Source organism: Sturnira hondurensis, unplaced genomic scaffold (assembly GCF_014824575.4).
Source record: "Sturnira hondurensis isolate 20B ecotype Veracruz unplaced genomic scaffold, ASM1482457v3 Scaffold0006667, whole genome shotgun sequence".
In the NCBI taxonomy this organism is placed as follows: Eukaryota; Metazoa; Chordata; class Mammalia; order Chiroptera; family Phyllostomidae; genus Sturnira; species Sturnira hondurensis.
In genome coordinates, this window is record NW_028079298.1 from 197361 (window position 1) to 269449 (window position 72089).

Genomic DNA, 72089 nt, shown 5'->3' on the forward strand with positions numbered 1-72089 from the left:
TAGCCATAATCTGGCTTATTTCACTTCAGGTCTCCTATTAAGTCAGATAGAGAGATCATGCATGTCTCAACAGAACTTGGAAGTTTCACCAGGCAGAATTCAGATCATGAATTTCCATGTGAGAAGGCTCTGTGGCAATTCAACTGGCAGACAGAAGTCACCACATCAATGATGAATGCTCTAACTCATCTTGTAGCTGAGAGCCATTGGCACTAAAGAAGCCTGGGTGTGCAGGCCAGGGGTCTCTCAGAGAGCTCAGTGGAAGGCCTTTTCAAGCTCTGGGCACCAATCACTGTGGATATGTTGACAGAAGCTGTGTGTTTACATGAGGGGAGAAAAAGCCGAAGTCTTGGGCACTGTCAGGAGTACAGATTATTTCCATCAAACCTTTGCAAATACCACAACATAGCTCTCTGGAACTCCCCTGTGAAGGTGCAGTTCTCAGGCTGAGGAGCTGCTCCTATAGGAATTTAAATTGGGGACTTCAGCTATTTCTAGTTTTTGTTTGTTTCTGGAAAGGAAGGAAGAAAAATGGGAACCAGTTGAAAGAAGGGCATTGAACGGCCTCTTTTCTTTTGTTCTTCACCATGTGAAACTCATTATTTCACTACTAAACTAATAATGATCCAGCCAGGAAACCCCTGGGATCTGAGAAAGAACCCGCAGTCCTGTACTGCTCCAGGCACACATATCCACTTGTTCCCAAGGCATATGCAGACTGTTGAGCTGCTAACATTTATGAGACTAACCTCGACTGAGAGTATAGGCAACTCTGCTGGAGTCAAATGGAGATAAAGGCATGCATGAATCATAACTGGGTACAAAGCAGAAGCCAAGGATGGCATAGCAATACCTGGGAGACAAAGGCCTGGGATGGCTTTTCATCAACAACTGGCTTCAAGTAGATAAGGTATAAGTAGAGACAAGAATGTCAGCCTCCAAGATTTTTGGTGCAATGCCATTTCTACTACCCCATATTGTTGTTGGAAGGGAGGGTTTCCTTCTTCAGTGTATCAGTAGTACTTCCATGTCTGGGGTTGTAATAGTGCTTAGACAATATTCAGTTATTTTCCCCAGACTGATAACTTTCTAATGTTGGGCAAACAATGTTGGGCAAACCATGTTGGGCAAACTCAGAGCTTTCTCCAGTTGAGTGGAGCCAACTTTAGAAGGGACCAATACTGAAGTGGTTAAGTGTCATGCTACTACACAGGATGCCATACCTTCTCAACATAGATTTACTAAGATTTATTCTTATAATAAAATAGTAATCTGCCCTACTGACAAAAGAATTCTGAGCTGGCCCAACAAATTGTCAACAAAATATTAGTAAAAGAGAGAAAAACCTTGTTATTCACTAACCAAGAAAGAAAAACAGAAATAGTGAGTAGAGGTATTAAGATTTCGATTCAGTGTTTTTCAAGTTCTAATGTTGATAAATTTTTAGCTGCTTGAATGGAGAAACTGCTGTGTTGGTAGAAAAAACAGTTCTCTTCTACAGAAGTATTCAACAAGAAGTTGACTGACTTTGTTATACAGAGGGTTAATTTACTAATGCCACTAGTCTTTCTCACCTTCCATCCCGAGAAGAGTATGGAGGTTCTATCACCCTACATAAGAACCAGATGGACACAGACAGGTGGCCATGGCGCCATCTTAGCAGAACTCAAAATAGGGGAGGAGCTAGCAAAAACATTTTTAGCTTTCCTTCTATTTTAAATTCTATGGTTTGGCAGTTAATGATGCTGATAAGGAGTATGATTGCCTTACTCTCTCACATTCCTCCAACGGTAACATCAAGTTATTGTCTCCACACTTCCTTCAGTCCTTCTGCCAGCCTGAGAGACAGCTGTGGCTTTTCTAACAAAGGCAACCCAGGCACCGGAGAAAATATTTAGATGTAAACCAGAGAAAATATTTAAATCTAATATCTACATAAGATTGATTTAGATCTAACTCTATATTTTGTGAATGAATGATGCCTTCAGTAAGAAGATTTCAGAGAATCCTCAGAAGTTGGTTGTTTTATTCTCCTGCCTTCTGGCTTCAAACTGTGTGAATTATTTAGTAATTAACTTACCATGCAACTCAGTTCTTTAATTAGTGCCCATCAAGACAAAAGCCAAAGGCATATCCATGACGTGGGAGTCAACACCAGAAAGCCCTGCCTTGGAGAGTCCTGTTTTGAAGGCCCACGGCGTGTCTGCACCTTTGTCATGACCCCTCCACAGGAATCAGCCTCCCTCACTAGCAGATTCCTGAACATGCCCAGTACTGCAAAGCAGTTTGGCTCTGTCGTGTCACCTTTGCTCACCACAACTATTCCTTCATCAAATATTAAGGGAACATTTATTCTGGGAGGGCACTGCTCTGTGTTCTGGGGATACAGCTGGAACCCCATCTTTGCCCTTATGGGACTTATCTTCCCATGGTGGGAGGCCAGCAGCAAGCAACAGATGGCATGTCAGACAGTCATAATGGCAAAGCAGGGAGTCAAACAAAGGAGGTGTACGAGGGTTAGCAGAGCTGAAGGTTGTTATTTTGTTTAAGGTGTCCTGAAATACTGCTCTAATAAGGGGACATTTTCCTAGAGACCAGGAAGAATATGATTATCTGGAGGAAGAACATTCTACCTGGAGAAAATGCATGTGCAACACACTGAGGCCAGAACAGTGGAAACAGCAAGAGATAGTGTGGTTGAGTACAGATGGAAAGAAGAATGGGCTAGATGAGGGCAGAGGGTCTGGGTCACGCAAGCCTTACAGGCCACCAGAAGACTCCAATGTTTGCTCTGTGTGAGATAGCAAGCCACTAGATGCTGTTGAGCTAAATGACTTATTCAGTCTGATTTACTCTTTAAGAATCTACTTTAAATACATGTGGAGAATAAACTGTGGTAGCTGTGAAAGAGGCGGAGACCAAGCAGGTGGCCTTGCAGGGAGCCTGGTGAGAAATGAGGGCAGTTTGGGTAACCAAGCAGGGTGAGAAACAATGAGAAGAGGCTGGTTTCTTGATGGATCTTGAAGGTGAAGCCAACAGAATGTGTGATGAACTGGATGTGTGACATTAGAGGAAGAGATGAGTCAAGCATGACTTCAGCTTTGGGCAGCCACTGCCTCACCATTTCAGCATCTCACCATCCTCCCCCAGGGGGTTTATCAAGGTGACTCTCTAAACAAAGATAGTCCTGTCTGTAGGAGGGGTTTGGGTAAGTGCAGTTCATGTAAGGAATGTACCACCCACTGTATGTCTCCAGGCTCCTTTTCCCCTCTCCCTGATTAGGCAAAGGGGGTTAAACAGTCCTTTGGCAGGAAGACATTCAAAGGGAACTTTTCCTAGAATTGTGAGTAACAGAGAGCTACTAAAAATGAGGCTTGACTTTACAGGGCACATACTGGAAATGAAGGCTATTAATAGATTCCCGCAGGAATGCTACCAGGCTGAAATAGGCTATGAGGCAGGGAGCCTCGCCCAGCAGCATTCAGAGGAGGTGAGAAACAGAACTCCAGGGCTTCTGAGCAAGGCATGGAAAGAAAATCATTTCATACACTTGCCCTAGGAATGCAAAAAAAAAAAGTCAGCAATCATGTTTCAACCCCCGCAGTCTATGGCTGAACATAGCTGTGAGTTAGTATGTGGCTATTTAAACTAAACAGAAAACTGAAAGCTTATGGAAGTAGCCAAAATAAAAGAATCCACTACAGTTTACCAGAGATGGTGAAAAGTAATTTTTAAAGGATCAGCAAGATATACACACCCTGGAATCTTAAGCTAGAAAACTCATTCACTTAAATTAGTAACTAGTAGCCAATCAACAACCCCCCTCCCATCTCCCATCCCTTAATAAGAAGAGATTCTGGACCAAGCTCTCCAGGCTCAAATCCTGGACAAGGAGCAAAGAAGCTGAGTTAGAAGCTTTTTCATCCAGTTCTGCCTTTGCACTAATAGAGTGAATGAATGCTTCAGTTCCCATCAACACTTCTTGAAATCTAGTATGTCAGGGCAGCGGATGAGCTGTGCTCATGCAGGATCTGTGAAACCCAATGTGCTGGTAGAACAAAGAGAAAAACAGGCAGCAAAAATGAGAATGCTTGAAAAACAGCCCACTTCTCACAAGTGGCAAAATTTAAAACAACAAAACACAAAAAAAACCTTAATTCCTACTGTGTGCCTTTTTTCCTAGCCAGTGCTTTGGAATGCTTACAGATACACGATCAAACCAATGCAGTAGAGTAAAAAGCACAGCTTTGGAATCTCAGAGATCTTCTTTTGCGTTCCAACTAATCCTGCTACCAGTTGAACTTTGAGAAGATGACCTAAACTTTTTGAGCCTCAAGTTACTCATCAGTAAAATAGGCACAACACCCCTTATTCCACAGTTTTGTGAGAATCAAGTAGAATAACATCCAAAGTGACTGGTCCCTAGTGAGTTACTGCAAACAGTAGTGTGTCTTCCCAGTTGCTAATGTAAGAGGAAAACAGAGTCTAAGCCAAGGGAATTTATAGCTTGGGAATCCAGAAAGAAATCATTGCAGTAGGCATATTTTCCAAATAGTGTCACTACGCACTGGTCACATATTGAGTATAGTTGTGAGAAGCAGTGCCTTGGTTCTCTGTCTTCCACCAGAATGTTCTCTGTGGCAATGTAATATTGCAGTAGTTCTGCTTAGAATTTGTCCACTTTGCAAATGAACATAAATACCTTTGATCTTATAGCTGTGTCATGTTTTCTCCAAGGTAGTCAAAGGACATTTCTTCGGATGCCAAGACTCAGAAAACCTATGAGGCAGTTGTTCTCCTTCATGTACTTCTAGATTTCACTTGCATATCACACAAAACCAGTTCCTCCTCAACAAGAAACAGAGTCTGTGACTGAACGAACACTTCCTTTCTTAACTTCTTGGAAGAGATTTAGGAGGAATCTAAGTATCATTGTAAAATCCACAAAATCCCAAACCCACTGAGCAGGCAACAGATGAGGGAAATTGTTCCATATCCTGTCCAGAGGAAACGAACAGGACTGGGAGGAAGAATGCGTTGCATGGTGTGAAAGCTTGGTTTTGATTCCTGATGCTGAACATCTGTCACACTTATTTGCAGAGCCACCAGCTCAAGCTGACAGCAAGGACCCTAAACTCACAAGCTTCCAAGTGCAAACTAAAGCCGTCACCCTCAGCAGCTGTGGGAATGCAGACAGGAAACAAGGGACCCTGGAAGAGAGAGTGTAGGAGTACATCCTGTGGGGATAGATAAAAAATAATGGCTAGGCTGTGGGAACCTTTTCTTAGTAAACACGTGAGCTGGAGACCATCCTGAGCCAAAGATCTGACTCCAGTTATTTGCTGTATTGGTTTTTTTTCCCCCAGTGATTTGCCTGAATTTGACAAAGGGGAAAAAAGACATAAGCCCAAAATGTATATGATTATGTTGTTTAAGCTTTTGCTCAACAGAGCACTCATATGATACTGGGTGAAGAAGTATCAGTCTGAAACTCAGGATTTGCCACCTGAGCCAGCAGAGCCCAAGCAGGGACAGGGGTGTCTGACAGGCCCTTCCTGATGGCAGAAAAAAAGCTGCTCGGCAGGCACATTAGTGAGCTGGCCCGCGGTTGATTCTCTCCAGTCCTGGGTGGGTTTTCCTACTGCATCATCCTTCTCTGGGCCAGGGAAGAGAAGTTCTCTTGGAGTTGCATAACCAGGAAGCAATTTATCATTATCAGAGGCATTATTACAGTATGGCATTTCTCTGAATTTACAAGAAAACTCCTTAATTTTTACCAACACTTAGAATTCATCCATCTAATTATAGTATACACATATTATAATTTTAAGCAGTGAAGTACCTGTTTGGTAACAGGTACTTCAGTATTTTCTCAATATTTTTATGTTTTTAGCATTTTTAGAAGCAGACACTTCCTTTTCAATCTTTTTAAAATAGTTATCAAATGGATTTTTTGGGGGGACCATTTTATCAGCTTCCATGACACAGATTTAGGTAATGAACTTCTGTAGCCAGACATGTATGTATTTTCCCTCAACAGGTGCATGGTTGAACTCTCCCAGACAGGCTAGACCAGTCTGCAGTGCACTTTCTGTGCACGTCCTCTGAGTGAAGAGCAGAGCTCAGCAAACTGTGTCTCTGTGGTACCTCCTTGGAACCCGTCTCCAGTGTTTCAAGTCTCCTTCTGATCATGGTGCCTCTCACCTCAAAGCCTGCTTTACAAAGTAGACACTCTGTATTTGCACCAATTGAATATTCATGAAACATTCTGTTGAATGACTTGAACTCACTTTCATAGGATTCACAAGTTTGTTCTTTTTCTCTCTCATCTTTCCAACTTAAGAAACTTCAACCTCAGAATTTTCCACAGGGCCCCCTCTATATCCAGTTCCTTAGGAGACCAGATTTTGGGGAACCTCCTTTTTCTTAGGCAGCAGCTGTATCTCTAACTCAAGCCTCACCTTGAAGACACCACACTCGTTGAGTGTGCTTCTTACTAATGTAAGTTCCATTCCCATTTGTTCTAGGTGTTATAAATAGTTTTCCTTTAAAGAAATACTCTTGCCCTGACTGGATGGCTCAGTTGATTGGAGCACTGTCCCATACACCAGAAGGTTATGGGTTGGATTCCCAGTCAGGGCACATACCTAGGTTTCAGGTTCAATTCCCAGTTGGAGTGTATATAGGAGGCAACCAATCAATGTTTCTCTCTCACAAAAATGTTCCTCTCCCTCTCTTTCTCACTCAAATCAATAAGCATATCCTCAAATGAGGATTAAAAAAAGAAGTCTTCTCTTACTTCCATTACTTCACAGTACCCCTCTCTTTAAACCTTTCCTTCCTTCCTTCCTTCCTTCCTTCCTTCCTTCCTTCCTTCCTTCCTTCCTTCCTTCTTTCTTTTCTTCCTACCTTCCTTCCACACCTCAGTGCCCACATATGATAGGACACGGCCTGCCATCCAAGGTGAGGCCCCACATGAACCTGGAAGTCATTTCTGTACCATTGCACCAGAGCCTCTTACAATGCGGCCTTTCTTTTCACTTGCTTCCAGCAGATGCGGCCAGCATGTCTGTTCTTGCTCTGCCTGAATCTGTCTCTTCCTGTCTGTATAAGTTTACCTTCTCATGTGGGCCATTGTAGACCAAAGACATCCACCCAACAAACTTTGCCTCACCCTGGGGGGTTTACTGAGTGAATGTGAATATCCACCTGCATTATGGTAAATGAAATGGGGCAGGCAAGAGGATGTTCCCACAAAACAAAAGAATCATAAAGAAAAAGAATTAAAAGTGCCCTAGAATTTGGTGCTGAACATCCTTCAAAGCATCTTCTAATTTCACAAATCTGATAGAAATATTATGAAGGTATTAATAAAATGCAGATGTTAGAGAATTTGACTTAGAATTCTGCTGAACAAATGACCCTATTGGGAAGTCGTTTCCAGTCTCCAGGGACATTCCACAGAGGGCCCAGCTGACTGCCTCATATTGAAACAACATGTCCAAGACACATTCCAGCGAGGAGAAAACGGAACAGGGCTACTCTCACCAAATATAAATCATGAGGCAAAAGGGCAACTTAACTCCCTAAGCTCTCCCCTCCCTCCTTCCCTGATCCACCCTCTACCCTCCTCCCACCCCCTCCCACCCCCAAGGAAAACAGAGCATTAAGGAAAAGACTGCCAAAGCAATCTGACTCAGGCGCCAACCAGAGGCCCAGCACGGCACAGATGGCAGCCGTTTGGGAAGTTCACAGCTTTTGGCGCTGTGGCCCTGATGTTTTTACTTCACTGCAATTTGTTTCTGATCTTCAGTCAAATCCTTACAACGCTAGGATCCCCTGGAGAGTTTATACTTTAACCTTATGACAATTAACACCAGAGGCCAAGGAAAAAATAGATAAGAGAAAAAGTCTATTAAGAGGTAGATGGTAGGAAAGCGAGGTCGGATCTCATTACTAAAGTAAGTGTGTTATTTGTGAAATTGTTTCCTATCCAATAAAAAGAATGCAGTGTCTTTAAAAAGAAAAGTTGCCAAGATGGAAAGAAAGTCTTCTTTCAAAAACTGCCAGACCTGCTGATCTTCAGTTACTGTGTGTTCAGAAAATGACACAAATTAGCTGAAGTTGAGGCCGAAGACCTTCCCTGGGGTGAACAGGGCTTTGTGCAGCCGAGTTTGACTATAGAAATGTAGGAGAGCAGAGGAGGGTACTTGTCTAGACCCTGCCTGCCCTCATCCCTGAACGACAGGCCCAATCCCGGTCCAGAAGCTTCAGCCTGGATTCTGCATACCCAGAGCCACCAGGTGTCCTCCCATGGGTGACGGGAAGACACCAGGCAGAGCAGGCAACAGCATCTGTTCTCACCTCTGAGATATGGCACAAGGTTGCAAGGAAGGAAAGCACAGGAAATGGCTGGAGGCAGCCTGACACGTCACAGGAAAGCAAGGGACAGTAACATCAAAGCTTTCCCAGCATTCCACCCCGCCCCAGCCCCACTGAACAAAAGCATGTGTGTCCCTGAGGATTCACCCAGAGAGATGGACTTGGGAATAAATGCACCCAGAGAACCTTTGTTAATGGCCAGTCTGGAAACAGGAACATCAGAGCAGAGTCACTAAAACCAGGAGTCCTTCAGAGCATCGGCTGAGGCACAGGGCCTCTGATCCTCAGTTTTCATCTCCACCCCTTCACATGCAGAGCCAAGCATGGACCCCCACAGCAGAGCCAAAAGCAGTGACCAGAGAGAAGGGATGCCAGATGAGGCATTTGCGTAATTCAAATCTTGGCTTTCTTTTAACTCTTTTTTTTTTTTTTTTTTTACTTTCAGAGACAGTCTTTATTTAGGGCTTGGTGCAGATCTGAAGTAAGGGGTTGAGGTGATGGAGAACAGCTGATGTTTGGTGTGCATGTGGTTTGCTGGGAGAACAGGTCTTTCCCCCGTGGAGACTTCTGCAGAGGAGAGCCCCAGAGGGCTGTGGGCTATTCGTTATAAATTGCCCCATCACAGTAGAAAACAGCACAGAGGGTAATAGATATAAAATAGTTCTCACCCACAGAGAGTCTTATGAGCAAACAGAGCAGCAAGGCCAGCTAAAAAGGCTAGTCTTTACAAATATTCCAAGTTAAAAAGAAATGGCCCAAATTATTTTTCCCCCTGAGAATTTATCAGAAAACATTGTTATTATCCTAAGCAACTGGATGTTTTGGCTTACTCAGAAAACAAAATGTTCTTTTGATTGAAAACACCTACTGGCTTCCACCAGGAGTCCTGCTTTGGGGTTTTAGGGACTGGGGTCTGTCCATAGTCGACAGGGTGGAGAGCTCTCTGTAGACTCCACAGGGAGCATGGAGATTCAAAGAGCTGAGGAGAGAAATCTACTCAGGTTTGGGGAATGAGGAGGACCAGCAGTGGAAGCACAGTCTAGACTGAAATCTGAATGAATTACCCAGGTAATAAGAGCAGAAACAGTATTTTAAGCAAAGGAACCTGCCATTCATTTTCTAGGGCCTGGTATAGAGAGGGAGTGGGAGGTGGAGAGAGGAGGATGCTGTGGAAAGAATTTAATCTGCAGAACCCAGCAGTGACAAACTGCTAATCAAACTATTAAACCATGTTGAAAAGACTTTTTTTTATTGTGGCACAGTGCACATAACATAAAATTTACTATTTTAAACATTTTGAGTGAATAGTTGAGAGGTGTTAAGTACATTCACATTGTTGTGCAACTGTCACCAACATTTATTTCTAGAACTCTTTTCATCTTGCAAGACTGTACCTCTACATCCATTCAAAAAGAACTTCCCACACTCTGTCCCCCCAACTATGGCCAACCACTAGTCCACTTTCCATCTGTGTCATTTTGACCACATTATTGGGTTGGCCAAAAAATCCATTTAGGTTTCTTTCCATAAAATAAAAGGCACATTTTTATTTTCATCAATAAATTTACTGATTTGGTTATTTTTGAGTGTGTGGTTATCCCTGCATGGTATAACATTGCTTATTCTCAATTAATGTCTTGTTTGATTGCTATCAACTTCTACTGGTCTACTCAACTGTTGAACACCATCCTGCAAGAAATCTCCAACATGAAATATCTTCAATATTAAAGTGGCTACACCAAACTTCACTAATTTTGCTGGGTTTTTTTATGTGCACTGATATGACAGCTGCCACAACACAATGTAATAAAACGATTTCAAATGAAGTTAAAAACAACTTAGTGCTACTAGAGCCATCTTATGGAAAAAAACAAGTGAACTTTTTGGACAACCCAATACTTCATGTAAGTGGAGTCATACCTACAGCATTTGTTTCTCTTAACATTATGTCTCCAAGGTTCATTCATGTCATTACATACGTCAGAATGTCCTTTGTTTTTAAGTTTGAATAATATATATTTTTTAAATATTTTATTTATTTATTTTTAGAGAGGGGACAGGAAGGAGGAAGAGAGGGAGAGAAACATCCATGTGTGGTTGCCTCTCATATGTCCCCCCACTGGGGACCTGGCCTGCAACCCAGGCATGTGCCCTGAATGGGGATTGAACCAGCGACCCTTTGCTTCACAGGCCCATGCTCAATCCACTGAGCTACACCAGCCAGGGCAAGTTTGAATAATATTTCATTGTAGGTATACATTACATTTTGCTTATTCATTTGTCTGTTGATGACACTTGAATTGCTCCGATGTTTCATTGAGAAACTGCTTCCATAAATGTGGCTGTACACCTGTCTCCTCTAGACTGTGTTTTCAATTCTCTCAGATATATATCCAGAAGAGGGATAGCTGGATTATATGGTGATTTGTTGGGAGCCACCCTGCCTGGTTTCAAAAGCTGTAAACCCCTATGGCTAAGGCTGAATGAGCGACCTTTGGACCATAAGCCACTAAAGAGAGAAAGCTTATTTGGCAGGCAGGAACGCCACTTCTGCTCCTTTTTTTATAACTGGCTTCCAATGCTTGATCAGTTAGCCAGTGATGGATAAGATTCCCCAAGGGGGGAATGACCTAAGACAGGCATGATCGCATGGAGGCCCCAGGGAAGGACTTGGGGAGCTATGGAGAAAGGGGGTGATGGACCCTCAGCCCTAGGCTCTGATGAAGCCTGGTCCTCATTTCTCCTAATTCCTTGGCTATCTTGCCTTCTTTGCTTGACTTAAGCCTGAAACAATGACAGAGGGTGGTGCAGCTGTGTGCTGGAAAGGGAGGGCTTCCTGGGTGATCAGACCTGAGAAAGGATATGTAAAACCCTGTGAGGCTTGCTTTGCTAAGAATGCTCTTAGTTAAATAATAAAGGTCCGAGCAGGAAGTGAGTTTGTTTCCCAAAGTTTTGTAGCCTCTTAGCTGATAGACCCTGACTCAGAAGAAGCCCTAATAGTTCTTTGTATGCTATCTACTGTTTAATCCTTACTGCCTGACAATAATTAATGAGCTGCACCTGAATTCCTGCACAAATTAAACCCAACAAAAGCCTGTCTAGGCAAGGGTCAGTGCACTCTCCCCTGGAGAGAGTGGCCAGGCTGCTCCAAGGCGCTTCCCGTTTGAAGGAGTAGCCATGCCGTCCCTTTTCCTCCACAGGACTCAGTAGTCCCTGTGAATTTTTCTCATATCTCATCCATGATGCCACAGACACTGTGAGCCAGTGCACACATCAGTAATTCATTTTTAACTTTTTGAGGAACTGCTATAATGTTTTCTATTGCAGCTACATCATTTAACATTCTTACCAACAGTGCACAAGTATTCCAAGTTCTTCATATATTTGCCAACACCTATTATGAGAATTAAACTTCTCAAGAAAAAAGCTTTGAAAGATGTTTTAAATGTTCAATACAGAGAGTTGAGTTAATAATATTCCCCAAACCTTAGCACATTATCATCATTAGCTCCTAAAATTATTTAATATTATCGAATCCCACACCCCACTGCATACCTTTCCTCTTCAAAAGCAAAGTCTTTAAAATGTATCTCTTCTTATTCAAGGTATTCTTATGAAGTATATTTAGTGGTTTTATGCACATGTATTCTAGTTTTATGTAAATGGATGATGTATTTAACTTATTACACTTCCTGTTTTTTAGCCAACTACTGTTTTTCAAACAGTCCATGTCATCACACACACACACACACACATACACACACACACAGCGTCCATCACTTCTGACCTGCATTATTTTCCATCTACCCCAGGTTGCTCCAGCTTCCTACCCCCAGATGCCGAGCTGCAACAAATATCTCCAGACCTGTCACTTCAAGGACCCACCTGGGAATTTCCAAGTTGTTCATTGCTGGTAACAGGGCCTCCCATACTCGGCTTGGCTCAAGGAGCTCAGGTTCTGTCCAGAATGACTGTCTAGCTTGCAAACCCACCAGCAGTGAATGAGGATTTCCACAGGAGGGAGCTTCAGTGAGAAATCATGCTGGAAAAAAAGCTGAGCTTGCAGTCCAGATTCAAATTTAGACTTCAGTTAACTCAATAACTCGATAACTCGATAACTCAATAACAAGAGCCATTGAAAGATTTTAGCAACCTTTGTGAAGAAGGGAAATGATCTTGTCTTTCATATTCTAAATAATACATAGGCCATGTTTTTCTTGTTATGATCCTCTTATTCAATAATATGCTAATAACTGAAATTGACCAAAAAGAAACATCAGAGATGAAGTTCTCTGTCCCATGTTCCCCATACCCTCCATTCACACTTGGAAGCTTATGAAGCTTTAAAAAATATATGTCAAATGCAATTTTCTAATAAGAAACTATAGTAGAGGCAATAAACTGAAGTGTATAGGTGGGGATTTCACCACACTGGTGTGACATTTCAGCCTCTGTCATTGTAACCTCTATTCAGATCATTGAGTATACACCCTAAACTGTAGGCTGAGTGGGGAACTTAACAAGGAGAAAGGGTGGAGTCAGTGACAAGAGGGAAAGAGAAAGTTCTAGATGGAGGTAAAGTCTCCTATGTAGATGCTGTAATAGAAGCCACTATGAAATGGGAGGTCCAAGGGCATCCCTCCTGGGACTCTGTCTTAACCTATTGTCAACATCATAAGAGGGAATTTTACAGTGTGGGGTAGTATAGAAGTACAAGGGGACACCCAAAACAGCAGCATCCTCCTGAGTCATACAGCATAAGGATTAAGAATAAATGAATCATATGTAAACTACAAATAAAACTCTAGATCCCTCACTTGGACACTTGGCTCTCTAACCCAGGTTTAATCATCTATAAAATGATGACAGTGATAATCTCTCTCTCTCTCTTCTTGTTCAGAGGATTCACTCATTCTTTGCGCCAGATACTACTTTGGGTATAAACATTTTGGGCAATGAGCAAGTCCAACATGATTTTTATTGTCAAGAATCTTACACCTTAGTGGGAAGAGATGGTGACAATAACAACTTTATGAAGATATTACTACCCCCACAAAACCACAGCTATGGTAATCCAGGTGTTAGCTGAGGACTCCCAGCTCCTTAAGATCTAGATATTATTTTCTACCCCTTTCCTGAACCCTGTGGAGAGAAAAATTTAGTTATCTCTCAAAAATTTTTGCAAACCAATTTCCAGGAACTTACTTCTCAAGTTCTTCTCTACCTCCTATTTCCTACTTGCTCAGAATTCTTATTCTATATATATTGCATCAGGTGTCTTTCCTTTTTAAAAAGATTTTATTTATTTATTTATCTTTAGAGAGGAAGGGAAGGAGAGAAGGACAGAAATATCAATGTATGGTTGCCTCTTGTGAGTCCCCTGCTGGGAACTGGCCTGCAACCCAGGCATGTGCCCTGACTGGGAATCGAACTGCGATCGTGTGGTTCACAGGCCCACGCTCAATCCACTGAGCTACACCAGCCAGGGCAGGCTGTCTTTCCTTGATTTATACATGTGCACCCACACAGAATTGACAGGAGGTTTTACTGAGGAGTTTGGAGTTATGGATGCAGGTTCACAGAGGATCAATGCAAAACTTTAAAATTTACTTTTGTTGTTCAGGTTTGTTATGTTCCTTCTGTCAGTGGGCCATAGGGTTTAGTCTCTTCTTCTGTGTACTCTAGTTCTCTCCTCTTTGTTCTCCTTCAATCCCCAACACCAAGTACCTTCTCCCATCTTCTTGATGAAACAGGTCCTGTCAGGCTCTCCAGAGACTCCCAGTTCTGAGCTCACTGGATGGTGGTTCTGCCCTAATCTTCCTTTGACCGTTCTTCTCCAAATGCTCTTTTCTCTTGGCTGTGTCCTTCCCCCCTCTCTGACAACTCCACACAGTACTCTTTGGAGCTCATGCTCTTCCACTGGCACCTTAAATGTGGGATTTCTTCAAGGATTGCCCTAGACCCACCTTTTTCCTCACTTTATATATCAGGGGTTGACAAACTTTTCCTATTAAAGGTCAGATAGTTAATATTGTAGGCTTTGCAAACCATAGGGTTTATGTTGCAACTACTTAGTTCTACCAATGTAGCACAAAAAGCAGCCCCAGATGGTATGTAAACTCACCAACATGATAGCGTTTTAACAAAACTTTACTTGAAGAAGCAGTTTGCTGGCTAGATTTGGCCTGTGGGATGGTGTTGGCCAACCCCCACGTACACTCTGCTCTATCCTGAATGAATAGATCCATCCTCAAGGTTTTAACTACTATGTAAATCTCTGGTTTCTACTAGGTTTCTCTTTTGAATTACAAATTAATTTTTACCTCCTCAGATAAATAAAGTGCCACCCCCTCCAACTTAACATCCTCACATGGACCTCATGGCCTTTTATTTTCTTTCTCAGAAATGACACACCCATCAGGTCAGGCAATCCAGATGTCTGTGAGTGATTCTGGACACCCCTTCATCCTCACCTCTATATTTTAATCCAAGATAAAGTATTCTGATTTTACCTACTAAGAATTGCTTGAGTTTTACACTTTTCTCCAACTTCATAGTCACTTCCCTTGCCTGTACCTCAGACATTTTTGACAAGAGAGCTGCATGAGCCTCCAACCTGCATTGCACAATCCACCCCTCTGCTCTCCAATTTATTCTCTACAGCATAGCCAACAGGATGGTCCCCAAATATAACTGTGTACACACAATGTTACATAAGACACTCCATTTTTCTTAGAATAAAAGCCCTATCCAAATGGTCTGGCAGAATGGCCACCTCCCTCCACTTTCAGCTTCACTCTATATCTCTAATTCCGTTCATCTGCCTAAAATGTTTTCCCCTCTTTTTACCTAATTGTTTTCATCATCCAAATCTCAATTGAAGTATATCAAATTCCCCTTTGCACACATCTTCCCTATATAGCACTTAATGCATTTCAGTTGTATATTTATTGTTTCAATTGGGGTTGGCAAACTATGACCCACAGTCTAAATCCATCCTGCCTTTGTCTTTGTAAATAAAGTTGCATTGGACACAGCCAGACCTATGTGATTGTGCAGTGTGGCTACTTGTACAGCAGACCTGGGTAGTCATGACAGACCATGAGGTCCCGAAACCCTCAAGTGTTTACTCTCTGATCCTTTATGGAAAAAAATATGTTGACCTTGATTTTACTGATTTGATAATTCTGTCTTCTACACTGGATAGCAACCCCACAAAAATAAATATTATGCCTTCATACTCCATGCTCAGCCTCTGAAACTCAGCAGAATCATAATCAGTACTGATGGAATGAATGCATGATGGGATATGCCACATCAGGACATACTTTCCATCCTAAGACATTCTCCTAAATCATGATGCTGGTAGTTAAGATGGTCATTTTTCTTTTTTTTTTTCTCTTGCCTCTGGTAATTCTCACTCACTCCACCAGCTGTGATAGTTGAGACTCACTGAAGACTCTGTTCTTCTATAGAAGGCATAGGAATACTCTGAACAGATGAGCTTGTTACTTTAAGTGTGTGTAAAATGGCCACATACCAATGAAGAATTACCTTTGCAAACAGTCCTCTATTGCACATTCCCCACAAATCATCACACAGCCCATGAGAAGTCCTGGGATATGCCCTCACTTTACAGGAGAGAGAACCTGGCTTGAGGATAGAGGCATTTGAAGATATTCATTCACATCTTATGGCCACAAAGTCTCTTTCAACACATCAACATCTCCAAAAAATGTGTTTTGTGAAGATGTTTATGAGGGAAAATGAGTTCCATGCTTAAATGTGATTGGAAAACAGGGTATATACTATAGCCCTGGTAAAGGTTTTGTAAGAAAGAAAACTGTTTAACATTTTCTAAATGTATTTGATCTTGGTACACCTTTTTCCCATAAAATACCTAGAAACCCTTTACATGAACTTGGGGGGATACATATTTTTAATTATTTATATGTCACTTGTTACAACATTAAATTCATTACAAGCATCTGTTTGATTCTCTGCATGACACGCATGCCTGTCAGTGCTATCCTGAAGATGAGAGGAGCTGGGGTGAGAGAGGAAGGACATTCCAGACCTTCCTTCTCATAAAACACCTTCAGCTCCTAAATAACCCCCATTGCTTCATTCTCTCACAGCAAATGATTGAAACTGTCTTAAGAGAAAAGCAATTTCATAATCTTAACAAAGGAATTCATTCAAAATAAAAATGGAGATAATTCTCTTAACTGAGTTCTGAGTTTAAAGAGGAGCTTTCCTACCTACAATTAAATTAAACATCAAGATACTGTAGATTATGTCTCTATAAACACCCTGTCTATACTCCATGTTCATAAATGGGGATCAGTTAAGCAGCATCCTTCTGAGGCGCTACCAGTTGCCTCATTTGTTCTCTGTTGCTTCAGGTGTGTAACTGCAGCCACTATTTATAAATGGTATACTTTGTTCCTCACTCAGAGACAGGCTTCTCGTTTGTCTTTATAGCATCCTTACTGCATGTCTTGATATTCAAAGAATGTTCACTGAATGAAATTGAAAGCCTTTTGATTTTCTCTTTATAGACCTCTAAACAATAAGTATTTCTTGGACAACTACTATATGCCAAACACAATTCTAGGCCTAAATTCAGGAACTATCTACATGGGGATATAAACGGAGACATAATGATTCATAGTGCACAGTAATACATGTTATATCATCATCATTTAACAATAGCAATGATCTTCCAGAAAATTGGGAGAAAGCTCACAGAATAGACCTGGTCATCACAGAAGTCATCATTGGGGCACACACCTCAGAGCCAGACTAGGAAGCAGGATTTGGACAGTGTACCAAGGGGCTGGGCATTTGGGGAGGGAACAGGACAGCAGGTAGGAGGGGTCATCCAGTGTGTGTAGGGTTTGGTGGGCCAGACTGAGATGTCCTGGCTTGGTTCTATGAGTAATGATAGCTATGAATAATTTTTAAGATTTTTGTTTCCAAATTGGTGAAATCTACATTTAGGAAGCAAATGTAGTGTACAGCACAGGTGGCAAACACAAGGCTTGTGGGCTGAATCTGGCCCTCCACCGTGTCTTATCTGGCCTGACACCTTGTTTGTAACTGGTGGCAGCACCAAGCTCTCGCTTAACTTAAGGAGTAGTTACATTTATATAGTCCTAAAATTACATTTGGCCCTTTGAAGGCAACCATGAGGCTGATGTGGACCCCAGTCAAAATGAGTTTGACACCCCTGGTCTACAGGAAAGATTGGAAGGAAGAAAGCCTTCTCTGTATTTGAAAAAGGCACTAGAACAAAGCTACAGTGTTCTTAAGCTAATTTGGGGGGTATATTACTGGGCATCCTCTTAAAATACAGGTAAATTTTGCCATCAGGCAGGTGACGCGTGCAGCTTAGGCAACATTACAGCACTCTGGAGTTGACTGTGTTTGAGGGAGGTGCCTCCTCTGAGGCTCTCCAACCTGTTCTTGCTGAGCAAGACAGAAAGCCAAGGATCCAAAGGAGCCCACTTTTTCAAAGCCTTCTTGTTTCCTCCTCAGTAGAGGGTTGGAAAACATGCAACCATGGGGAGGCGTGATGAGGACTCTGCTGTGCCTAGAGACTGTAGGAGGACGCCTACTCCAGGCCTGTACTGTCTCACCAGTGTGGCCAGGGGGAAGCCAGACAATACTGGGAAGGAAAAGGAGGGAATCCTCGACCTTGGGCCAGAGCAGGCCAGCAGACCACTGAACCCTGAGTATCTCAACAAGCCTCAAAAAGAAAAAAAATTCTTGGAAGCTGACAAGGCAGCAAGTGAAAACAAAAGATTCTCAATGGTAGGAAACAGGACAAAATTTAGAGAAATTTGTTTTGTTTGGGAAGATAAAATAAGCAATAGACCATTGAACCTAGGTCAGGAGAGCATGGCAGCCTTCCCCCAGAACTGAGAGCAGACAGAGAAGGAAGTGTGGTGGAGACATGCATAGAAAAGAAGCTATTTTGAGGAACATTGTCTTAAACTCAATATGGCTTTTTTCTTCATAAAAGGTAACATCTTTGTTAACAGACTAACCAAATCCATTCTGATGAAAAATGCCCAAGGAAATACCAGGTCTTATGACTCTGAAGCCAAGCCTGTAGTAGGGAGTTCTCTGGTTTCTTCATGCAGATCCCTGACAGAAGGTTGGGGACTTTTAAGCGATGCACACTGGCTGTCTTCTCTAAATGGATGCCCTCACTGAGTGAGTCACTCACCAAGTTTACATTCGCCTTTGTGATCTGCGGGCCAAAACCTCCAGTCACAGCAAACTCCGATATAACAGCTTGATGGAGAAGACCTGAGTCATTTCCCACTCAACTTTGGGTCAGCTCAATGGTTGCAGGGTTACTGTGCTTAAAAAAAAAAAAAAACAAACTTTAGGCCAGAAAGATTTTCTATATGCTTTGGATTCAATATTTATGCAAAAGCATTTTCACTGGCACTAATTCTTTGAATGTTTCTTGAGTGCATTTACCAACTTCTAAGAGGGTTTAGAAATGTAACTGCCTGAAGGGCTTTGTGCCACCTCCATGTGGTGTGAGATTATCCAGAAATTTTCAGAATTGGAGTATCCTTCTCATTGGGTGAGTCCTCTGCTATTTCATTCCACATGACCCTCTTTTACAGGATGCTCAAAGGGATTTCCCAACAGGGGCCACTGCATCAGGAGATCCTTAGAAACTGAATATATTCATTATTTGTTTCTTTAGAAGATTTTGTTCCCTCAGTACACAGCTAAATTTATTCCAACAGAGTGGTCTAGCCATAATATTGACCACTGTGAATATGAAGCCCAATAGAGCATGCACCATCTGACCTGTCTTGTAGAGGTAGACAAATAAAGCCGTCACACCAACAACTGATTTATGCAGTTATTTAGAGCAATCCTGGCTAAAGACACAGGTATTGGGACCAAGTGTCATTTGATATTTGTAGTGACAACTCATTATCACAGTAAAAGAGATGGAGGGTTTATCTGACATTACGTAGCCATGCATGAGCCCAAGCAAAATAAATAAATATGTATCTATATATGTCTATATATACATATAGGTATATAGACATAGATGTATAGATATGTATATATCTATGTATATGCATATATATTAGTTCTATTGAGATATAATTCACATACCATATAATTCATGTATTTAAAGTATATAATTTAAATTTTTTATTATATTCATAGAGTCCTATGACGAGAACCACAATCTTTTTGGAATATTTTTAATACCCCAGAAGAAAACTACCGCCCATTAGCAGCCATTCCCTATTTACAGCCAACCACTCCCGCCCTAGGCAACTGTTAATCTACTTTCTGTCTCTATAGACTCCAGGAAAACTTTTAATATTCCCGGGCCTCAGTTTCTCCATCTGCAAAAGGAGAGAAACTTGGACATATGCATGCCAGAGAAGCCCTCAAAAGTCTCTCTCTCTTTAAGACATCTAAGATTTATAATCATATAATAAACAGTGTTTCATGGGATCTTGCAAAAACAAGTCACAGAATCAGTTCTGGTTTGGGTTGTCTTTCCTTTAGGTAAAAGTATAAATTCAGTTGAGAGGTCAAGAGTACATTGTATCCCATTTCCTCAGTGCTCATAGGCTCCACTCTGCTGCACACTCCCTTTAGAGAAAGGAATCTTGCCCATGCATATAGCCTCAACAGATCACAGGGACAGTAACAGTATATCTCACTGAGGTCCCAAGGTTGAATGCACTAGTTAGTGATTGCTGGGAAAAAGAGAGATGAGTGGAGGTGGAAGAGGGTATAGGGAAGGTAAATGGTAATGGAAAAAAATACAATAAAAGTAATATGAAAATAATTGAAAATAAAATGAAGAAAAATGATAGACTTTCCAAGAGATAGTTTAACACCTCTTCTGGACAATAAGCCACCACCACTTCTAGACCTAAGAGAGGCTCCAGGTGGATGAAGCAGATTGAAAGGGAATTTCATTAAATTATTAAATTAACCATTTTAAATAAAAAGTTCAGTGGCATTAAGTGTCACCGTATTGTACAACTACCACCTCCATGTAATTCCAAAGCATTTCCATTATGTCAAAGTAAAATCTTTAACTCATTAAGTAATTTCTTTCCATTTCCCCCACCCCAAGCCCCTGAAACATCACTAATTTGAGTTCTTTCCCTATGGGTTTATGTATTCCATATATTTCATACAAATGAAATCATGTGATATATAACCTTTGTGTCTGATTTATTTCACTTAGGATAATGCTTTCAAAGTTAATCTACATTATAACATGTATCAGTACTTTTTTTGTAACTGAGTAACAATCCATCGATGGACACTTGAGCCATGCACATTTTTGGCGATTGTGCATAACATTACTGTGAACACGCATGCATGAGTACTTGTCTGAGTACTTATTTTCAGTTCTTTGGGATATATACCCAGGAGTGGAATTGTAGGGGTCATATGATAATTCTATGTTTAACTTTTTAAAAATTTTTGTTCAGTTGCAGTTGTCCCTGTTTTTCCCCCATTACTCTCCCTTGCCCCATCCAACTACTGCTCATTGACAAGCACAACAGGGAGGGGGGGCGGTTGTCCATGTTTAACTTTTTAAAGAAATGCCACACTGTTTTCCACAAAGTTTGTACTATTTTACATTTCTAGCTACATATACAAAAAGTTCAATTTATATAAAATAGTTCCATTTTCTTTGCATTTTTGCCAACACTTGTTATATTCCATTTTTTATTTTTTAAATACTTTTTTCCTCATCTGAGGTTTTGCTCACCGATTTTAGAGAAAGGAGAAGAGAAAGAAGAGAGTAGGGGGAAGAGAATCATTGATGCAACTAAGAAAGGTTGCCTCTCAAAAACACTTTAATAGGGAACAGAACCCACAACCCAGGCATGTACTCTAATGGTGTTCAAATCAAACCTGTAATCTTTTTGGTGTACAGGATAGCACTCCAGCTAACAGAGCCAAAACAGACAGGACCCATTTAAAAAATTATTGCCATTCTAATGGGTGTGAAATAGTTCTTCATTGTGGTTTTGATTTGCATTTCCCTAATGACTAATAATGTTGAGTATATTTTAATATGTTATTGACTGTATATCTCCTTTGAAGAAAGTTTTTTTGTCCATTTTTGTAAAATTGGATTGTTTGTCTTTGTTGTTGAAAAGTCTTTATATATTATGGATACTAAGCCCTTATCAGATATATGATTTTCAAATATTTTCCTATTCTTTAGGTGGTTTTTGCTTTCTCAATACTGCATTTTTGAGGTATAGAAATTTGTTATTTGTATAAAGTCCAATTTAATAACTTTTCATATGTTGTTCATGCTTTAGTGTCATGTCTAAGAATCCATTTACAAATCCAAGGGCCCAAAGATTTGCCCCTATGTATTCTTCTAACTCATGGGTTTGTTATATATTTAGATAATTAATCTATTTTGAGTTTTCTTTATTTTCCCATGTATGATGTGCAATTTTTTGCCCAAATTTTTCAAGGAAAGATAAAGATGCATATTATACATGGGTACTACTAATTCTGTATCTATATAAATGTTTTTAATTATTTTATTTAGGTTTATGCATAAAAATATAACTCTAGGAAGCAATAATGATATCTGTATGCAAAATAATACCCTAGCATACAATAATCCGTTTTGTTTCTAAATATAAAATAAAAATTGAACTAACAATTAAAATGGAAGGTTTTTTCCTGAAAGTTGGAGCCAAAAATATGGGTGTGCATAGTACACAGCAAAATATGGTAATTTTTGTATGTGGTGTCAGATAGGGGTCTGACCTCTTTCCTTTGTATATGAATAACCAGTAGCCCTGACACACTTTGTTGAACAGATTATTTTTTCCCCTGTTGAGTGGTATTGGCACTCTTGTCAAAAATTACTTGACTGCAAATATATAAGCTTATTTCTGGACTTTTAATTCTAATCTACTGGTCTATATATCTATCCCTATGCCAGATTATGCTGTTTTGCAGTTTATAGTAATTTATGAAATGAGGAAGTATAAATTATTCAACTTTGTTTTTCTTTTCCAAGACTAGTTTGACTATTCAGGTCCCCTTTCAATTTTATATGAATTTGAGGATTGACTTTTACATTCCTGCAAAAGAATCATTGAAATTTTAAGGAAGAAATTATTGAATCTGAAGATTGATTTAGGTAGAATCAACATCTTAGCAATATTAAATGTTCTAATCCATAAACACAGGATGCCTTTATATTTATTTGTCTTTTTAAATTTCTTTGGGCAATGTCTTATAGATTTCAGAGAATTAATCTTCCACCTACTCAGTTAAGTTTATTCCAAGGTATTTTATTATTTCAAATGCTATTATAATAAAGTTATTTTCTTAATTTCACTATTAATTATTCATCTTAAGTTTATAAAAACACAAGTGGATTTTATTGTGTTTATATTATACCCTGCAACTTTATTGAACTTTTTTATTAGTTATTGTATCTTTTCTGTGGATTCTTTGACATATCTACGTGTGTGTGTGTGTGTGTGTGTGTGTGTGTGTATATATATATATATATATAACCTACAAAAATAGTTTTACTTCTTTTTAATGTGGACATTTTTCTGCCAAATTGCCCTGGCTAGAATTTCCAATGCTATGTTAAATAGCAGTGACAAAACTGGACATCATTGATATGTTCTTAATCTTAATGGAAAAGCTTTCAGTTTTTCACCATTGAGTGTGGTGTTAGCTGTGGGGTTTTACAAACGTCCTTTACATTGTTGAAGAAGTTTCCATCTATTTCTATTTTGGTGAAGATTTTTATGAGAGAATGTTGAATTGTGTGCTTTATTTATATTCATTTGCTTTTAATATTGTTAAATTTAGGGATGGAAAAACTAATTGATAAAGAACAACTTCTTGATGGCATTTTCCTATTTGTTTTTCTTTACATTTTATCCTTCTTTTCCTCCACTACTGTGTTCTTTTGTATTTAGTTTCTTTTCTTCTAGTGAACCATTTTGGTTCCCTTCTCATCTTCAACAAGTCTGCTCCTATATACCATTCATTTGTGTTGTTGTCACAAATTACATTTGTATAGATTGCAATACGATATATACATGTTTGTAATTATTTTTGTGCATTTGTCTTTTAAATCATGAAGAAAATAAAAAGTGGAGTTAAAAACAAAATAATGCAATTCTATCGACTTTCATATTTGCACACATAATTACCTTTCCTGGCAATTTTAATTTATTTATATGGTTTCAAGTTATTGTCTACTGTCCTTTTATTTCACTCTTTTATTATTTTTGGTAGGGCATATCTTCTGGCAACAAATTTCCTCAGCTTTTTTTATCTGGGAATCACTTAGTTTTTTTCTTCAGCTTTGAAGGATAGTCTTCCCAGATATAGAACTCTTGGTTGAGATTTTTTTCTTTCATATTTTAAATGTCATCCCACTGTCTCTGCCCTTCATGGCTTCTGATGATAAATAGCCTGTTAATATAATTGAAGATTCCTTGTATGTGATGAGTCATCTCTCTGCCACTTTCAAGATTCTTTCATTGCTCTTGGCGTTTAACAATCACATAATGTGTCTCAGAGTAGATCATTTTGAATTTTTCTTACTTGAAGTTCATAGAGATCATTGAATGTGGAAATCCATCTCTTTCCTCCTATCTTGAGAAGTATTCAGCCATTATTTTTTCAAATATTCTTTTGGTGTACTGCTCTAGCTAACTTCTCTTTCTGGGAGTCCCATAATGCATATATTGATTTCTTCAATAATATTTCACAAGCCCCTTAGGTCCTATTTACTTTTCATTTTTTTATGGATTATATAATTTAATTTTCCTTTCTTAATTTTTTTTATTCTTTTTTCTATTTGGTCAAATTTCATGTTGAAACCCTCCAGTGAATTTTTATTTAAGCAATTTTAGCTTAAGCATTACTGTTTTCGCTCCAGAATTTGTATTACTTCTACTTAGTTCATTTTTAATAATTTTTATCTGGCTTCCTTACATTCTTTGTCATGATCTCTATTAGTTATTTAAACTTTTTTAAAACAGATGACTTTAATTTCTGTCTAGTAACATAAATGTCTGGACTTCCTCATGGATGATTGATGTCAATTAATTTTATTCCTTTCAATGAGTCATATTTTCCATATCTTTGCATGTTTGTGATTTCTTGTTTAAAATTGGATGTTCAATATTATAATGTGGCTACTCTGAAAATTATATTCTTTTCCTCAGAGTTTGCTGTTTTTGATTTAAATACTACAGTCATTTATTTGTGTAATGACTTTACCACATTAATTTTTCAAAGACTATATTCTTTGTCATGTGTGGTCACTGAAAACTTTGTTTATTTAGCTTGCTTTCATATTTATTTGAATGCCAGGAGCTGAAAACAAAGCAACATAAAACAAAAGTATATTAATATTTTAAGTTTGACACTTTGCTGGGCATTCTTTCAACACTCAGCAGATATGTTTACAGTTCTGTTTCAGTCTAGGCTTTTCTAATATATTTTCTGTCCAAGTGTCTTGCCCTGTGCTTTCATGTTGCTTTCTAGATTTCTTAATACATACAGGTGCTTTTAAACACCCTAATCTCATTAAGAGTCTCTCCAGCTTTTCCTCCAAGGTCTTAGGTGTTCTATTTTGTCTCAACCATGATCTTTTGTTCAGGAGGCTGTAGATTATTGTATTTTTAGGAATACAGTAATATAAAACACACTGCACCATAAGATGCACCTAGGTTTTAGAGGAGAAAACTAGAAAAAATTGAAGCAAAAAACGTGGTAAAATATTTAATAACCTGTGACCTCACTCCACCATCGCCACCCCCACAGTGAGCCAGGTAAGCTGCATTAAGACTACAAGATGCACCCCTGTTTCCTCCCAAATTTGGGGGGTGAGTTTTATAGTCTAAAGAATATGGTGCTTGTTTGCTTTACTGTGTTTGTAAGAAATGCCCACCACTTTTCGCCATGAGTGAATTCTGAGTTAGGCAAATCAGAGACAAGTGCCTTGTGTCAGATCTTCAGGTAGCTCCCTCCCAGGGAGATGAGAAGAGAAAAACACTGTAATTTACAAATAAGGTCCTATAGTCGGGGATTAGAGTTTCATTCTGGAAATTATAGGCTGCCTTCTTCAAAACCGCCATCAACTATAAAGGGGTGGGGTAATGCTACAGAATAACGCCAAAATAATTAAATACCATTTTAAAGTAACTTTTTTCTTAATTCAGCATTCGTTTGGTTGCTATAAACTTTTGACAATTTTTTAGCAAAAAGTTGGTTCGGACAGTTTCTTCTCATTTTCTCATAGTTCTATAGGATGGCAGCTGCCTACTCTGATGTTTTGCTGACCTGTCCTGACAAAAGGGAAGTTTTTTTATAAGAGAGGTCTTTTATAAGACCTAGTAGGAGAGGAGGTGCTATAGTACTCCACCCACTTCCCAAAACACATGTACCTCAAGCCCAGTGAAGTTTCTTTACATGCCCAGTAGGGTCTATAGGACCTGTTGGGGAGGTGAGAAATTTAAATGGGTGTGCTTGATTCTTGTTGGAAAAGTCTAACCATGAGCAACTGAATAAGCTTCCTTGAAGCTTATGGCAGAGCAAGGAGAGCAAGTTGCATCAGGACTTGCATTTTTACCTGTGAAACATAATAGCCCATATCACCATGAACCATATTTTATAGTGCAGAGATAGCTAAGCTTAAGCCCTCTTGAAAAGATCCTGACCTAAGAGGGCTAAAGAGTGAGTAACTCAGCAAAAAAGAGTCTAGGTGGAGTACACTGTTGCAGCAGAAGTTGAGAAGAGGTCAAAGTGATCAGCTGGAGCATATAAGTGTATCAGGAAACATCTCAAGTCTTAAGGCCCCCTTTTAAAATGAATGTTTTCCGAAGAATCCACTGGAGCATTGATTTAAAGGAAAAGCCAAAATCTGGGCAACAGGAGAAGGTACCAATGTCAACTAAAAGCTACACTAGGCAAATGGGATCTTTCTAACACAAATTCTCTCCCTTTCCCAGCCAGGTCTCAAGCCTGGATCAGAACTGAGATGGGATTAGGGTAGGGAATGGAACACACTTTCCATTTAATGAGAGAATGATGTTTTCACTTAACTTAAGTTGAAATTTTAATACCTGAAGATGAACAAGAAAGATATAGGCTCTGCTCCAGGTCTCATCCAAAGACAATGAAGGAAACTTCAACTAGATTAACTAAGAATAGTGCGTTTTGCTTTGTATGTTCCTTAGCCAAGTTAATTCAATGTGTGGATAACACACGTAACTAGAAGATGAGTGGCAGAAAAAGAGCAGCAAGTGAAAGCAGGAAGTCAGATTCAAACAGACTTAATATGTTACTATATTTTATAAATAAAAAATAGAGACAAGAATTAAATTAAAATTTTAGGATCACATGCAAATTCATTAAAAAAACTTAGAGTTGAAACATGTTCTCATAGGTGTGAGGTAAAAGCATAGACATTAGTTCATAGAATCCGAGGCCCCTCTCCAGAAGGAGGCCCTGCTCACTCTCAGGCCTATGAAATGGTCAACTCAGAGAGGGTTCCTGGAAGACCGCTGCAGGGAACCTGGGGAGGGTGTGCCCTCTCCAAGGTACTAGGTAAGAAATCACGTGCTCCTCTTTAGTTTCTTTCCACTCGGTGTGAAGGAAGCTTCAGCAAGTTGAACATCAGATGTGCCATGAGTATATGAGGCATTTCAACTCAAGTACGCAACACAAAATTTAAAAAGTTGAGGTGAAGAAAGGAGGCTTGAAGTTCATTGAAGTGAAAAGAGGCTTGAGTCAACTGTGTATTCATAACTATTAATACCATTTGGGAATGTGTGAAGTAAGGTAGCCACCCTTGTCCTCCTGTCTCAGAGCTCTAGCTTACAGAGGAACTAGGGACACCCAGCTGAGTTTGCTTATCTTCTTCCCAAGGAGATTTCATTTAACCTGGTTAGTACTTGCTGTACACGAGGTTCATGACTTTTTGGTAATAAAATTGAAATAATTCATTTTTTGGCTGCTCTGTAAAATGTCCTATGAATTTATTTTAAAGGAGAAAAGGGAAAAGGAGGAATAAATGTGGTGTTGGTTTTTCAGTTGTGGCTTTTATTTCCATAAACCTTAGATCACAAGAATGCATGAGATATTTAGACAAATCTTTCCACAATTCCTGTGGCCTTTGGAAGCATAGCATTTGCATGACTTCACCGTGTGGCTTGCATGTGCTTTCTCAGCAGCTTTGCTTGAATCAGGGAGGAGCCCCAACAGTGCTTGTAGTTCTTTGCGTGTGTGTGGAATTTGTATATATGTGGTGGGGGTGGGGAGTGGGGAAGAGAGAGAGGGAGAGAGGAGGAAGGGAGAAATTGTTATTTCTCTTTCTTCCCTTGCTATTTCTGTAGCAAATTAAATTTTGAAAAGGTATTCTATTTTCTACATCACGATGCACTGAGTTTCCTCATTATACATGTTTTCTTCCTGGATTTCTTTGGGAGTGACAAAGTGAGAGAACCCTAACTGAGAAGAACAAGGTCTCATTTTTTAATTTTTATTTAATTCTTGTTAAAATACAGTTTTCTGTCTTATATTCCCAGCCCTTCCGCCCCAGTGCTCCCCACCTCCCTCCCATTTCCGCTCCCCACCTTAGTTATTGTCCATGTGTCCTTTATACTTGTTCATGTGAGTCCATCCCCTTTTCCCCTATGATTCTCTCCCCTTTCCCCTCTGGTCCCTGACAGCCTGTTCCATATCTCAGTGTCTTTGGTCATATTTTGCTTACTTATTTGTTTTGTTGTTTAAATTCCTGTTAACGGTGATATCATGTGGTATTTTTCTTTCACCGCCTGGCTTGTTTCGCTCAGCATAATGCTTTCCAGTTCCGTCCATGATGTTGCAAAGAGTAGTAGTTCCTTCTTTCTTTCTGCAGCAGAGAATTCCATTGTGTAAATGTACCATAGTTTTTTGATCCAGTAATTGACCAATGGACATCTAGGTTGCTTCCAACTCTTGGCTATCGTGAATTGTGCTGCTATGAACATTGGGGTGCATAGGTTCTTTGGGATTGGTGTTTTAGGGTTCTTAGGATATACTCCTAACAGCGGAATTGCTGGGTCAAAAGGCATGTTCATTTTTAGTTTTCTTAGAAAATTCCATACTATTTTCCATAGTGGTTGCACCAGTCTGCAATCCTGCCAACAGTGAACTAGGTTCCCCTTTTCCCCACAACCTCTCCAGCACTTGTTGTTTGTTTCTTTGTTTATGATAGCCATTCTGACTGGTGTTAAGTGGTATCTCATTGTGATTTTAATTTGCATCTCTCTGATAGCTAGCGATATCGAGCATCTTTTCATGTGTCTCTGGATCCTCTGTATGTCCTTGGAGTAGAGCAAGGTCTCATTTTTGCAACCAGGAGACATAAGAGCTGATCTGGCCTGGATGAGAAGAACACAAAAATATTTAGCTATAAGGAAAATGCAACCCAGGTTCCAGCTTCTCAAATGAGTTAGGTTTCTGTGTCTGCAACAGTTTCTCCAGAATGGGGAGAGTGACTATACAGAGGTGTGCTCTGGCCAAGCAAGACCTTGGAACTAAGTTGGGGAGCAGGAGTCACCCACACACAAGTACACAGTACACAATAGGTCCTGAGCCACACAATTCCTACGTTTGTTACAACTTATTTCCACTTGATACCTACTAATCCAGAAGCACCTGCATGGAAGACTTCAAGGGCTAGCTATATGCATTGATTTAGAAAATGAGTAATATGCGCTAGTTACTGAACCAAGCCACCTGGTGTCCTTGTGGAATACAAATGAATCATGCAGACATCACACTGACTTTTCTCACATTAGTCATTTACTATTTCTCTGATTTTTCACTATTGCACAGTAAGAATGCTGGCATTCTGATCATCACTGTAAACAGCAGCAGATCCAAAGGAAAGATATAGAAGTTGAGAAAACGCATCCCTTACATAGCAGACATTGTCATTTTAGCCCAAATGTACATCCTTATCTTTCCATCTGTGGCAGATAGTGCACTTTGGGAGAAAGAGCACAAGGTTAAGCCAAGTTTAAACCTGCGTTTAAATCCTATTCTCACTGCTTCCGAGCTCTAATTTTTGCTTAGATTCCCTAGCCTTTTGGGTTCAGTTGCCTTATCAATAAGGTAGAGAAAATAATCTATGCCTTGTAAGAGTGTTATGAGGATGAAATGTGGAGATTCATGGCAAAGCATTAGTGAAACATATGAGGCACAGGAGGTGGCTCAGTAAATGGAAACTAAAAAGGCTCTAGTTGAATCTGAAGAAACTGTGTTCTCTAATGCGGGTCTGTAATTCTCCCAATTCCCTAACATCTGTAGTGGGGAGCAGCCACAGAGAATAAGAGATGGTGCCTCTACCCAAGTGAAACAGAAGACCTTCATGAACAGCAAGGACACACAAAGAACCCAGATAGACTGATCAATGCTTCCCACTCAGAATGTGCGGGCTTTATTGGCTGCAGAATTGAGCCCTGGGTACACTGAAGCAGAGCCCAGTGCCCCTGAGAGAGTGCCATACCTGCAAGAGAAGATGCGCACTCTGACTCCCAGCAGGAGTACTTGTGCATAGCCAGTTTCATGGATGTACATCCATGCACATATTTCCAGTTGATCACAGGCTCTTCGCAATCCATCTGCCCCTTGTGAGGGCTCCTGGAAACCCTCATTTAGTTTCTTTTCATACAGATTTAACAAGATGTAATATGACTTTCACTATATGTAAATTATATAGCTTAATGGAAAAGCTTCAATACGTTTTGATATTTTAATGTGACACTAAGATTCTGTTCCATCCTGGAGAGCTTGACCTCAAGTCAAAGGCCCTGTGCTCTGAGCTCAGGGACCACTAGCTCACAGCACCCTCCCAGGATTGGTTTCATCTTCTTTCACTGACCATAGGAAGCACATTTGTCCCTTCAAATGAACAATAAAATGGTTGGCTGTGATACACAGCATTGTCAGCATTTTCATTCCATCTATTTAGCACTTTTAAAATCAAAGCTAGAAGATTTAAGTGTCAAAACCTTACAAACTTTAGAATTCTGCAGTGTGGTTCTAAACTTAAGCAGGGGGCAAGGGCAATAAGTTCCCCTAGAGAAGAAAAAATCAAGCCAATTTTTATTTTAAAAGGCATAGCATCTTGAAATCCCCAGTAAAAACATGCCCTGGGCAGATCTTTGTGAGGAAGACTTTTTCTGTGGTACTCAACATATTATTTAGGAATGGATTTCTTTTCTTTGTCCAAAAGTACTGATTCTTTTTGTATTACAACTATGACAACTCCCTATGGTGGTGATTCTAACAGTGTTTGTAGTTAGCCTAGGAAGTGATTTAAACAACTTCACAAACTAAGTAAAAACACAAATAGAAGCATGCAAAAAACTCTGAGAGTTCCCTTTCAATAGCAATTCACTAGGAAATAAGACGTGCAATAATGTGCGGTGCATGAGGAAGTTGTCAGAGGCATAAAATGAAGCTACAGAACACTCATTTGCCTCATCCTCGGGAGCAAGGTCAGGAGTGGTAAGTTGAGGGAACTCTAGGGAAAACAAGACATACCTCCACTGAGCATATTTCAGTTTAGGAATATTTTGTGACTATTTCCAGATGAGTGGCTGACTGGTTTTCTTCTTTTCATGAATAGTTTTGCAATACTGTCCATACACGCTGAGGGCGGTCTGTCTTGCATGGGTCTGGATTTGGTTTTCCTTTCTGACAACAGCTTAATTAATGACAATAGAACTTGTCTTTAGTTTCTTCACCAGAAACTTGACTCTAGCATTAAAATTTAGATAAAATTGGAAGAAAGTTTTGTGTAAACCAAGAAAGTACAAGATAATACCCAGCAATGCAAAGCCTATAACTACAGGGAGGAAAAATCAATGTTATTTTTCTGATAACTACAGGAAAAATCAATTCATTGAAAGATTCTATTAACTGTAACCCCCAAACTTTTTACTTTTTTATTGTGTACCACATACTTGTAAATTATGTAGCTCAATACATAATCAAGTTACATTTCCTCATCCTTAACCTCCTTCCATTTGCTTGTGTTCAGATAAGTGCAGTGATGTACTCTCAAAGCCTTGGACCAAAGCCTTGGACAATTGTTTATTCCCAGGCAACTTGATGATGGCATAGCCTCTGGGAACAGTGTGTGAAAGGGTCCAGCTCAATGTTCAGAAAAGTGGGGGACACAGCATTGGTATGTGCATCTTACTTTTTGACCAACATGTCTTTCCTCAACTACGTTTACTTTAAGGTGTCCTATAACTACCTGTCTCAGTGAATCCTGTACCAAGGTCACACCTCTTGGCTGTGACCAGTATGGAGGCCATCTACTAAGTGAAGACTCAGGGTTGCATGATCTCTGAGGTCCTGCGAATGCCAATGTCTGGAAAATGCCATTCTGCTTGACAAACGGAGCTGCCATGCCTGCATAGACTTCATGGCCAGCTTCTGGATTATGACATGGTTGTACTAATATACAGAAATCCTTTAGATAAAGATATGAGAAGGTTTAAAATAGCCAGCTACAGATATTCTTTGGAGACACAAATGTATTTTTGTTTTAAATTCTACCCCTGCCCTTATTCAAAAACCATGAACCTCTATTTTTGTTTTTCCCTTTGTCTTTATAACTATAGCTTCACCCAGATACTTAGGCTTAGGGTTAGTTTACAATAGGCAATCAGGTGTATTTCATAGATCCAGGTGGAAACCGAGACACAGTTCCTGTTAAAGAAAGACAAAGGGCCCAATAGATCATTCCAGATATATTATTGCAAGCTGTTTCCACTAGGCCTTCCTTTCACGGTGATTGATTTAAACAATGTATTCCTGAAATGGCTTGTTAGATTAGACCGGATCCTCCATATGGCTTCTTCACAGACACAGGCTGGGATGCCAGGTTGTAATGACTTCTTTGTGGCAACCGAGTGGTGAGTCATACTTCTGTGCTTTCTGAACCATCATCTACCTGTCATTTCAGTGTGATTTCAGTTAGTTCTCTTTGACCACGAGCAATAGAAACCTACCTGGCTAACTTAAAGTATATGTAACTATAGACCCAACTCAGACTGGTTCTATTCTGCTTCTAATAAGACCAAGAGCCAAAGTTTACAAGTAACACTTGTGAACAACAATCATGAGAAACACTTGTGAACCCCCATGGACTTAAAGGACCAGGACATAACCAGAACCTGAATGCCAGAACCCTTTCAGAAACAGGGATTTTGTTGTCCAAAAAGATCTGGTACTGAAACCCCTTAATTCTTGCCCCAAACCCTGGACTGGGGAGACAGATTTGAACCTTGCCTCCTGTCTCTTTGCAGTTAAGTTTGCAATAAAAGCTTTATTTTATTTTTTTCTCAAAATCTGGTGCCATAGTATTGGCTTCTATCTACAACAGGCAGCAAGCCCTTGCTAGTAGCATAAATAGCAATTTATTTATTTATTTATCTATTTATTATTTAAAATGTATTTATTTATCTTTGGAGGGGAAGGGAAGAAGAGAGGGAGAGAAATATCAATGTGTGGTTGCCTCTCATGTGTCCCCTGCTGGCAACTGGCCTGCAACCCAGGCATGTGCCCTGACTGGGAATTGAACTGTAGTTGTTTGGTTCACAGGCCAATGCTCAATCCACTGACCTACACCAGCCAGGGCAGTAATTTACTTTTTAAAAATATGCTGTAGCTCATAAAACCAGGAAAAATAGGAAGAGCAAGGCTCAACATGTCTTCTTAATTAAACTACAATTAGCAAATTGTAACCTAAGCCAGGAATCAAATAAAACATCCCCATGGACCTTTGTCACACTGAGGGTCCAGTCAGCAGACTGTTCTTTGCATTGTGTATACACGGCATGTACAAGAGACTGGATTATAAATGATGAAACCCAAAAAGGTAAAGCGACTGCCTGAGACCATCCTCTTCTGTCTCTTTGCTGCTTTGCTCATTGGCCACAAAAGCCTAGGCACTATGAGACCACTCTGTGATGGCAGCCTACAGGCACAGAATACCCAATCTGGAAGAAGCTAGCCTCCATACAACCAAGTTATAGTACTCCTAACAACATGGAGAAATGCGTTAGAGGTACAGTTAGCCCCTGATCTATTTGAATCTGTTCTAATGAGGAATGAAGTCAAATTGCTCCACTATATAGAGTGCATTGTTTCAGGACAAGCTACACTAAATCTGTAATAGGGGAATAGTTAGAAAACATGTACACCTCTTTTGTGGGTCACAGGTGCTGACTTTCTTTATTTAGCCACCTATGATGGTGACAAAAAAACATTTAATATTAAATTTCCCAGTGAAAGAAGCTTTGGCTGAATATTGTAAAACATAAAATCATTGGGCTTGGCCCTGGCCAGTGTGTCTCAGTTGGTTGGATCATCCCCCTATATACCAGAATATTGTGGGTTTGAATCCTATTCAGTGCACATGACTAGGTTGCAGGTTTGAGCCCTGTCCAGGGTGTGTTCAACAGACAGATTGATGTTTCTCTTTCATATTCATGTTTCTCTTTCTTTCTCTCTCCCTTAATTCCCCTCTCTCTAAAATCAATAAGCATGTTCTTGAGTGAGCATTAAAAAGCAACAATAACAACAAAAACATTGGCTCTGAAGCTGGAACCCTAACAAACTATATGATTTTAGGCAAATCACTCCATAGTCTCTTCATAGAGCTGTTGCTGGACTTTGATAAGATAGTATTATGTTCAATTTCCAGAATAAATGTTCACCCAGTAGAGTAACTATTACTAAAAAAGCAGAGAAAAAGGTTTACTCTACCTCCCCAACTTTTCTAACAACTACTTCAGTTACAATGTCACAATGAAGCCATGTGGGTTGCCCCACCCTGATGAACACGTAAGGCTCCACCCCTTACTACATAACAGGCATGCCCAGACCAAAAATAAAAAATGGCCCAAATAAAAGAACAGATCAAAGCTCCAGAAAAAAGAAAACTAAGCAAAAAAGAGATAGCCAACCTATCAGATGCATAGTTCAAAACACTGGTAATCAGGATGCTCATAGAATTGCTTGAATATGGTTGCAAATTAGATGAAAAAATGAAAGCTATGCTAAATGAAATAACAGAAAATGTATGGGGAACCATCAATGACAGGAAGGAAACTGGGACTCAAATTAATGGTGTGGACCAGAAGGAAGAAATAAACATTCAACCACAAAAGAATGAAGAAACAAGAATTCAAAAAAAAAATGAAGAGAGGCTTAAGAACCTCCAGGACATCTTTAAATGTTCCAACATCTGAATTATAGGGGTACCAGAAGGAAAAGAGGAAGAGCAACAAATTGAAAATTTATTTGAACAAATAATGAAGAGGGGCTTCCCTGGTCTGGCAAAGGGAATAGACTTCCAGGAAGTTCAGGAAGCTCAGGGAGTCCTAAAGAAGTTGGACCTGAGGGGGAACACACCAAGGCACATCATAATTACATTATCCAAGATTGAAATTAAGGAGAGAATCTTCAAAGGAGCAAGAGAAAAGAAGACAGTTACCTACAAAGGAATTCCCATAAGACTGTCAACTGATTTCTCAAAAGAAACCTTGCAGGCAAGAAGGGGCTAGAAAGAAGTATTCTAAGTCATGAAAGGGAAAGACCTATATCCAAGATTATTCTATCCAGAAAAGCTTTTGTTTAGAATGGAAGGGCAGATAAAGTTCTTCCCAGATAAGGTCAAGTTAGAGGAGTTCATCATCACTAAGCCCTTATTATATGAAGTGTTAAAGGGACTTATCTAAGAAAAAGAAGATTAAAAATACGAACAGTAAAATGACAGCAAACTCATAGTTATTAAAAACCACACCTAAAACAAAGACAAACTAAGCAAACAATTGGAACAGGAACAGAATCACAGAAATGGAGATTATATGGAGGGTTATCAGCAAGGGAGTGGGAGGGGAAAAGAAGGGGAAGAGTTACAGAGAATAAGTAGCATAAATGGTAGGTAGAAAATAGACAGGGAGAGGTTAAGGATAGTATAGGAAATGTAGAAGCCAAAGAACTTATATGTATGACCCACGGACATGAAGTAAAGGGGAAGAATGTGGGTGGGAGGGGGTGTGCAGGGTGGAGAGGAATAAATGGGGGGAATGGGACAACTGTAATAGCATAATCAATAAAATGTATATTATATATATATATATATATATATATATATANTATATATATATATATATATATATATATATATATAGCCAGTCTTATACAGATAAGTAATAGGACAAGAGAAGATTACTTTTAAAAAGACTTTTCATAAAATTAAAGAAAGAAAGAAAAAATAATTAAAGTACTATTTTAACAGTATATTAGGCATATGTGTCTGTGGAAGGAAAAAAGGGGCTGGTGAAAAAACAAGTAGAAAGGCTGACACAACACTCAGAAAGCAAGCAAGCTGGTAAACGAGGCAGGGGGGGACTTGGCAAACATGAGACAAAGGCATGTGTGTGCGGAAGGGTGTGTGATAAGAACAGATCAGCAACTTGCACATATTCGGCAATCAGTGTGGTCTGAAATACCATGTATGGTTTGTAAAAGGTAAAATATCTTTCCTTAAAGTATTTAAAACCTGACCAGCATTTTTTGGAAGTTGCTAAATATTGCATAGTTCCCAAGCCTGATGTGTGTGAGACACTGTGATGAGCTACCCCCCATTTTTCTTGCCATTCTTGGTACGTCCCCAGCATTTCCTAATCTTTTTCAGGAAGCCATCCAGGCAGCCCATGGACCTTGGGGGAATCTGATATCATGTCCAGCTCTATCTCATCTCTGTTGCCAGTAATGGTTCTGGAGCTCTCGCTGCAGCTGTCAGCCTCAGCATCTAGGTGGAAGGCTCCACCGACAAAGCCACTACCTCCTGTGTTGATGCCATTTGGGGTCAACTATAAAAAAAGAGCCATCATTCTGGAGCTTGCCTTCACTTTGGCCTTTCAGAGATCGGACAAATGCCTTTCTTTACTGTTTAAGCCACTTTGTGGTGGGCTCTCAATTACTTGCAACTAAATGCATCCTAAAACTTCACAATGGTGAATGTTTCATAAAGGACTACAGTTCTGGCTCTGCCACTAATGAGCTACTGAGGACCTTGTTTCCCCATCTGCAATATGAGGAGATCATCTTTGTGTTTCTGTGATTCCTTTGATCCTTCATCCTTTCAAATGTCAGTCTCTATGATTCTTCCATAGAAAATGGGACCCTGGAATCCAGTCTTATACAACATCTCTTTTTCTCAAAAATCAGGAAAAAAATTGGTACAAATTATGTACTATAGAAATTGCAAAAGAAGAAATTATGTAAACCAGTTAACTGGTAAAAAGAATTCAACCAACTTTTGAAAGTTTCTAGTCATTATTTCCCTTTAGTCTTTGTTCCTCTGATCTAGTTTATTCTAGTTTCACCCAGAGACCAGAGTTAAGTCATTCCCTTATCTCACTTCAAACAAGGTCTTTTTAATCAGGGAGCCCCAGACATAATCATACTTGAATTCTTGCTGAACATTCATTTGAAGATACATCTTCTCCAACTCAGATGTCCTTGTCCTGACCATACTGTCGCTGCTTTCTCTCTGTCTGTGGGTTTTGTCCAATACCCTATACCTTTATAACTTCCTCTCTTCTAAGAAAGGACCCTTCATTCTTCACATCAGTAACCCTGGATATGATCACACTTCTTAAGCCCCAAGCAAGTTTACTTCCTCTGAGAGTCATACATTCCCTGTTTACATCTGCAGATTGATATGCTATGTCATCACTGTAGAGTATAACAAGATAAAGTGTAGAGGTCTTTGCACTCGGAGAACTTACAGTATACCAAGGGGCCCAGGGGTAAAAATAACTTCAGTATTAGACAGTATCTGATGATGTCATGGAAGAAATCCAAATAAAATGCTAAAAAAATTTTGGGAAAGTGAGATAAGATTTTCACTTGGGGGAATTCTGAATAAGAGCTGCTTTTAAAACATGGAATTTAAGCTAGGTTTTAGAAGATAGAGAGGATTTCAATTGATAGTGATCATAAGGGTATGGTGTTATGGACAAACAAAAAAGATGAAAATCAGGATGGCAGAAAAAGTGGGGCACAATCTGGAAGAGGCATTTAGTGGGGTGTGGACCCAAGAAAAGGAAGTACATTACAAAATCTAGGAAGCCATGTTGGGCTCAACTGGTGGGGAGCTTTGAGTCCAAAGAAAAAATAATAATAATAATAACTTTAGTCTAAAGTGATGGGGAATCTTATTTTTATTGTAGCAGTATCACACTATATACTAATTTGGCTTTTAATCCAGTTCCCTATGAAGTAAACTGTGAGATGTGTAAGGATTGTAAGACTGTTTTTGTTTTCCTCTCTAATTTCAACATTTATCCCTGTGTGTTGCATATAGTAGATTCTCAATACATGTTTGTTGAATGAATACTTAAATTGATCAGATTTCTACCTATTGAAAAAAAATCTAGCAGCATGGAGCTGAGGGATCACAGTTACAGTGAGTGGCAGATCTGAAGAATTTTGAAATAGTCAGGAATTCAGAACTATGAAGAATAGTGAAGGAAAGCAAAAAGAGAAAAATGAATTAGAAAGAAATCATGAAAGAAGCAATGAGCCTCAATGAAATGTAAAAAATAAACATGAAGGAGATTATTCATTTAGGACTTCCATTCAAGATGGAGGCATAGGTACACATGCTTTGCCTCCTTGCACAACCGTAAGAAGGATTACAACTAACCTCAAAACTAAAAACAGCCAGAACTGCCAGACCATTGAACTGTATGGAAGTCAAACAGCCAAGGATTTAAAGGAGCCATATTCATCCAGCCTGGTAGGAGGGGTGGAGATGGGGACCAGGGCAGAGAGGATGTGGTATGGTGGTGGCAAGGTGGCAGTGGTAGCGATGGCAAGTGGAATGGGCAGTCCCACATTCATGTGTGGTAGATAAAAATTAGGAGGGATACCTGGGGCACAAGCAATCCCAGCCCCAGGCCAGATTGAGCAGCCCAGGGTTCCAGCACTGAGAAGAGAAAGCCTCATAACTTCTGGCTTTTTTATAAAACAAGTGAGTGTTGAGGTGGTGGAAGAAACTCTGGTCTCTCAGAAGAGTCCATGTAAAGGGCCTACATAGTCCTATAATATGCACAAACTCACCCACTTTAGGAACAGTATACCACCAGGGCAACAGGTAGAAGGGTGCCAGTCACATATGGGAAGTGGGTGAAGTGACTGGAAACAGGGTGAGTGCCAAGCAAGCTTCTGGAAGCTAGGCAGCTGCATTATCTCCTCTCTGATCTCTCCCCCACATAAAGAGCCACAAAGCAGTGAAGCAGGTTTCCCTGCCCTGATGAATACCTAAGGCTCTGCCCCATACAACTTAACAGGTGTGCCAAGACAGGGCATCCAAACGGCTCTACCTAATACATAGAAACAAACACAAGGAGGCTGCCAAACTGAAGAGACAAAGAAATGCAGCTCAAACAGAACAAAAACACCAGAAAAGAACTAAATGAAACAGAGAGAGCCAACCTATCAGATGCAGAGTTCAAAACACTGGTAATAACATGCTCAGAGAACTCACTGAGTATGGCAAAAGCATATGGGAAGAAATGAAGGATGCACTAAGCAAAATAAAGAAAAATCCACAGAGAACCAACAGTGAAGGTAAGGAAGCAAGGGTTCAAATCAACAATTTGAAACGTAAGGAAGAAATAAATAGTCAAGCAGTGCAGAATGAAGAAACAAGAATTGTAAAACATGAGCAGAGAATATGAAGACTCTGGGACATCTCCAAAAGTGCCAACATCCAAATCATAGGGATGCCAGAAGGAGAAAAGGAAGAGTAAGAAATTGAAAACTTATTTATTTGAACATAAAATAAAAGGAAACTTCCCTAATTTGGTGAGGGAAATAGACATAAAAGTCCAGGAAGCACCAAGAGTCCCAAACAAGTTGGACCCAAAGAGGACCACACCAAGACATATCATAATTAAAATGCCAAAGGTTAAAATGAAGAGAGAATCTTAAAAAACAGCAAGAGGAAAGCAGAGAGTTACCTACAAAGGAGTTCCCATATGACTATCACCCGATTTCTTAAAAGAAACTTTGCAGGCAAGAAGGGACTGTGAAGAAGTGTCCAAAATGATGAAAAGCAAGGACCTACATCCAAGATTATTCTCTGCAGGAAAGGTACCATTTAGAATGGAAGGGCAGATAAAGTGCTTCCCAGACAATGTAAAGCTAAAGTTCATAATTACCAAGCCCTTATTATATGAAATGCTAACAGAAGTTACTTAAAAAAAAGAAGATCAAACCTATGAACATTAAAATGACAACAAACTCAAAACTATCAACAACTGAATCTGAAAACCAAAAACAAAATAAGCAAACAACTAACTAGAGCAGGAATAGAATCATAGATATGGAGATCATTTGGAGGGTTATCAGCAGGAAAGTAAGGAGAGTGGGGGAAACAATACAGAGAATAAGTATAATTGGTAGGCACAATATAGACAGGAGGGTGCTAAAAGTAGTGTAAGAAATGGAGAAGCCAAAGAACTTATATGCACAATCCATGGACATGAACTACGGAAGGGGTTGCTGTAGGGAAGAGGGGCACTGGCCAGAGGAGGGAAAAAGCTGGGACAACTGTAATAGAATAATTAATAAAATTCACTTTAAAAAATAAAAGTAATATGAAGGGAAACTTAAACTGACTCCGAGCATTTGAAGCCAGGAGATGAGGAAGCTCCTGCCATTTAAAGCATGGCAGTCCTGGGTGCTTGCAACTTTGCTCCTGGGTAGTTCTCACTCCTGCCAGGGCACAGACTTGACTGACTGTTTTCTTTCCCCTACTGTATCCTCAAAACCAAAACAGACCACTAGGATCTCAACATTATTTGAACAAACAAATAAATGAATATCCTTTTTGTAGTACTTTGGGAAAGCCATATCCCTCTCCTGGTTGCCAAATATTACACTCTGGATAGGAAAATAATTTAGGGGCTTGAGAGGCAAGACAGGTTTCATGACATCCAAGGCAGTGTTAGCACAAAGAACCATCTCAGAGAGGAGGTTGAGGGAAATCTGATGTGAGGGATGAATGGGCTGTTAGATGAGTTGAAAAGGATCAGAAATATTCTCTGTGTGTTTCAACATTTTATTGAAATTATCGTGCAAAAAAAAGTCTGCCAAGTACTTCCCGATAGCTGCCAGAGTCTGCTATGACACCACAAAGTTTCTAATTCCCAGGCGCTCAGGGCGGACAGGAAAGCGCCAAGGCGTGAACTATAGCCGGCTCCATAAATTTCCATTAAGTCTGACAGAGTGCGGTGGGGAGTGACAGAATGGCCAGAAACAGCTCTTTTCCTGCAAACGTGTTAAGATTGCAGCTGTGATATAGCCTGTGAGAGTGGATGCCCTGGGTAGGGAGGATAAAGGGCAACAGAAATGAGTCTGCGCACAGAGAGGCGGAGACCATGGAGGCAGGAGAGGGCCTGGAAGCCACTTTGAAAGGATCTCATAGAAGTACCATGTTGGGGGAGGCAGGAGGAAGTATGTAGGCAACTTCAGCACACGTGGCAATGGTGCTAAATTAACTGTTCACACAGATAATGAAAGTCCAAGACCCATCCAGCACTGGTGCCAGCGAAGCGGGGGTGGGGGACAGGGGGTTCATCAGCGGGAGTGCTGGGCGGCAGTTGGAGACCTGGCTGGGAAGGAGGGCGGGAGTGGGGAGGTGGGAGGTCTAGGGCTGGGAGGGTGGAGACTGGGGTAATTTGTGGGGGATGAAATAGGGGAGCTGGAGTGGAGGGAAGTCAGGGCAAGTAGTAGCCAGACTCTACCCTACGAAGGGCAGTGCTGTGCCCTGGCTCAACGTGGTGCGCAGGTGCACTGTGGTGCACCGGCGAGCGTAGCAACAGCCGCCCTCTGGAGGCCCGAGCTTCTTCCAGGGCCTTAGAGGTGGTGGGGCCTTACTGGCGGTGAGTCCTGCAGCATAACTGAGCAAACAAAAAGAGGTCAAGTCCGAGGGGTGGGGGGTGCGGTGTTATGGGTAAAGAAAGCCTGGTGACTGGCCTGCCCTTTACATGTCTGCTCAGGCTGTGAAAGCATCGAAAATCCACTTTGTGGGTACGTACTCCTTGTTTCCACCAGTAGAAAGGTCAGAACATTCTTTTTACGTGCCATCTCTGCTGCTTTGATCCGTTAGCTGAGTGAGGGGGATTATCTTCACTTTGTAGATAGAGGGATTGAGTGGATGTAAGACTGGCCCCCTCAGAGCTGGGCCTACTCATCCTTGTGCTGCACAAGAGCCGTGGGTGCCCAGTGCCCTGGGTTCCAGTGTCAGGTGACATTTACATTGCCAAGAAGTAGGGTGGAATAAAACCCTGTTTTTAACAAGGTAGGAGTGGAGACCCAAGTAATGGCAAGTGTTTCCGGTGGCCTTCTTGAGATCTTGGGATTAGAAAAGGGTACTTCCTGGAAGGAACTGACTTTTCAGAAGATTTTTAAATTGATACCTGTTCTTGGGTAAAGTGTTCTCATCCAGGTATGTCTCTAAAAATCAAGGCAAGGTACATTAAGATTTAGTCTGACAAATAAATTGCAAAGAAAGAATAAAAGTGAGGCAGACAAGCTGGCCAGCAGCATAGCTGCTCTGTGAGATAGCCATCCTAGGTGCCTCAGTGAGAACACAGTCCTGTCTTTGCTAAGCCAAAGCAGCCATCTTCTAAAGGCTGAAATACAAGGGCACATTGGTAAGCTGGCATGCTTTAGTTTTTATAAGTTTTTAAACACTAGATTTAACTTTAGTGTATTTATGTCCAATATATATGTTTATACAGACATAGCCAATAAAAAACAGAATTTCTCTTCTTAAAAAAGTATTAAAATCATGATTGAGTGATTAAGAAAACTATAACACAATAGTTAAATTCCCATAAAATGTCTTAATACGAAAGGAAGATTGTAAAATGTGTCCTCTACTACTTCCCTGGATGTTCAGAACTGCACTGTGAGACAGGTGTGGTCCTGAGTCCCATGCCTCAGGCCTGAAGCCTCCAGGCATGAAGGTCAGCAGTGTAGCCAAGGCTAGTCAGCCAGTGCGTGTGATTTGAACCCAAGTATAGGCTACATTTGGAGCCTATACTCTTTCAACCATCCCAAAAGGCGATGATCCAGAAAAGCAGTATGAATATGTGATCTCACCTGGCAAATGTGGCTCAGTTGGTTGGAGTGTCGTCCCGTGCACCGAAGGGTCATGGTATGATTGTAGGTCAGGGTACGTGCCTAGGTTATGGGTTCAGTCCCCAGATGGAATGTGTGTGGGAAGCAACCAATTGATGTTTCTCTCATATCAGTGTTTCTCTATCTCTCTCTCCCCCGCTTCCTCTCTCTCTCTCTCTGGAATAAATATATACATATATATTCATGTATATATATGTGTGTGTGTGTATATATATATATATTCACATTTTAAAAGACTATGCTATCCCTCTGTATTTGTTCATTCAGCAACTAGCAAGTACCCGAGTCAAGAGCTAGAATCCAAGAAGGAAAAGCAAGCTGATGGGATTCCTGCTTGGCAGAGCAGCCAGGCCCCCTTGTGGAGTAGGAGGAGGGCGTGAAGTGAAGAACTCACAAATGACCACCTGATTACAGATTGTAACTTTGTGGAGGTCCTGGAAACAGAGTGACAGTACACTCCCAGGAGCCAGGTTCTCTCTCAGATCAAATGGAAGAGGACAGTGACTTCAATTTCCTCACAGCACTCATCTGAATGATGAGGCTACTGCCAGAAAAAGCAATAATTCTATGGAGGGAGTGCTGGCTGTGTGCCCACCACTGTGTGAAGCACCTCTGTTGATTTTTTACTTTTACCAATCATCCCATGCCTGAGTCTGTATTGTTATACCCATTCTACTGAAGAAACTAAGATATAGAGAGATTAAAATCTCACAGGGATAGGGTAAAGCCTTACTTTAAAATCATGTCAGATCTTGTGTTTGTTTTTTTCAGCTCTTCTTTCTCCCTGTGTGCCCCAGTATATAAAATAGGAAAGAATACAGCTTGCATTCTTGAACTGCTTCCAGCACGATATAAAGACCGTGACTATAGGTGGTACAGCGTATAAATACAGGACATATTCCAGGGCACACAGCAGAGTGAGCAGTGTTGAGGCTGGGGGCACAGGCCCCTTGCTCTGCATTGGATCTGAACCTGTTTTTCAAAACACATACAGGGTCATTAACTTATGTAGGTTAATGATAACCCACACAGATGGTAACAGCACCTGGCCCTCCACATGGCCACTTCATGTAATCCTTGGAGCAATCTCGGAGTAAGTGGCATTATTTTCTTGCTATAAAGGGGGGAAAGTAAGATGTTAAAAGCTTGTGTACCTCACACAGTTAAAACCTGACAATCAGAACTCAGGTCTGTAGGCCTCCAAAGCCTGTACTTTGACCCCGTGATACCTGGCTCCTCAACAAGATGAAGTAACTGTACTAGAACTCCTCATTCCAGTTCTCATGTGCAATAATTACAGAGCGAAAAAAGCTATGAATTCAGGTTCTTGTTTAAAAAAGTTGCTGTGTAATTAGGTCAGGTAAACAGAATGATATTTGGACTAGCTTGGTCTAACTCTGAAGATTTATAATAGAACATCTGAACTCAGCTAGAAGAGGGCCAAGTCATCTGTACTTGTATCCCAGTTCACAGTGCAATGAACTCTGGACATAGAAGCAGCCTACAAGGCCTGTCTTAGACTGCCCAGCGATAGCCTGGTGACACCTATCCTAACAGCCCTCCAGTGACAGACAGCTCTGACAAGTGCCTCTGATATTTTCTCTAAATACAGCTAATAAGACTTGCTCCAGTGTTATTTACATGTTCAGAACTATTCATAGGAGAAAGAAACCTTTAGTGATGAAATTTCAAATGCCAAGGGAGAAAGAAGTCCTATGTATTGCATATAAAGTTTAATATTCTTCATAATCATAAGAATGTCCCTATCTAAAAAGCAAATTTACAATAAATCAGACTGCTGTAGTACAGTGTATTCCTGCTAGTTGTGTCCTTGGGCAGGCCCTCAGTAACACTGAGACAACCCCTGCATCCCTCAGGCCATATCCGCACACCTGACAAGATTTTAAATGGGCCTTTCTTAGTCTCTAGCAGGCATGATGAAGTGTGTTAAAGTAAGCAGGGAGATTGTCTTTAAAAGCCAAAACAAAAATTATTCCCCTCCTCTGAGCATTCTGTTAGACCCTCCCATATTCCAAGGACAGTTCTCTGAAAATCTCAGAGTGTCTCCAAGTGAATGGTTCTTAACACCACTGGGTTCATTTAGATGGATTTACACAGGCACATGTGTTAGAGAGCCATAGTCATTGCTTGAGACTGGATTTGATACTGAGTCTCCTACAGCAGCAGCTCTGGTCAGAGAAATAGGCCCAGGCTCCACCTGCTCTCCCACAAAACCACTTGGTGGATTGCTGCATCCCTCCCTGCACTCTGTCATTCATTTCCATTTCAGCATCCTGATGTCTTCTCTTTCATTGAACTTGCCCAGACTACCCACAGCATGGATTGCACTCATCCTGTTCCTCAAAACCCTACCAGTTATGCTCCCATAGCACTTGGTATGAGCCTTGATAGGAGAACTTGGCACATTTCAAGTGTTTACCTCCATGTTTCTATATACAATGCCATATGAGTTCCTGTAACATGGATGGCAGTTCTCCATCTCCATGTCCAGTCTCAGGCTACTGCACAGACTCTGAGGAAAAATAAGCATATCTTTTATACTTCTGGTATCACCAAGAAGTGCCAGGCTCAGTACTAGAAATAGAGAAGAATCTTTTTGAGCGAACTCTTAAGATCAATAAGGGTACTATGACCAAAATAATAAATAGCAAAAGGCCCTCCTACAAAGAGAAGCTAATATTTGCCATTAAATACCAATCTACATTTGTAGAATACAGAAAGGTATACCATATAAATAACATATGATCATTTCATATGTTAAAAGATTAAAAGATCAAAGACATAATGTTTGTATTTTAAAGTGATGAAATTAATATATTCCTTGAAGACAGGATTTGTGTCTTTTTACATTCTTATTCCCCCATAGAAATCTGCTAAGCACTCATTAAGAATTGAATGAATTAATGAATAACAACTGATAATAGAGGAGATGAAGAGAAGCATTTAATTGATCCAAGCATTAAATTAATAAATAAAAACTCTTTTCAGGCTTTAATTTTTTTTAATTAAATAAGTCAGCCACAACAAATTTAAGCAAAGTAAAAGAACTCTGAGGAGCCATATTGCTTTTAACTAGATCATTTAAAATATTCTCTTGTAGTCCTCTTCATGGGTTGTATATTCTTAGCATGCAGCATGGCTTTTCCTCTCTAGGTTTCTATTTCTGTTCAAGTGAAAAGTTTTGGGGTCAGCTAAATATGACATGTCTTGTGAAATTTCAGAGGTTCAAAACCTAATGGAATTTATGGCAAAAGGAACTGGGGTTTTTTGTTTGTTTAGAAGCATACTCAGAAGGTCATCATGGGTATTCTTTTAATAAGACAAAGAGGGAAATGGAAGAAAGTGGAAGAAAAAAATACAAGCAGCCAGAATTTTTAAAGTTCTTAAAACAAATATGCTTCTGTTGATGTTAACATTTTTAACACATAAGCGACTAGTTTGCAGTGTTGGAGAAAATATATAACTTTTTTTATTAAAGAAAGTTTTTGTTAATATAAAAATGTTTTAAAATATAAGACAGAAAACTGTACTTAAACAAGAATTAAATAAAAAATGTTTTATACAAGAAACAGCATAGCAAGATTAACCGTTTTAAAGAAGATGTTTTGCTCATTCTAAGTCTTCAACAACATTAGCAAAACATCTCAGCTCCTTCAATAGAACTGTTTCTATGCTGCTGGGTTTTGCTGCCTGTGCTATTCTGAGTATGTCCAAAGTCTTCCTCAGAACACCCAAGCTTTATCCCCATGCCCCATGTTGATCTTTCAAGATTTGGTCACTCAGCTACTAAGGATTCCATGGAAGCTGGAATGGTTTGGACAAAGTAGGGGGAAGGTATAGATAGGGGTACGGTGTAGAGACAGAAACAGGCCCTCCTTCTGGGAGCCTGGGCACTATGTCAATATGCTAGAGTCAAGGTGAGGATTAAATGGCATTTCAGCCTTATGTTGGCAGTCTGTTTTTTCCTGTCTAGAAACTAAGGGTTTTCCATGTTATTCTCCAAGGAAGCCAAAATCATTGCACATTTACCATAACTAGCCCAAGGCAAATAATATTACAAACCACATAAAATTGGAAATTAAAAAACAAAAATTTTTAAAGTAAAATACGGCAGTTTCTCACCAAAATTTTGCACCTGAAGAGGAAAATGAGATGCCTATTTTTTAAAGACATTTATTTATTTATTTATTTATTTATTTATTTATTTATTTATTTTTAGAGAGGGGAAGGGAGGGAGAAAGAGAGAGAGAGAAACATCAATGTGTGGTAGCCTCTCATGTGGCCTCCACTGGGGACCTGGCTGGCAACCCAGGCATGTACCCTGACTGGGAATCGAACCTGCAATCTTTTGGTTTACAGCCCGTACTCAATCCACTGAGCTATGCCAGCCAGGGCAGGAAGATGCCTTTTATCTTACCTATTCTATACATATTTTTCATTCTGACTTTATTGTTATCAAGGCAGTTGCCTTTACCAAGGAAATGTTCTGAATATTATAATAAAATCTCCCAGATATTTCAGGACAGTGTTGTTTAAAAAGAGATGTCTAGAAATATCATTGTACTTGAGGTTTCTCCAATCTTAGCCTTGTTTGGGGGGGAGGAGAGAGCTGTCTTCACCTTTGTTGGAGAGCATCAGAATTTCACTAATAAAATCACTCAAGATTCCAAAGAGCTTAGAAAAGTAATTTGCTTGAAATCAATGTAATTTATTTCCATTTTGCTCTACACAATTGACAAGAATCAATGCTTCCAGTCTGAGGCTTACAGTCTAATTCTGGCATCACAGGTCCCAGGACAACAAACCCACTTCTCTCCATGCACTGTCTAACTTAAAGAACTTAAACAGAGGGGAAAACACGAAGGGAACTCTCAGTTTCCATGAGATTTCAACAAGGGTTTTTAAATGTGTTGTACCTTTAGAGATTTGGCAACCACAAATAACCAAACAGGGACAAAATACAATGTTCAAAATGACTTTTTCTCTTACAAATTATTTCTCTCACTTAAAAAAATCATTATGCACACCTAGACGTATTGTATGCTCAAATAAAATTGAGCATACATTTTACTTTGGTAATGATCTTCTCAACGCATCATGCACGTCCCTCCTGGCCCCACTGTTAAAGATTTCATTAGGGATATCCTGTGTGCTCTCATAGGCAAACAGGAATGAGTAGTGTGGATTTTAGTCCTAAATGCTTTTATAACAGCAGATGAACATTCCCAGGGTTTTGCCGCACATCACACCCTGTGTGGAGGCTTTTTGTTATTGTCACTCTTCCTTTGTGTGTGCCCGTATTTGGTGGTAGGAAGTAGGTGTTGAGTTTTGGATAATGAATAAATTTAAAGCTTAGCAATTACAACTTGACCTTTGCACTGAACAGCCTCCTGACCCTTCCAAGTTTATGTCTTCCCATACCACATATGGAAATCGAGTTAATGAGAGAAGCAGTCATTCTAGGTAAAGACAACAAGACTGAATTTTAATCTCCTACGGAAAAAAAGTGATTTTATTCTGTGGCCCTAGATGGAAGTGAATCAAATAATGGAGCTTAGCCTATGATGTCTCCATCATCTCCTTGTATTTTTTTCAACCAGCACTATCCCCACTCTTTTTCTTGTTTGCTTTCTGTTTAGAAACACCATTTCCTCTCTATTCAGTCCTTGCATCCTATTCTTACAGCCAAGTCACCTCCTGTTACCCAGGGGGAGCCTGATAAGGATCTGTGGAGCATTTGCTTTCTTCCTTTCCTGCCTTGCTCCATATTGCATGTCCCTGGGGAATATTGGAAATACCTAAAATAAAACATACCTAATCAAATTGGCCCCCTTGATGTTTCATCAGGAAATATCATGTGCCGTCTATTGAGAACAAACAAATATTTTGGAAGATTGGTGAAATTTAAGTAGGTGGAGGAGCACCTACTGTTATCTCCCTTGAAAGCCATTGCCACTGACAGCTGAATGCATTACTTTTTTCTTGCCAAAATATTCATACCAAGGGTTTCTAGAAGTTTGAACCCCTATGCTTTATGTCTACAAATAAGTGCTGAATTTGTGGTTTCTTTGTATTTTAATTATTAAGGGGAGAAAGATCTTATCTACATTCTGGCCCATTCAGCAAATTTTCAGTCACATATGCATAACTGAATACATACATTGGTTTTTTATAACCTAATTTTGAGACCTTGGTCAATCCTTCAATTTCCTTAAGTCTCAGTTTCTTAATCAATAAAATATGAAATTTGGAGTATTTGGTGCTAAGGCTCATTTCAGTTCTAAAATGCCATTCTCACCAAATCTAATATTAATCTCACCATAGGGGGCAAAGGACTGTCAAAGAATAGAAAATGACAAGTTTTAAGAAAGTCACATTTCTGATGTACCACCTGAAGGGAGAGCTCCCCTTGGGAATAACACCTTTTTGGGATTTAAATGAATAAAAAAGAAACCTTTGTCATTTTAAAACCTTTTGAAGTTTAAAATATATTTGTGGTTTTATTTGCTACAATAGCTAGTGTTAACTAATACACTTCTGGACTGTAGGTTTGTCCTTTAAAACAATGAGAATAGTAAGTAGCATCCAGGAAAGTTTTTGTGAGATTTAAATCAGATGATGTTTGTGGAAGGGCCCACAGTATGCCTACAAGAGCAAATGCTATTTCTCTGCTCCATCCACTCAGCTACGAAGGGAGGACACAGAGACCCCCTTTTACACTGTGTGGGCATGAGGGAGGCCCATGCTCCACAAGGTCCACTGATGGGGGCCATTTCCCCTTAACAGTGGCTGACAAACCTGTGTTCCCCCAGAGGGAGTTGTGTGTGATGTAGCTTCCTTATAGGATGACACAGGCTGGGAGCAAGAGCATATAGATAATTTCTCTCTCCCAAGGCTGGGTGAGCTAAAAAATGTTACTTGAATTTTCCTTTGGTGCCTCTGTCACAGTGCTTTCCCTCACCCTGGGGTCTAGCTGCTGTTCTTATCTTGAAGACTCTACTGTTCCTTGGCAACAAGCTATCCTATGGAGATTGCGTGTCACAAGATCCCAGTTTCCTGTGTCTGCCACAGAAGCAGGGGGCAGACCTCTTGTGGGGGGTACTTTCCTCGCCAGTCCCCCTGGGTGCCACAGATGAGAGTAAATATGACCAAGACATGATGGAATCTGCTTGGGGAGGAGACGTGGCCACTTTCTCAGGGGAGAGAAAGGTCAGCAGCAGCCAGTTTCTCCGAGGAGAAAAAGACCTCAAGCCCCCTCCTTCAGGGACTTTTATTGGGTTGTAAAACACAGGAATACAGGGAGGCAAGGATCAAACAGTAGATATCATTTCAAAGAAATGGGCTTACTATGAGTAAAAGTCTGTCCGGAACAGAGTTTTAGGGTTTCTTGCTCAAACCCTTAACATATAAATGAAAGCACTCTTAGCAGAGTAGATTTCACAGGTTTATCAGGAAGTCCTTGTGATGCCAGATTTTTCCCCAGGACACGCTCTAGCAAGGCAAGGAGCTGCACCTCTCCCCAACAGGTATTCAGGCTTAAGGGGATTAGAGCCAGGAAGCACTTCTCCCAGAGAATGTGGGGACTCAGGCTATGTCAAAGCTGCGGGGCAAGAGTCCATTGCTCCCTCTTTGTTGCAGCACCCCCCCCTTGAGTCCTTCCACGAAGGCCTCCCAAGTGATCAAATCTGGCTTAGGTTGCCCCCCACTGGGAGGGGTCTTACCCATCATTGACTTCCAACCAAGCTTTGGGGACAGGGAGAGGAAACTGAGGCAGTGTTTGCTACCAGAGACAAACTCTGTCTCCTGCGGCTCGCATTCCAAAGGTCGTCACTTGCCCTTAGCCACAAGGGGTGGAGATACAATTCCTAGAATCAGGCAGAGTGGTCTACAACAACCTCTAATGTTCTTTGGATGACAGCAGACACTTAAAAAGGATGCCATGTGGTCATAATAGCAACCCCCTTCACCCATCAACAAAACCACAAAAAAAAGGCCACATAGAGTTAATTAGGAAAAATCCATGACAAGCAATTATAAACATAAACGGAGCATAGGTAGGACTTCAGAGAGTCAGGTAGAAGTAGAGGACAGGATGACCATCGTGACTGTGATGGCACCCCTGTCACAGATGCTCCACCTGTAACTAATAGTAAATATCCTTCCTCAGGCAACACAAAGAACTTGATTGTTGTGGGAAAGAAGTGAATTTCCAAATTCAGCTTATGTTAAGCGATGGGCTCAGTAAACTGGAAACTATCAAAGTACCTCTTTGTTCCTGACGATGAGGATGATAGCAGCTCACACTCACATGGACTTTTCTTGTTTTCTTTACATAATAACCTGCATAGCTCTGAAGCTGACTAAATTTCACACTATGTCACTGTTATCTCACAGTCTTCCTACTACTTTTCTTTCAGATTTCCTCAAAATAGATTTCAGTATCTTTTTTCCCCTAAGAATGCTTTGAAAGTTTTAAATTTTCAACATTCTGAAGCAAATCTCCTTTTGGAGCCTGCTCACCCCCCCCCCCCCCCACCAACCCCACAGAAGCCTGTGCCTTCCAGAACCATCCCACTACATTTGTTCCATTAGTCATGCAAAAGAACCCAGAGGTTTGTGGGACAAATGGAATGAATTATGAAGAAACCCCAGAGAAGAGAAACCCTGCCTGAAAAAAGGACCCTCGCCTCTGAGCTCATTCTAAAAGATCACACTCCCCTCCCCTCTGGGCGTTGTCTGGAGAGAGTGAAGCCAGTGTGAATGCAGGAACAACTGACCACACCAGCAGCACAGCTTACCCTTCTGGAGCACGGCAAGCTCCCTCCTAACTCCTACCCACCCTGCTCTGTGCTCTCTGCCTCTCCCCTCTGACCAGCCTTTGCACTTATTATAAGCCAGTGTTCATCTTGCCTGACTCATCTGGGCTGGTTTTCACGCTGCATCCTCTATGCAGAGCCAGGTTCCTTTCCCTCAGTGACTCAGTGCACACTCCCAGGGAGTGAGGTCAGATGAGGAACCTTCCTCCCCTCCCCCCATTCCCTTGCGTCTGGATGGCTCCTGTCACGTTGCCTTTCTGGCTTCCAGCAGCCTTGTCTACTTTCCCAATTCTTCCTTCAATCACTCCTTAAAATTACCTTCCCTTCTGGGAAAAGGCTTAATGTGTTATCACACTTTAGTTTTCTCCATAGGTGCTTAATTTTTTTAAGACTCCTTTGAGACTCTGACAAAAGATATTGATTCTTCCCCAAAGAAATGTTCATATACTTTCATCTTGGTCAGCCTCACAGCACTACCCTTTTCTAGGGCTTCAAGGGAGCAACTTTGTTCTGACTATTCCTGGAGCCCTGGGCTCCAGTGGGTGCCTGGTGCCCAGCAGTGGAGATCCCAGCGAATGCCTCTGCGTAGTTGCTGAGACCTCAGGGAGCCTGGCTACCACTCAAGGTAACCCTTTCCTTCCAGGCCTAAAGCTGTGGACGACCCTCCAGAAGAAATAAGACATGGCCTAGGGAAGAAGGGAGGGGTTTGAAACTGTAATTCAATCTACTATTTGAGGTTTGGCAGGAGTACCTAAGGGATTTCATGAAAACCCTGAATCTTTTTCATTTCAGAGCAATTAAACAGACCCCAGAGTCCTGGCTCCAGTGAGCCGCTTAGCCCTTGGTTTTATTGCCGTTTCCTTTCGCTTAGCCAGCACTAGCTCCCATCCTTGTACTGTTTTGGTGCCATGAAGGGGGCTCCACAAGCAAGCATGGGGCTAGGGGGTGGGGAGCGTGGGCACAAACGTGGGCCAAGCCAGTGAGGCACATGTGGCTTCCAGGGCCGCGGCTCTCAGGCACCGATGTGTGGTATAATCAAAAACATCCAGCAGTAATTTAATAGTTCCCACCAAGTACAGACAAAAAGTCTAGCAATTCTTCCTTCCACATACTTAACCCTTAGAGGAGGAGAGAAGGGCCAAAAGAAAGGGGAAATTAATCTGCTATAGTTGCTACCTCGGGATCTTTTGCTTTTAGATTTTTGGTCTGATGTAGAGAGAAAGCTGTGAACTTTGGAAACTTGCAATGAACAGGAATTTATATTGAAGTGTCTTTTTTCAGTGTTGACAGAGGGGAAGCAGGTGAGGAAGGGCAGGAGGACTCTCAAACCTCTCACACAAAGCAAGGCCAGGCCTGCTGAGAAGGCTTTCCATCTACACAGACCAAACAGAAAGGCAGTCAGCACAGGGCTGTGAACATGGTATTATACTTTTTAAAGGCGTTTGAAACAGGCTTTAATATACAATGAAGCTATTCATCCATTCATTCATCCATTCATTCATTTTCACCTGAGGATATATTTATTGATTTTAGAGAGAAAGGAAAGTAGACAGAGAGAGAGAAAAACATCAATGTGGGAAAGAAACATCAGTCAGTTACACCCAGACCAGGAACTGAACCCACAACCTAGGTATGTGCCCTGACCAGGGATCAAACCCACACCCTCTTGGTGCACGGGATGACACTCCAAGCGACTAAATTAGCTGGCTGGCGTTGAAACAATTGATTTCATTGGAACTGAGGCCATATCTACTCCAAGAGAGCCTGATGAGCTCCCTTTCCAACCTCTGAGCATCATCCTCATCCCTCTGAAGAGTTAGCGTCGGCATAACTCACCGGGACAGCAGGCACATTCCAACTGGCAAGTGGAGCTCAGTCAGGAATTAAGCAAGTGACAAAATTGGAAGCATAAGCTTTGAAAGAAATTTTCTTCCAGTTAGAAGTTTTGACTGCAAATTACAATAAATTCTCCTAAAATTAGTCATCCACCATTGTCAAAATTTTCCATGCATGATAAGATCAGTAGCAGCTCTCCTGTCATTTGAACTATAGACTCACATGTGTCTGAGACCACTGATGGCAACTTGCACATGAACACACACTTTTGTGCACCTAGGATCATGTGGTAGCCTAGTGGGAAAGGAGCTACATTCCACATTGGAGGAAAATCCTCGGCCACAGCATGCAGTTGGAATTAACTAGATATACAGAGGTGATAGAAAGGATATAACTATGTGCTTATGTATGAATAACAACAGATCCAAAACCAACTCTAATAGCTAAATCAAGTGGTAATTCATTTCAAGCAATATTTTCAATCATATGAACAGGCCTAACTCTGCGAGTATGTAAGAGGTGTGTATATCCTTGGGGTGGGAATGGAGGCTTCATCAGAGAACACACACCTACTTGACTCCACAGTCTGATATCCTGAATCTATGCATGTCCTAACTATTCAAGTAGTACATGGAAGAAACATGGACAAGATGAACTTCCAAGCTCCTATGACTGGATGACATGTACTTCTTTCCCCACTGAGATGGAGAGCCAGGAAAAGATGGGCCAATTTCCTCTTTTGTATCTGGGCCAGGAGTGGAATTCTCCACTCTAGATGGAGGGTCTTTGTATATGGACAAAGTCTGCCTTCTGATAGAGAAGATGCCCCTATCAGATGCAAAGTAGTTGGTATATATTTATATGCTACATAAATGGATATGGCATTTATTAACCAACATATTTGGTAAAATGTAAAACTTTATGGGAAATGCACATTATTCTGTATGATGGGAGAAGTTGGATGAGATGGCTCTGAGAATGTGAACTTTCCAGAGAATCCAGTGTTTCCTCTTGAGATCAGGAACAGTACTTTCTTGTGAAATGTGTCTTAAATGACAGCATTTAGTATCCTGTCCCAAATAAGAACAACCTCCCAAGTGAAATCTAAGAAACCAAAACAATCATAACAAGAGAATGTGCTGTATCAGACTATCTGGGTCCTAACTCTTTCCTCTTCTTTCTTTGACATTAACTGTTGTCTGAGACAAAATATGACTCAGAGCGAGCCATCTGTCTTTAGTTTCTTTATGGGTGTGTTGCCACCCACAGTAATCAGCCTAATCCCCAAATCAGTAATTCTGTTATACTGATAGAGCCCTGATGAAAGGAAAGTAAATTGAGAAGCTTTATGTTTGCTTCCCTGGGTTCCTTAGAATTGTATGATTTGGCTCTCATCCTTCCCATGTTTTCAGTATGTTCAATGCAGGTTGACTGGGGTGACCCTGGCAGGGGTGCCAGCATCCCCCTGATGCCACAAGGATGCTTCAGGTACAGGGAAATCAGTGTTTGCTCTCATACTGATCTGCTATGCACTCTCCAACCCTTTCACTGCAGTCTTTCCCTACAAAGCTGGGCATTGATTCAACCAGCTCTCCTTCCTCAGGGAAGCTATCCCTACTTCCTCCCAGCCAGCTACCTCTGCACTCCAGACTGCCCTTTCCGCAGTAAGAATCATGCAACTTTGGTACAGGGTGCAGCCAAGAGGGGGGTCCCAAAAAGGGATTTGGAATGGTGTCCAGAACTCAAGGTATATAGGAATTATTGGAGAGACATATAAGATGTCCTCCACCTTCCCCCACAGGTGTGAGTTGGGGAAAAGGACACCTGGAGCAGGAACATGCAGGGCTGTTTGGTACAGCCACAGCCTTGCAGCTAATCCATGTCCTGGTCATTTAACATATCTGTAGCCTTTGGCAGGTCACTTGGACATGTTAAATGGCTGTGGCCAGCCTTGGAGCCAGGGGGATGGAAGTCACTTCCCCCCAAGATATAACTGGGGGGCAGGTCCCCAGAGTTACAGCACCTGCGTGGGAGCTTGGAGAAGATTGGCTCCAGGACATGGGGCCATACCTGCCCAGGCTCATGATGGCAGCCCAGTAAACTTGAAATAATACAGTAATGCTGGCATGTGTCACTGATTGTGGGAGGAGTCGGAAATGGGGGTACAGAGGAATATTGGTACAAGGATTTAAACCTAGAGGTGGCAGCCATTGAGAGAGAGCCACTTGGTTTTGGCAGAGTGTGGACCCCCTCTTGGCCAGGTGAAGGGGAGAACCACACGGCTTTACTGGAGTGGGGACCCCTGTAGCCAGTTGAAGAAGAAAGCCATGGGAAGCAGGAGGGACTTTGCCTGGAAAAATGGGTACAAAGAACTTTTGCCAGTGGACCATGAGAAGGTGCCACATGACTTTGGATTAATTTGAGATCCTGCCTGGATGGCAACACAGCTGATGGTGCCAGTGGCCTGGAAACACTGATCTGTGCTCTTTTCCTGAGTTATGGTACCCCGAATTAGGGCAGGGGGAAAAGGGAGCACTGTGTGTGTGTGTGTGTGTGTGTGTGTGTGTGTGTAGGTGGATATCCTAAAGAACTTTGATATTTTAATGAAGACATTAGGTTACTACTTTAAGTCTTAATAGCATTAAATAAACATGTCCTTTCCTTTTCACAAATCTCTGGCATTGAGAGATGTCTTTCCAACTGGCAACAGACAATCGGGCCCAGTAGGTGTTCCTAACAGTATTAGTATACCATCCTCTAGAGTTTGGGCCCCTGGTGTGTCTGTTCCATAATAACTTGAGTGGCTTAAAGTCATTCAACCTTTGGCCTATGCCTGTAATTCCACCTAAAGCATATAGTAATTGCCCTGAAATGCGGTGCCCAACATGTTGGATAGTTTCCTTGCAATCTAACCTCAGTTTATTAATGTGTGTCATGTTTTTCTATTGAGAGCCCCTTTTCATAGAGCCTTCCTCAGCAATTCCCATTTTCCTAGAACAGATCCAGAAAAGCAGATACCTGAGGCAGAATTAGGACAGGTAACTTAGGGTCCATTCATATTTTCTTCCCTCTCTACTGGAAGGCATCTCCCTCCTATCCTTTCAGGGCTTCGTATTTCCTAAGTCTTTTGTACATTCAAGTAACAATACTTATCCCAGAATTCAAATTCTTTCGAGTCAATGTAGTAATTCTTCAAGCATTTGCATTTTCAGGTGTTTTTTTTTATTCTCTAATAAATAAATGGAAGCTTTGTATCTTGTTAGAGGAATGTCTAGTTTAAGGGGAGGATTTTTGGATACATCCTCCTCACACCTAAAATCAGGAGTTTCATGTGGCTGGATCTAAAAGAGTCACAGGCGCTGGAGCTGGTGGTCTTCTGCCTGCCCACACTAGCTCTCTCTTCCACTCCCTATTCCCTTCCTTTCTTCCAATCCTCTACCCAGGACGCTCCTGTGAATGTAGACAAACAGTCTTCCTCCCTCCCATCATTGGCCAGCCCCACTAAGAAAACATGCCTTTGTGAGGCTACTTTGACAATCCCAGACTCTTCCTACAGCATTGATGTCAGCACTGGGCATGAAGGCACCTAGACAAAATGAGAGGAAGAATGTGGAGAATTCTGGTGCATATGGGAAGGTACAGGGGGGCCCCAGAGACTGTTAGTGGGGTTCAGAAAGGCCCAGGTACATGAGATGAGGAGCTCTGCCTTTGCATACTGGGAAGTGGCAGCCACACACAGTACCAGGAAAGCTAAACTGACCCCACATCTGAATGCTAGACCTGATAAGAGAAAATATTTAGAAGATGACTCATCTGTGTGAATCATACTGATTAGACTTATTTTGGTTAAATACTCATTATTTACACCTAATTATCATGCAGCACAATAATGGCTACGTACATCATGAAATACGTGTCAGATTAACTTTCTTTTTATTACAGTGACAAATCCTGCAAATGTGTGACCACTTGGTCTTTATAATTAGTTTCTTCTGTAGCACAAGCTACTCTGGCAGCATGATTTTATGTGTTTGTCCTAAAATAAATGAAATAATAAAATAAAATAAAATAAAAAATAGAATAAAATAATAAAGTAAAATAAAGAAGAGAGATAAGCAACACTGGACCTGTCCAGAAGCCTTCAGTGAGTAGGCCCCTGCCCTTCCTGCCTCCTGGAAAGGGAATCAAGTCCTGACAATGAGGCTGAAGCTTTGTTCTCACTTTCTTGCCCAGAACACAGCTACACTCTAGGTATTAATAGATATTTAGTAGGCAAATGGTAAACAAATAACTGAAAGTAATGGTGGAATCAGTGTAGGTGAGGGTTTGACAGCTCTGCTATGATGTCCCAGAGCACAAGTAGGATGAAGAATAACTTACCACGGGTGAGAGTGGTCTAAATAGTCATCACCTAGATTGGCATCCTGGCTCCAACACAAGTTCTTACTACTTTGCCCACATCACTCATCTGCTGGAGCCTCCATTTTCTCCCAGGAATATGGAGATATTAATCACCTGGCAGAATTCACAGGAATATTAAATAAGTTAAAGGAAAAACTTTGTAACTGCTAATGCCAAAGAAATTATATGCTTTCCTCGCAGATTCTATCTATCCATTAAATGGGAATTTCTTATGACTGGGTGTACAGTGAGTATTTTAGAATCTCTCTTCTATGGAGGGTGTTTGAAAGAGCCCTACTAGATAAGGGATGGAGTCCACAATTGAGCCTTGGATTTCAGAGAAAACCATCAGTGTGGGCAGAATTTTATGTTCAACTTACCAAACTCATACTAACGAGAAGCACTATGTGTCTACCCTGTACTTGTTGTCTATGCTGTGCAGGCCCACTCCAAGTTCCTTAGAGCAAACTTAAGTGACATTGAATGCACCCTTCACCACACCCATTCCTCTGAAAGAGCCCACCGTCTGAACCTTCTCATGGCTCACTAGAAGAAAGTGGTCTGGGGCTGACCAGCCCATGCTTCATGGCAGGAAGCCACTTCTGTGTTCATTACTCCTCCTCTTTGGTCTCAGTTTCCTCTTCTGTAACTATTGTTTGATTTAAAAACTACTCAACCTTGAGTCAATGTGAGTGTTGTGGACTGAACTGTATGCCCCCAAATTTATGTGGTGAAGACCCAACTGGCAATGTGACTGTATTTGAAGACAGGGCTTTTGTTACAGAACAGACCCAAGGAGGGTGTATGATATACTATTACTGAAAAGACCCCTCACTAGGTTCGCTCTGCCCACTGCCAGAGAAAAGACATCTCTCAATGCCAGAGATTTGTGAAAAGGAAAGGAAATATTTATTTAAAGCTATACGGATTTAGAGTAGTGGCTTAATGTCTTCATTAAAATATTAAAGTATTTTAGGATACCCACAAATGCACACAGTCCTTCCTTCTCCCTCTGTCCTAATCTGGAGCGCCGTATCTCAGGAAAAGAAGTAGAAGTCCATGATTTAGGCTCCTGAAACCATCAGCTGTGTCACTGCCAGGATCTCCAGTTAATCCAAAATCATGTGGCACCTTCTCATGGCCCACCAGCAAGAGTCCTTTCACCCTTTTTCTTCCAGGCAAAGTTTCCCCTGCTTTCTAAGCAATGTGGCAAAAGGGAGCACCCAAAAGCCACATGGTCCTCACTCTCACCAAAGCTGTGGGGTCCCCACCCTGCCAAAGCCATATGATTCTTCCTCACCAAAGCAGCCAAGTCTGGGTTTAAATCCCCACACCAACCTTCCTTTGCACTCCCATTTCCAACTCCTCCTATAATCAGTTACACTTGTCAGCATTCCTGTATTCTCCCAGTTTTACTGGGATGCCATAGTAAGTCTGGGCAGGTGTGGCCCCATGGCTTGGAGCCAATCATCTCCAATCTCTCACACAGGTGCTTTAACCAGGGGAAGCTGCCCCCCCAGTTACATCTTGGGTGGAAGTCACTTCCATTGCCTTGGCTCAAAGCATGGCCGCAGCTACTTAACATATCTATGAAACCAGTTAAAGGTAGTAGATATGTTAAATGACCACACCAGAGTTAGCTGCAAAGCTGTTGGTGTACAAAATAGCTCTGCATCTTCCTGCTCCATGTGTCCCTTCCTCCAACTTAAACCTGTAGGAGCAGTGGGGAGGACTTCCTTTATATCTTTCTCACATTTCCTGGACACCTTGAGTTCTGAACCCTATTCCAAATCCCTATTTGCCCCCCCGCAACCTATTGGCTGCACCCTGTTATGCTTTTAGGAGGTAATTAAGGTTAAATGAAGTCATGAAGGCCAGGTCCTAAACTGACAAGACTGGTGACCTTACAAGAAGAGGAAGAAAATGGCCCTGCCACTGCATGCTTCAAAGGAAAGGCCATATGAGGACACAATGAGAAGGTAGTGTTCTGAAAGTCAGGAAGAGAGCTGTCTCCAGAAATTCAATTGGCCAGCGTCCTAACCTGGGACTTCCCAGCCTCCAGAACTGAGAAGTAAATGCGTATAATTTAAGCGGCCCAGTCTATATTTTTTTATAGCAGCCCCAACTGACTAACCGAGTGAGGTTTCATTGAGAACTTTAGGCAAAGCTCCCACCTCAAAGCAAGTGTTCTATGAGTTAGCTCTCTTTCTCCAAGCACAGCATTATGAGCATGATTTAACTTTGCTTTGATTAATGAAGATCACATAATGCCACAGAATGTGTTCTGAATAAGAAATCTTCACATACATTTAGTTGAAACTATAGGGGGTGTTACAGGTATTGGTGATTAGACATCTCTTGGAAAGCAAATTTCTCATTCTTTTGCCAGTAAAATTCCATTCTGCTCTTCTATGATAGAGAGGCATGACTCTACTAAGCCAAGGATCTTTTCCAATTAGAATAAAAGATACAAATACCATATGATCTCACTTTTAACAGGAACCTAAACAACAAAACTAACAAGCAAGCAAAATATGACCAAAGACACTGAAATTCAGAACAGGCTGACAGGGACCAGAGGGGTGAGGGGAGAGAATTTCAGGGGAAAAGGGGAAGAATTCACAGAACTACTGTAAAGGACACATGGAGAACAACTAAGGGGGGTTGAAATGGGTGGGATATGGGGAGACTGGGGGGGTGGGCTGGGATGGGAGTGGGGGATGGAAAACTGTACTTGAACAATAATTAAATAAAAATATATTTTTTAAAAAGAATAAAAGATACATTCTTTAAAAAGAGGATCCCATAACAGATGTATATCTAATTTCTTTGTGATGAATGTCCTCAACATCAATAGTTCTTTGATAGTTATTGTTGAAAGAGTTAATGTTGTGTTGCCCCTCTAAGGCCTAACCAGAAGAAACAGTGTGAAGTGGCCAGAATTTATGCTTTTTCTATCCTCAGCCATTTTTGAGTTTCTCCCTGCAGGCACCACATCCCCTTCGGTCCCTCTCTTACTTCCCTCTGGCACCAATCTTCTGCAAAGATGTGATGTGGTAACATCTTTAAGAAATAGCTAATGGTTAAGGAGTTTGGCACTTCCCTCTGGGGAGGTTCTATTTCCACAAGCAATGCATCCTTAAGGAAAATAAAAATCCTCAGATTATAAATGTCAATCATCTACCCTCAATAGGGGTAGCTGTAGTCAGGATGGGGGGAGATATTTGTTCACAAGTGACCTCTTACTCTAACAATCCTGATCCTGTTCTAATGGTGTCCATCACCCTTTCTCCATCAAGACTACTGATAGTTTCTTAGCATTATGAGGAGGTTTTAGCGATGGGCATAGTAGAAATTTTAATTTTAATTTTTTTTCAATTATAGTTGACATTCAACATTACATTAATTTCAGGTGTACAGCATAGTGGTTAGCAATGTTGATGATTTATAAAGTGATCCCCCAAGTATGTTCAGTACCAAGCTAGCACCATGCATAGTCATTACAGTATTATTGATCACATTCCCTATGCTGTACTTCACATCAGACAGTTCTGCAACTACCAATTTATACTTCTTAATCCCTTCACCTGTTTTACTCAGTCCCCCAAACCTCCTCCATTCTGGCAATCATCACTTTGCTCTCTGTATCCATGAGTCTGTTTACATTTTTATTGTTTACTTATTTTGTTTTTTAGATTATACACGTAAGTGAAATCATGTCATATTTTTCTGTCTGACTTACTTCATACCCTTTGATCTGTCTATGTTGTGGAAAATGGTAAGATTTCATTATTTTTTATAGGTGAGTAATATTTTGTTTAAATATGTACCACCTCTTTTTATGTAGTCATCCATTGATGGACACAGGTTGCTTCCATATCTCAGCTATTGTAAATAATGCTGCAATGAACATAGAGATACATGTATTTTTTTTAAAATTAGTGTTTCAGCTTTCTTCAGATAAATACCCAGAAGTGGAATCACTGGGTCAAATAGCAGTTCTTTATTTAGTTATTTGGGAAACCTCCATAATGTTTTCCATAGTGATTGTAGCAGTTTGCATTCCCACCAAGAATGCGTAAGTGTCCCCTTTTCTCCACATCCTTGACAACATTTGTTTTTTGTTGATTTATTGATAGCCATTCTGACATGTGTGAGTTGATATCTCATTGTGGCTTTCATTTGCATTTCTCTGATGATTAGTGACATTGAACATCTTTATCTGTATGTTCCCTTTTGAGAAATGTCTATTCAGGTCTTCTCCCCATTTTAAGTCAGATTGTTTGTGTTTTTGGTGTCAAGTTGTATGAGTTCTATATGTATTTTTAATATTAACCCCTTATTGGGTGTTCTATCAGCAAATATCTTCAGCAGGTTGTCTTTGCACTTAATTGATGGTTTCCTTTTCTGTGCAGAAAACTTTTTAGTTTGATGTAGCCTCATTTGTTTATTTTTTCATTTGTTTCCCTTGTTCCAAAAGATATATTAAAAAATGTATTACCGAGAACAATGTCAAAAAGTTTACTGCCTATGTTTTTCTTCTGGGAGTTTCTTCTCCTAGCACATTTCTTCTGGGAGTTTTATAGTTTGGGGGCTTACATTTATGAGTTACTGCATATTGAGTTTATCTCTGTATGTGATAAAAGAAAGTAGTCTTGTTTCATTTTTTTCATGCATCTGTCCAGTTTGCCCATCACTATTTATTTGTGAGACTGCTTTTACCCCACTATATTGCTGCCTATTTACTATAGATTAATAACCACGTAGGCATGGGTTTATGTTGGGTTTCTCTATTCTGTTCATTAATCTCTGTGTCTGTTTTTATGCCAGTTTTATGTCTGTTTTATGCCATATCATGCTGACTTGAAATGAGGTAGTGTGGGCTACTTTGTTATTACTTCTCAAGATACTTTGACCATCTGGGATATTCTGTGGTTCCATATAAATTGGAGGATAATTTCCTCTGTTCTACTACTTGGGCTTTCAGTTCCCTCTGTTCTACTACTTGTTTTTTTCCAGTTCCTTTAGATGTACAATCAGATTGTTTACTTGAACTTTGTCTTGTTTCTTGAAGAAGGCCCATAGTGCTATGAATTTCTCTTTTTGAACTGCTTTGCCTGTGTGCTATAGATTTTTGGGTCAATACATTTTCATTATTATTTGTCTCAAGGTGTCTTTTGATTTCTTATTTGCTCTCATTATTAACCCACTCATGGTTTAGTGGATGTTATTTGGCCTTTATGTGTTTGTGTGTTTTTTGTTTTTTCTTGTAATTGATTTTTAGTTTCATACCATTAATGTAGGAAAAGATGGTTGATATAATTTCGGTCTTTTTAAATTCATTGAAATGTGTTTTATGGACGAACATGTGCTCTATACTAAAAAATGTGATATGTGCTTGAAAGGAACATATATTATTCTGTTTAAGGGTGAAATGTTCTAAAAATACCAATTAAATTTGTCTGGACTGTGTCATTTAAGGTTATAGTTTCCTCACTCATTTTCTGTCTGGATGACATTTATTGATGTCCGTGGTGTGCTAAACTCCCCTACAATTACTATATTACTATCAGCCTCTTTTTTTATGTGCATCAACATTTGCTTTATATATTTAGGTTCCTCTATGTTAGGTGCCTAGATGTTTAAAGGTTTTTATTCTCTTGTTGGATTGAGTCCCTTATAAATATAAAATAACCTTCTCTATTTCTTGTTATAGACTTTGTTTCAAAGTCTATTTTGTCTGAAAAAATAATGCTACCCACATTTTAAAGCTTTAATTTTCATGAAATATTTTCTGATCCTTACTTAAGTCTGTGTGTCTTTAAATATGAAGGAGTCTTGTGTAGACAGCATATGTATATGTCTTATTTTCTTATCCATTCAGCCACTGATGTCTTTCAATTAGAATATTTAATCCATTTACATTTAAAGTGATTATTGATAGGCACATAGTTATTGTAATTTTATTATTTGTGTTTATGATCCTTTTTCCTTGTTAAAGAAGTCCCTTAATTTTCTTATAATTCTGATTTGGTGGGAATAAATGCTTTTAGTTGTTTTCCCCACCCCCATCTGGAAAGTTCTTCTTTTTTTTTAGATTTTATTTATTTATCTTCAGAGGGGAAGGGAAGGAGAGAAGGAGGGAAATATCAATGTATGGTTGCTTCTTGTGAGTCCCCTGCTGGGAACTGGCCTGCAACCCAGGCATGTGCCCTGACTGGGAATCGAACCATGATCGTGTGGTTCACAGGCCCGTGCTCAATCCACTGAGCTACACCATCCAGGGTCCATCTGGGAAGTTTTTAATTTTAAATGATAGCTTTGCTGGATAGAGTAATCTTGGTTGTAGGTCATTATTTTCATCACTTTGGATATTTTCTGTCAATCTTTCTTGCCCACAAAGTTCCTGTTAAACTTTAGGACTTCCCTAATAGGTAACTATCTGCTTTTCCTCTTGTTGTTTTTAACGTTCTCATTTTGTCTTTAAACTTTGGAAGTTTAATTATGGTGTGTCTTGGTGTGAGCCTGGAGTCTACAGACCTTTGAGAGTTTGTAGGAGTCTGCAGTGCAGGCAGAGACTGGTGCCTTTGAGACACAGACACCTAAGAGGGATGAGGTAGGACAGGATCTCGGGGAGTCGCCAGGGTGGGCCAGTGGTATTTGCCAGGTAATGCAGGTTCGGACTGGGCACCTGCCTCTGCCTGTGAGCTGTGTGTGGGAGGGCCCAACACAGAAACAGTGGCACTACTTTGTGTCTGCAGGCTGTGCAGGGGAGGGCTCAGGAGGGAACAATGGTGACTGCCCCTCCCGCTCTTGACCTGAAGCCACACAATTCAACCTTGCCATGTGTCCCTGGGCTTTTCAGGCTGCTGTGCCTTTGCTGGAGTTTAGGATGAATGTTGCAAAGCAGGCAAGTCCTGCATTGGCCCTTTAACAGAATATCTGGCTTTTCAGCAGCCTTCCTTTTAACCAGGATGGAATCCCCACTGATTTTTACAGTCAGATGCCCTGGGGCCTCCCCTTCCTAGCACTGTGCTCCTGATGTGCAGCTGGGACCCCTCACTCCTCAGCGGGAACTTCCGCTTTGGAGATATCCCTCCTAATTCTCGACTGTCACAGCTGGGTGTAGGACCAATGTTTTGCATCTTTACCCTGACTGCCCATCTTTATGTGTCTTCCTCTTTATGCCATCAGTTTGAATGTCTGTTCAGCTAGTCTCCAGATGGTTCTCCAAGGTGCTTGTTTTATAATGTAGATATAATGTTGATGCGGTCATAGGGGGAGGCGAGCAGAATATTTACCTACTGTGCCATCTGGACTGGAACCTAGTATTGTAGAATGTTTTGAAACCTCTCTCCCACACATAAGGTTCTGTCTCATTTCCCAAAATGAAAGAACAGCACAGAAGAGCTGAAAGACTCTTGAATCAGTGGCAGGACCAGGGAAGAAACGCCATTCCCTTGTTTCTAGGACTAAGCCCCACGTAGCAGAGAGTTTGTAAATGAGGCAAATGGGACAGCGTTATTCAATTTTTTATGCCAAGTTTCTGGTCAGCCTTAGGAGCAGTGGAAGTTAGCAGTTGCTTTGAGCACCCTGACTGCGGACCCTGTCATACTTCCCTGCTGATTCTCAGAAATTCTGCCTTTCTAAGTTTAGCCAATGAGACAAGGAGTCTCACAATAATATAAGCTACATTTGAAGCAGACTAACTGCCAGGTTTTTGACACTACAATATTGTGATTTATAAGAAATGTATGGATATATTTGGTCTTCATCCACAGTTTCTGGCTCATACCTCCTCAAATTCTTGGAATTTCTTAAGAATTGAGAGTGATAAAAGTGTCTTTTGTTATGTTATTGAGATGGCTTTTGGAAAGCACCTAAGGATGAGGGCCAGTTGCTAGTGGAACTATCCATGCTATAAAAGGATAGCAACTTTCAGTCCACTTCCCTGACCTCAGGGGAAGGGAGATGAGCTGGAGGTTGAATCGATTGCCAATGCCCAATGGTTTAATCAATTATGCTGAGTTCAGAGAGCTTCCAAAGGTAAGCACATAAAAGTGCTGGGAGAATGACATTCCTAGAAAGCATGGAAGTTTCACATCTTTTCCCCATAACTTGTCCTATGAATCTCTTCCCCATGACTTTTCCTGAATTATATCCATTTATACTAAACTAAAGATAAAGTGTTTATCTGAGTTTTGTGAACAGCGCTAGCTAATTATTTAATTCCAAGAGGAGTTTGTGGAGGCCTCTGATTTATAGCCAGTTAGTCAGAAGCACAAATAACAACCTGAACTTGCATCTAGCATCTGAAGAGGGTGGGTGGGCAGTCTTGTAGGACTGAACCCTTAATATGCGGGGTCTGATGCTATCTCTGGGTACATATTGTGCAACTGAATTGAATTATAGGATACCCTACTAGTATTCAAGAATTGCTTATTGGTATGGGGAAATGCCCCTCCCCACACTGGAACTGGTCACAGAACTAAAAGAGACCCCTTAGCATGAATTCATTTCTCTGCCATGGTTGATCCAAAGGCAGGCGATGCCAGGTATCTTAATTTAGGCAGGGAGGAATAGATCTGGTAGCATCCAAAACTCCAGAAGGCAGGCCCAGGCAGAGGGACATAGTAGGGCTCATAAAACACGGACCTGCAAAGTGGTCAGTACTAGGGTGGGTGTGGGCAAAGGGCTGCAGGAGCATATAGAGCAGTGAGCAGGGAAGGCCAGCAAGGGGGCAATGTTTGAAGAGGGCTGGTTACTGCCAACATGTCCCATGAGACATCGCCCTGCTGCCCATGTAGGGGCAGAGCTCCTCTTTTGGGTTAGGAAGCAAATTGCCGACTTAGTAACTTTGACTTTCAAAGACGTGGAGTTTTTAATACTTTGATATATTAACAAATACCTTCCCAAAAGAAATTTAAAACATGACTTGCCTTTTTTCTTCAGAAATCCAAACCAGGCTAATACCTCTGTAAATAACATAAAGAAACATCACTTAATATATAGTATCAACTGCTACAGGGGATGCAGGGCTTGTCATTCTAAAAGTAAATATTTGGTTATACAGAAAATTGTGGGATTGGCTAAACCAGTTTTTTTTAGGCCCAGTGGAGAGAAGTAAAAATCTGCTTTATTTCTTTCCCTGTTCCGTGCTATTAAGATGAAATTGTGCAGAAATCAACTTTTTCATATGTGTGCATGTTTTATAAAGGCGAGGAAGGCTGTAAGTGAACAACTATGAAAATACGATGCCTACTGCAGCCATTTAATATGACTGGCAGAGAAGCTAAAATTCCTTTAGACGGCCTCTTAAGGCCTCTTCAATCCATGGTTTGCTGAAGTCTGCCCATGCCAGTTCAAGAGACTCTATTATACATCATACCTTTTCATAGCACCTGGGTGAGTGACATTGCCATGTTCGCTTGAACCACAAAAACTAACAAACTCTACAAACAGGGTTTCTGGGCTCCAGAGATCTAACTGTTAAACATTTACCGGCATACCACAGAAAAGAGTTGCATAGCAAATATAAGGCTATCTTATCTGCCTGTTTTTATATAGCTAAAGTTAAGAGTGGTTTTGTTTTTAAATGTTGGAAAAATGACCCTCGTCCACTATTGTCACACACAGAATGACTTTGGAAATTAGCTCTTGCTGCTGATTTGATGTTTCTTAACAAAATGAACCTAAAATTACAAGGCAAAAACATCACTTACATACAACACTTACAATGTGATAAAGTCATTTCATGATAGCTAACACTGTTAGAATCACGGGTAATGTCAAGATGCTTCATAGACTTTCTGTGTTGTAGTCAGAGGGGAGCGGGTATTGTAGACTGAGTGAAAAAGGTGAAGGCATGGAGGAAAAAATTAGAAAGAAAGAAAGAAAACAAACCTCATAGACAATGTTATGGCAATTATCAGAGCAGAAAGGAGGTAGGGGCATGGATAGGGAGAGGAGAGTACGGGGGGATAAATGGTGATGAAAGGAGACTTGACTTGGGGTGGTGAACACACAATAAAGTGTACAGATGATGTGTTATAGAATTTTACACCTGAAACCTATGTAATTTTATTAACCAGTGTCAACCCAATAAATTTAATTAAAAAATTGAAAAAATAATGCCTTCTTTGTAAATGTAGGCATTATTTACAATAATGCCTGCATTTGTAAAACAGAATGTATGAGAGAACAAAAGATAGAATAAAAATTATAAAAGCAAAAGACTGTGAATGCTTTTTCCAAAAGGAAACTGAAGTTGTAATTAATTTTTATAAAAACATTTCTGGCATGTATACATTTTCCAGCTTTGTGGTCCCTTAATAAAATATCCTCTTAAAAATTAAAAATCTTAAATATGTTTATTCATTTTAAAGAGAGAGGAAGGAAGAGAGAAAGAGAGAGAGAGAAATATCACTTAGTGTCCTCCCATATCAACCTAGGAATGTGCCCTGACAAGGAATCCAACCTCCAACTTTTTTATGTATATGATGACACTCCAAGGAACTGAGCCACACTGGCCAGAGCCCCCTTTAAAATTAAGAAGAAGGAGGAGAAGAAGAGGAGGAGGAGAAGGAGGAGGAGGAGGAGGAGAAGAAGAAGAAGAAGATAGGGTCTTGGCACTGGCTCAGTTGGTTGGGGCAATGTCCTATATACCAAAAGGTCACAAGTTTGATTCCCAGTAAGGGAACATGCCTAGTTGTGGGTGAGTTGGTCCCAGTCTGGCACATGACCCCAGTAGGGCATGTATATATCAGTGTTTCTCTCTCTCTCTCTCTCTCCCTTTCTCTCTCTCTGGAATCAGTGAATATATCCTCAAGAGAAGATTACAGAAAAAAAAAAGATATAAGCCCATTCCAGCATCACAAAGTTCTATTTTGTATCATGCCTACACCTCCCCCACTATCTCTAACCCCTGGCAGCCAGTAATCTATTTTCTGTCACTATACTTTTGTCATTTTGAGAATTATATATGTAGAATTACACAGCATGTGAACTTTTGATATTCACTTTTAGTATTCAGTATAATTTTCTGGAGACTGATACAGAATATTGCATCATTAATTCATTCCTTTTTTGTTGATAAATTGTATTTCATAGTATGGATGTATCACAGTTTATTTAACTATCATCTACTAAGGATATTTTGGTTATTTTCAGGCTTAGACTATTGCACATAAAACTACCATGAACAATCATGTGCAGGACTCTGTGCTGGATTAGTTTTTGTATCTCTGGGATAAGTGCCCAGGAGTGCAACTAATGGGTTTCATGGTCAGTGTAGGTTTACTCTTCAGTTTTTTGGGTTTTTTGTAAGGAAATACTAAACTATTTCCTAGACTGTCTGGACTGTTTTACATTCTCACCAGCAACATATGAAAGATTGAGTTTCTTCACATCCTTAATGGCATTGATATTTGGCGGTATTTTTAATATTACAATAGTTGTTCTAATAGATGTGTGGTACTATATTACTGTGGTATTAATTGGCATCTCCTCAATAGCTAGTGATATTGAACATCTTTTTATGTATTTGTTTGACACCTGTATGCCACCATCCATGAAATATCTCTTTGTGTCTTTTGTCCATTTTCCAAATGAATTCTTTCTCTTTTTACTGCTGAGTTTTAAAAGGGCTTCATAAAGTCTAGATATGAGATCTTTGTCTAAATATATGGGTTTTTAAATTTTTTTATTTAATTATTATTCAAGTACAGTTTTCCATCCCCCACTCCCATCCCAGCCAACCCCACCCCAGGCTCCCCATCTCCCACCCATTTCCACCCCCCTTAGTTGTTCTCCATGTGTCCTTTACACTAGTTTCTGTGAATCCTTCCCCTTTTCCCCTGAAATTCTCTCCCCTCTCCCCTCTGGTCCCTGTCAGCCTGTACTGAATTTCAGTGTCTTTGGTCATATTTTGCTGCTTGTTTGTTTTGTTGTTTAGGTTTCTGTTAAAGGTGAGATCATATGGTATTTGTCTTTCACCTCCTGGCTTATTTCATTCAGCATAATGCTTTCCAGTTCCATCCATGCTGTTGCAAAGGGTAGTAGCTCCTTCTTTCTTTCTGCTGCATAGAAGTCCATGTAAATGTACCATAGTTTTTGGATCCATTCATTTACTGATGGGCATCTAGGTTGCTTCCAACTCTTGGCTATTGTAATTGTGCTGCTATGAACATTGGTGTACATAGGTTCTTTTGCATTGGTGTTTTAGGGTTCTTAGGATATAATCCCAGCAGTGGAATTGCTGGGTCAAAAGGCAGGTCCATTTTTAGTTTTCTTAGAAAGTTCCATACTGTTTTCCATAGTGGCTGTACCAGTCTGCAATCCCACCAACAGTGAACTAGGGTCCCCTTTTCCCCAAAACCTCTCCAACATTTGTTGTTTGTTGCTTTGTTTATGATGGCCATTCTGACCAGTGTAAAGTGGTATTTCATTGTGGTTTTAATTTTCATCTCTCTGATAGCTAGCGATATTGAGCATCTCTTCATGTGTCTCTGGATCCTTTGTATGTCCTCCTTGGAGAAGTGTCTGTTCAAGTCCTTTGCCCATTTTTTAATTGGGTTGCTTGTTTTCTTAGAGTGGAGTCGAGTAAGTTCTTTGTATATGTGGTTTTTAAATATTTCCTCCCAGTTTTAGCTTGTTTTTTTAATCCTTTCAACAAGTTCCTTTGCAGAGCAAAATATTTTAATTTTGACAAAACTCAAGTTATCATTTTAAATATTTTTATTACTTATGACTTTGATACCATATCTAAGATTTATTCCTGTAGCCTAGGGCTTGAAAATTTAATTCAGTATTATAAGTCTAAAATTTATGGCACTGGCCAGTGTGGCTGAGTTTGTTGGAGCCTCATCCCATAAACCAAAAGGTAATGGTTCAGTTCCTGATCAGGGCACTCGCCTAGGTTGGGGATTTGGACCCTGGTCGGGTGTTTCTCTCTCACATTAATGTTCCTCTTCTCCTTTCTTTTCTTACCTTCCCCTCTCTCTAAAATCAATAAGTGTATTTTCAGGTGAGGATTACATTTCTTTAAAATTAAAATATTTAAGAGGTTATCATCTGGGAGAGGGGAGGGGGAGAATAGGGGGAAATTTGCAGGGATTAAAAAGCATAATTGGTAGGTACAAAATAAACAGGGGGATGTTAAGTATAATGTAGGAAATGGAGAAGCCAAAGAACTTAATATGCATGACCCATGGATATGAACTAAGGAAAGGACTGCTGGAAAGAAGCAGAGCACCAGGCAGAGGGGGCAAAGGGGAAAACTCGGGACAACTGTAATATCATAATCAATAAAATGTACTTTAAAATATTTCAACAAATTAAAACTTAGGATCTACTTTTAAGTGAATTTTGTATAAAATACATAAGTTTAAATCAAAGTTCATATGTTGTGCTTAGTTTACTTTTGCCAGTGGGTATCCAATACTCCAGCACCATTTATCTCTGGCCATATGAATTTGATGTTTTTTGGGGCATTCATTATTCTGATGTATTTATCTATGTAACCATATCTCTACCAGTACCACTCAGTATTAAAATTCAAGAGTATATAATAAGTCTTGAAAACAGGTAGACTGATAACTCCACTGTATTCTTATTTTTCAAAATTGTTTCACCTATTCTAGTTTCTTTTCCTTTGCGTAAAATTATAATAATCATGTATAGAGTTACATAAATAATGTGGATATTTTCATAGGAATTGCATAAACCTGTATATGAATTGAGACAGAAATGATATTGTTACATTATTGAGTTTCTAATCCAAACATATAGTATGTTTCTCCATTTATGTAGATTCATTTGGTTTCTCTCACCAGAATTTTGTAGTTTTCATCATACAAATCTTATATATGTTTTGTTAAATTTACAACTATATAGTCTACTCTCTTTGGAACAATTGCACATTGCATTGTATTCTTTATTTTGGATGTAGTATTTTCTTGTATCCTGTGACTTCGTTGAAGCATTTTTTATTTTTAGGATTGTTTTTTTGGTATGTTTCTTGAGTTATTTTTGTGTAAACAACTATGCTGTCAGCATATAGAAAGAGGTTTTCGTTTTTCCCTTTCAAATTGCCATATTTTTATGTCCTTTTCTTTCCTTTTTGCACTGACTAGAAGTTCCAAGATTATGCTAAATAATGGTGGTTAGAATGGATACCCTTTTCTTACTCCTGATATGAAGAGCAAAACAATTACCAGTAGTCTTTCAACATTAAATGTGATCTAAGCTCTGGGTTGTGTAGATGTTCCTTATAAAGTAAAGGAAGATTCCCTCTATTCCTGTTTTCTCTGA